A 72,089-nucleotide genomic window follows, 5' to 3' on the forward strand; every position below is an offset into this window, starting at 1 on the left:
TCTCCATAGTTAAACCTCCATTAAAGCTTGTCTTCAAGCTTTAAAACCCTTACCAAATCCCAACTTCTTCCATAATCACTCCATAAAACCTTATTCTCTTCCCTTGAGAAAGAAATTTAACAAGAAAGAAAGAAGAAAAGAGGAGAAAAATTGAAGATTGGATATCAAAGTTGAGGTAAGCACATCAAATTGAAAGTTTGAGATTAATTGTTGTGTTTTTAGCTTGAATTACTTGTAAATAAACTTAAAATAAAAAAAAATATGTGTGAGGGACTAAACTGAAATTCGTCCAGTAGGGAGGGGAGAGTGATTTGCATGAGTTTGATTGAGTTAAACATGTTAAAATGCTTGAATGAGTTGAAAGATTGTGTTTATATGCTTTGAATTAGTTAATTACAATGAATTAGTGTGGTTAGGGTTTGAAACCTAGGGTTTTGAGGCAAAAATTTTGGAGAAATTGGTAAATGATATATTTGACCTAATGTGAAGTGAAAAATGGTCATTTGTGACCAAATGAGGTGTGTTAGAAGTGTTGGAATTAAAAGCCAATTAGGATTGGATAAGGTCATGTGCTGGCAGCATAACTAAAATTTCCTTTGAGGGACCAAAAATGAAATTTTACAAGTCCAATGGATATGGGACCAATTGGAGATGAAAATAGGCACTAAATGACACAATTTTCATTTGGGAAGCCTGCCCAAAAAGTGACTAAAACCTAGTGAACAAAGTGACCGAAGTTGAGAAATCGCAGGCTACGCTGCATAACCTGACCAAATGAATAGTGTTTGTTCATTTGGTCATAATTCGAGCTACGCAAGTCAAAAGGACTTGAAATTTTATCAGTGTTTAGATGAGATATAAACCTAAAACTTTCATGAAGAACACCAACCCAAATTATGCCATTAACCCAATCAAATTACTAAGCCAAGTTGGGTCACTGAATCTGCAGACTGCAGATTTGCCATTTGAATAGTAAAGTTTCAATGGCTATAACTCTCTCTAGAAAACTCCAATTTAGATGATTCTTGAACCGATGGAAACCTAAGACATGGTAGAACATTTCATATGAAGAAAATTAGACCAAATTATGAACTTAAATTGATCAAATTACTGAATGAAGTTGGATCAATAAATCTGTAGAACCAAATTCTGCAGCATGAACAGTAAACATAATTTGCTTATAACTTGAGCTACAAAACTCCAATTGGGGTGATTCAAAAAGTAGAATAAACTTGAGACAATAAAGAACATTTTTTATGAAGAAAGTTTTGCCAAATTCCAACAGTAAACTGACCAATGAAACAATACAATTAGGGACACCAAAACTGAAAATTTGCAATTTTGCCTAAAAGACCTAAGTTTTGAAAAAATGACCAAAACCAACAAAGTTTAGTGACCAAAATGTGGTATGTAGGTGAAGTTGGAGTTCTCATACCTATTAAGCCTTAGAAAGTTAACTATTTGACTTGAATAGTGTAGTGAATAGTAACTCGAAACACAAAATTTCAAGAACGTCGAGTTAAGCGCATTAGAGCTAGGTAAAAGTGAAGCTAAATTTATTTTGGATTTATTTTAAGTTCTAGTACTGAAACACTGTAAAATTGTGTGTTTCAGTTGGAAAGAATACCGGGAAAGAACCTGAGGAACAGAGTCAAGGCCAAGAGGCGACTCGCTTGAGGTTTGTGCACAACTAACTCTTTTCTTATTTTTAAATTTCAAATTGATTTGAAATAAATTTATTGTATGATTTATGATTTTGTTGTGTTGAGAATTTTAACTTATTGAATGAAATTGTATAATTTGAATATAAATTTTCTTATGCATTTAAGGATTTATTGCATTGTTTTGAGGATTGTAAAATTTAAGTTTGATGTGTTGCCAACCTTGAGCATGAATTTATGATGATTAAATACGTTGATTTGTAAATACTTTGCAAATAGAAATTGTTTTGAATATGATTTGAAAGCACAATTGACATGACAAAATATGTTGTGAATTCTCATTAGATTGTCTAGTGAGATAACTCCTCCACTTGATGGGGCGAGTTTCTTCCTCTCTGGCTTGTCAGTTGGGGATGATGTGAATGAGTACTCATATATACTAGCTAGTCTTTGTGTGACACCCCTCACCCGACTACAGTGTAGCCGAGCAAGTTATGCCACTCAGTGTGCCGGAGCACTCTATTTTATCTTAATTCATTTTTATCGTAGTTTTGAATATAACTTGCGAAATATAATTCATTTATTGAAATTGTAATTATTTGAGGTTTCGAAAATTTTAAAGAAAATCCGGCGGAGTACCGGCTAAAAATGGAGAAAACCGTTCTTCGGAACCTGTGAAAAACACTTTCTATATTCATTTTCCATCATCTCAACTCCATTTATCAAATTCTCAACAATGTTCAATCTCAGTTCTCATTCATCCATCTCATATGATACCATGCATAAATCATAGATAAACATTCACTTTTCCATTTACAACCACACTTTTCATTATTTACATGAATATCAAAATACATTACATAAGTTTCAAATACATATGAGAAAATAAAATCAATTACAAAATACCAAAATGACATCTAGCGTCCAACCAATGCACTATGACGGTGAGGTGACACGGACACTATGCGAGCGTGAGCGCCTTACGAATCGTGGTCTTCTGGGCCCTCTGTCCAATCTTCAGTACCTACGCATTGCAAAAGCGACGCGCTAAGCATAAAGCTTAGTGGTGCAAATAATAATATAGAAAGAAATAATATGCAAATAAAAATCATAATTTCTTAGCCATTGTGTTCATAAGAACTGAATAATTACCAACTTAATGTTTAGTCGAGGGCTAATTACGTTTTATGATATTAACTTCTTCATGCATTTTGTTAATTATTTTCTTCATGATCTTGAGTTTCTTTGTACTTTTGTAATCATTCCTGATACTTAATTTTCGTATTTTCTTTAATGATCAGTTCAATCACAGTTATACTTTTCCATGCCCAAGTAACCTATCTTTGGGCGATTTGGATCACGTCGTTGTACTTTGGACACCGCGGTGCCTCGGGTCATCATACCATGGGGCCTTGAGCGTCAACCACGTATGCAGTCAGTATGGCTAAAAAGCCATGATATCACATAATCGACATAAAAGCCATGAATACGGGCATAAAAGCCATGAATACGGGCATAAAGCCATGAATATAGGCATAAAGCCTTTCCTTTCGCAGTACTGCTAAAACAATACCCTATTGGCATGCCAAACTATCCAAACCAATCACATTAGGCCTACTAGGGCATTTTGCATTTTTAAGTTTCACAATTTTTGAATTTCAAGTTTTCATGTCACTATTCATTTCATTAGTCAACTAAAAGGTTGACTTTTGCATAAACAATAGGTACATTGGTTTTAATACTCCCAACATACCACATTTTGTATTCAAAACTTGTTAGTTTTGGTCACTTTCTCAAAACTTAGGTCATTTTGGCAAAATTGCCAATTTTCGGTTTTGGTGCTCCGAAGTTGCACTGTTTCATTAGTCAATTTACTGTTGGAATTTGACAAAAATTCCTTCATAGAAAATGTTCTTTATTTTGTCTAGTTGAATTTCTTTTTTTGAATCACTCTATTTGGAGTTTTGTAGCTCAAGTTATGGCCAAAATAAGTTTACTGTTCACATGTACTGTTCCTGCTGAGATTTTGGATTTTGGCAGATTTTGGTCCAACTTTGGTCAGTAATTTGACCAAGTTAAGTTCATAATTTAATCTAACTTTCTTTATATGAAATGTTCTACTATGCCTTAGGTTTCCATCGGTTCAAGAATCGCCTAAATCCGAGTTTTCTAGAGAGAGTTATAGTCCTCCAAACATTGCTGCTAAAATGAAAATCTGCAGAGTTGTAGGTTTGAACAGTAACTGTGACTGCCATTTGGGTTAGGTTCTGGTCATAATTTGGGGTAGGTTTCTTCATGAAAGTTGTTTTTCTATGTCTTAACTTGTTGCTGTAAAAATTTCAGGTCAATTGATCAAATCTACAGTGAGTTATGGCCAAATGAACAGTTACTATTTATTTGGTCATTTCTGCAGGTGCTGTTGCAGGGGATCCGGATTGGGGCCAAGTTTTGGTCCTCTTGCTTTGGTCTTTTGGGCATGGTTTCTTCAGTAAAAATGTGTCATTATAAGCCTAGTTTCATGTCCAATTGGCCAAACACCAATTGGACCAACACAGCCCAAGTTATGGCTGTGTAATTGGACTGAATTTTCAGTCCCTCTGCTGCTGTCCTAGGGCAGCCTATATCTTCACTTTGCAATTTTATTTTTCAGTCCAAATTGTGCTTAACTTACCTAAAATGGTCACTAATTGACCATTAAAATGTTCCCTAACAATTTCCTAAGTCAAGTCAATCTTTCACTTCTCAAAACCCTAATTTCTCATTGCAATTCACCCATACACCTTAGTTACATACTTCCATTCATTATATATGTGTTTACACACTTTAAACATAAGCTCTAATTCATTCTAAGTCCATCAACAACACTCAATCCTATTCCTTCCTTAGGGTAGCTGAAATCCATGGTATGTATACACATGAATTTAGTCTATTTAACTTACAATTTCATACTAAATTCAAGTCCTTAACATGGAAAATAAGAGTTTTAAGTAGATAGGTGCACTAACCTCTTGTAGGGCAGATTTTTCCAAGCTTCAACCTCACTTTCTTTCCTTTTCTAGGCTGCCAAACACTCTCCCAAGATGAGTGGACAAGTTTTAATGAAAGAGGTTTAGGGTTTAGTAGTGGAAACAAGGGAGAAATGAAGCTTTTTGGTTAAACATCAATGGAGGGAGAAGAGGGAGAGGTTTAAAACGTTTTGAGGAAGAAGAAGGCAGCTGGTATTTTAATTCCTTTGGCCTTGTTTATCTCTTTTTATTAGTTAGTAAATTGGTTGTTTAATTGTCATTGGTGGATGCTTTTAAATGACATCACCTTATGTCATAAATAAGCCTTTTTTTCTCATTTTCTTTTCTTTTCTTCTCTACTTCTTTTCAATTTAATTTTTAGTAATATTTATTCATATTTTATGTCATATTAATTATTTACTTAACTGGACAAGTCGGCCAAAAATCACCTCTGAAGGCGAAATGACCAAAATGCCCTCCGTTTGGCTTAACGGGTCAAAATTGTCTGTACCGATTGAAAAATTTTTCTAAATATTTTCTTGGCATTCTAATGCCATAGGAACCTCAATGACCCTTCTCTGGAGTCCCAAAAATTATTTTATGAATTTTTTCCTGGGTCTAGGGCTCCTCGTTGCGAGAACCGCAACTTACCTCTGGTTACCCATCGCTTGGGCACCGGCTCATTTGACTTAGTTGCATTTTATTTCTAAAATTTTTTCTAAATTTTTCTTATTAATATTTGAGTTAATTATGGTTCCTTGCTTTAGTTTAAATATTTTTTCGGACGTTCTAGCTGTCCGGACCGACACCGGTCACCGGAACAGTAGAATGTACGGAGTTGCTATCGGGAGGATGTTACAACTCTTCCCCTCTTATTTAAATTTCGTCCTCGAAATTTACCCAGTGTAAATAGCCAAGGAGCTATCACCTCCTTATTTCTTCACCCTTCCGTGTTATCATACTTCACTTTCTCCTAGTCTCAATCCTATCCTCAAACAGTTCTGTACTCATTCTTTTTCATCTTAAATATAGTCTCCTTCTTATTTCCATTCGCTATCTCATTGTCTCTTCACTCTCTTATTCCATACCTTAACCTAAAATAAACGGGAAATACAGATCTGCAATAGTGTCACCTCGACTCTTATGAATGCAATGCATGATATGCAATCTAGCTAGGTCCAGAAACGCCTAAACCGCGCTCTGATACCAATAAATGTGACACCCCTCACCCGACTACAGTGTAGCCGAGCAAGTTATGCCACTCAGTGTGCCGGAGCACTCTATTTTATCTTAATTCATTTTTATCATAGTTTTGAATATAACTTGCGAAATATAATTCATTTATTGAAATTGTAATTATTTGAGGTTCCGAAAATTTTAAAGAAAATCCGGCGGAGTACCAGCTAAAAATGGAGAAAACCGTTCTTCGGAACCTGTGAAAAACACTTCCTATATTCATTTTCCATCATCTCAACTCCATTTATCAAATTCTCAACAATGTTCAATCTCAGTTCTCATTCATCCATCTCATATGATACCATGCATAAATCATAGATAAACATTCACTTTTCCATTTACAACCACACTTTTCATTATTTACATGAATATCAAAATACATTACATAAGTTTCAAATACATATGAGAAAATAAAATCAATTACAAAATACCAAAATGACATCTAGCGTCCTACTAATGCACTGCAGACAGTGAGGTGACACAGACACTATGCAGAACTGTGAACTGCCTTACCGAATCTGTGGTCTACTGGGCCCTCTGTCCAATCTTCAGTACCTACGCATTGCAAAAGCGACGCGCTAAGCATAAAGCTTAGTGGTGCAAATAATAATATAGAAAGAAATAATATGCAAATAAAAATCATAATTTCTTAGCCATTGTGTTCATAAGAACTGAATAATTACCAACTTAATGTTTAGTCGAGGGCTAATTACGTTTTATGATATTAACTTCTTCATGCATTTTGTTAATTATTTTCTTCATGATCTTGAGTTTCTTTGTACTTTTGTAATCATTCCTGATACTTAATTTTCGTATTTTCTTTAATGATCAGTTCAATCACAGTTATACTTTTCCATGCCCAAGTAACCTATCTTTGGGCGATTGGATCGATACGGGTCGTTGGCACTGGACACCGCGGTGCCTCGGTCCGTCATACCATGGGACGCAGAACGTCAACCACGTATGCAGTCAGTATGGCTAAAAAGCCATGATATCACATAATCGACATAAAAGCCATGAATACGGGCATAAAAGCCATGAATACGGGCATAAAGTCATGAATACAGGCATAAAGCCTTTCCTTTCGCAGTACTGCTAAAATAATACCCTATTGGCATGCCAAACTATCCAAACCAATCACATTAGGCCTACTAGGGCATTTTGCATTTTTAAGTTTCACAATTTTTGAATTTCAAGTTTTCATGTCACTATTCATTTCATTAGTCAACTAAAAGGTTGACTTTTGCATAAACAATAGGTACATTGGTTTTAATACTCCCAACATACCACATTTTGTATTCAAAACTTGTTAGTTTTGGTCACTTTCTCAAAACTTAGGTCATTTTGGCAAAATTGCCAATTTTCGGTTTTGGTGCTCCGAAGATGCACTGTTTCATTAGTCAATTTACTGTTGGAATTTGACAAAAATTCCTTCATAGAAAATGTTCCTTATTTTGTCTAGTTGAATTTCTTTTTTTGAATCACTCCATTTGGAGTTTTGTAGCTCAAGTTATAGCCAAAATAAGTTTACTGTTCACGTGTACTGTTCCTGCTGAGATTTTGGGTTTTGGCAGATTTTGGTCCAAATTTGGTCAGTAATTTGACCAAGTTAAGTTCATAATTTGATCTAACTTTCTTTACATGAAATGTTCTACTATGCCTTAGGTTTCCATCGGTTCAAGAATCGCCTAAATCCGAGTTTTCTAGAGAGAGTTATAGTCCTCCAAACATTGCTGCTCAAATGAAAATCTGCAGAGTTGTAGGTTTGAACAGTAACTGTGACTGCCATTTGGGTTAGGTTCTGGTCATAATTTGGGGTAGGTTTCTTTATGAAAGTTGTTTTTTTATGTCTTAACTTGTTGCTGTAAAAATTTCAGGTCAATTGACCAAATCTACAGTGAGTTATGGCCAAATCAACAGTTACTATTTATTTGGTCATTTCTGCAGGTGCTGTTGCAGGGGATCCGGATTGGGGCCAAGTTTTGGTCCTCTTGCTTTGGTCTTTTGGGCATGGTTTCTTCAGTAAAAATGTGTCATTATAAGCCTAGTTTCATGTCCAATTGGCCAAACACCAATTGGACCAACACAGCCCAAGTTATGGCTGTGTAATTGGACTGAATTTTCAGTCCCTCTGCTGCTGTCCTAGGGCAGCCTATATCTTCACTTTGCAATTTTATTTTTCAGTCCAAATTGTGCTTAACTTACCTAAAATGGTCACTAATTGACCATTAAAATGTTCCCTAATAATTTCCTAAGTCAAGTCAATCTTTCACTTCTCAAAACCCTAATTTCTCATTGCAATTCACCCATACACCTTAGTTACATACTTCCATTCATTATATATGTGTTTACACACTTTAAACATAAGCTCTAATTCATTCTAAGTCCATCAACAACACTCAATCCTATTCCGTCCTTAGGGCAGCTGAAATCCATGGTATGTATACACATGAATTTAGTCCATTTAACTTACAATTTCATACTAAATTCAAGTCCTTAACATGGAAAATAAGAGTTTTAAGTAGATAGGTGCACTAACCTCTTGTAGGGCAGATTTTTCCAAGCTTCAACCTCACTTTCTTTCCTTTTCTAGGCTGCCAAACACTCTCCCAAGATGAGTGGACAAGTTTTAATGAAAGAGGTTTAGGGTTTAGTAGTGGAAACAAGGGAGAAATGAAGCTTTTTGGTTAAACATCAATGGAGGGAGAAGAGGGAGAGGTTTAAAACGTTTTGAAGAAGAAGAAGGCAGCTGGTATTTTAATTCCTTTGGCCTTGTTTATCTCTTTTTATTAGTTAGTAAATTGGTTGTTTAATTGTCATTGGTGGATGCTTTTAAATGACATCACCTTATGTCATAAATAAGCCTTTTTTTCTCATTTTCTTTTCTTTTCTTCTCTACTTCTTTTCAATTTAATTTTTAGTAATATTTATTCATATTTTATGTCATATTAATTATTTAATTAACTGGACAAGTCGGCCAAAAATCACCTCTGAAGGCGAAATGACCAAAATGCCCTCCGTTTGGCTTAACGGGTCAAAATTGTCTGTACCGATTGAAAAAATTTTCTAAATATTTTCTTGGCATTCTAATGCCATAGGAACCTCAATGACCCTTCTCTGGAGTCCCAAAAATTATTTTATGAATTTTTTCCCGGGTCTAGGGCTCCTCGTTGCGAGAACCGCAACTTACCTCTGGTTACCCATCGCTTGGGCACCGGCTCATTTGACTTAGTTGCATTTTATTTCTAAAATTTTTTCTAAATTTTTCTTATTAATATTTGAGTTAATTATGGTTCCTTGCTTTAGTTTAAATATTTTTCCGGACGTTCTAGCTGTCCGGACCGACACCGGTCACCGGAACAGTAGAATGTACGGAGTTGCTACCGGGAGGATGTTACACTTTGTTTCTCCCTTTTAGCCTCGGTTATTGGGAGAATGTGAAATGTCGTGGTGTACAACACGGCATCTATGTGAATTTTGGGTCATGGGTTCGACTGTGTGTATTGTTGGCAACGCCCTTTAAATTATGCATGATTTGATAAATTGTGATTGAAATAAATAATTTGTCAGTGATTCAAAAATTTTTGTATTGTTTCGAAATTTAAAAGAAATGTAAATAAATAGTTACTATTTGATCAAAATGTTATTCAAATGAATAATTTGCATGAATGAAAATGTTGATTTCTGAAGGTCATGGATTTTGAAGAATTTAGAAATTTTAAAATTCTATTTGTTATGAATTGTCAAGCATAATTTGTATTAAGTTTTAAATTATTAGTTTGTGCGACCGAAGTTCACCTCTCGGAATAGCTTTGTATCTTTGTCAGATATAGAGACTAGAGGAGCAGCAGATTGAGCTGCTGAGGACAGGGAAGCTACCTGCTAGAAGTTATCGAGTATAAGTTATACCCTGACCATAAATATTCATTTTGATGTATATATTGCACGTAATTGTATGGACATGTAAAATCGGTCTTGAGCAGCTTGTACAAAGTTTGTATAAAGTTGTAATAAATTTAGTTTGGATTTTCTTAATGTAAATTTCTAGTATGATAAATATAAATTGTTTTGTCTCTAATGAAATGTGAGTGGAACTATTTTATTTAATTTGAATGAAATGAATTGCTAGTATTTTGAGGATTATTGAATTTTGAACTTGAGAAATTGATTGAGTTTGATTGTGAAATTGAAGTAGTTGTTGAGAAAAATTTTTAGAAGTGCTTTTTACAGGTATTTGAAGAATTGGTTTCTCAAATTACAGACAAAACTCTGTCAAAAATTTTATAAAATTTGCGAAAAACAAAAATGGACCAAAAATATTAACTAGATTTACTTTTAATCAAATGCTTTAAATACCTATTAGAAAATGCTTACCACTTATCAAAAGTAAGAAAATTGTTTTAAAATCCCTTGTAGGGTACTTAATGAGTTATCGGTAGGTGAAGTTCAGTAGTTCATTAGGTACTCTACGGGATCATGTTTTGCTTTACAGAGGGGTAAGGTGTGACATGTTTTGGTGGTATCAGAGCAAGTTTTTGAAGTACATTTTAAATTGTGAATTTGTGTCTTTCCTTGTTAAGTACAACTGCTCAATGTCTATAATTATTACATATCGTGCATTACATCATGAATATGAACTAACGAGGAGAAATCTCCTTGTGTTGGGTGTACAGGAAATAGAAAAAAATCCTATGAATAGATATGGACAAGAGGGATAAAATTGTAGAGCAGTCTGATATAGCTCACGTACAAAGAGAGGCCCCAGTTTCACAGAACGTTGGGGGTCCAACTGCACCAATCCCTCCTATACAAATTACTGCACAAACGGCCCAGCAGATGGCTATGTTCTTTCAGCAAATGGCTGATAATCTGTCGGCCCAGGCCCAAGTATAAACCCAACCCCCTCAAGAGCAGAATGAAAAAGAGAAAAGTGGGAAACCCATCGGTCAAAGTTCGAGTAGTAATTTGGGAAAGAGAAAAGATTTTGAGGGACCCCGAGCTCCTAAGTATGACAGAGGTGGACCTTCAGGGCGGAAGCAATCAAGAACCATTCGTCAAAGAACCAGAAGTTCCTACCCTACCCATCTCTGTGACGTTTGTGGGAAATTACACGGAGGTATATGCCATAGGGTCACTAGAGCCTGCTTCAATTGTGGTGGAATTGGACATTTTGCTTGAGATTGTACTAGCGCACGTTGAGTTATGTCACATACTACACCAAAGGAATCAGTCCGAGGTTCTGATTTTAAAGGATCATTAATAGTCAGTAGGGGCAGAGGCAGAAGTAGAGACAACACTTCGGGTAATCCTTGTATAATGGACTAACCCGAGCAGAGGAATACACTAAAAAGAGGGAACGCCGTGCATCGAGGGGAAGAAGCAGAGACTTCAGATGTAGTTGCCGGTATGTCCTTAACTTGTGAAAGGAATAATTATGTACTATTTGATTTCGGCTCTACTTGTTTATATGCTAATGCTAAAATTATATGTTCAACTGTTATTCCCTTGCATGGAGATAAATTTTAATGTGTTAGTAATTAGTCTTTTGGATAAGAATTGTGATAATAAGCATGATTGGAATTAATTTTGGAAAAGTTTCTAGTGAGAGACATCTCCTAGACTATGATAAATTATAAAGTTAATTAGTAAGCCTAATTAGGTAAGGCAAGAGGACCTAAAAGTAAGTTGTAGTAATATATTTGCCCTAGATGGAAGTAAAGGTATTACTGTTGATAGATGTCAGTAAGTACCATAATCAAAATAAGTTTAAGATATTAGTGGATTTGAAAGAAATAAGACATAGGGAAGTTTGATCTATTGGGATGTATCGTAGTAACTATGCAATATACTTGATGTTTGTGCTGTAAGCTGCAGATTACAGTATTGACTTGAAATTTATTGTGTAGAGCTACGTACTACCCAATAGTACATAAGGATAAGAATAGTTATAAATGATTTTCGCTCTGGTACAAATATACCAGAATAGAGTTTTATTACTAGAACTGAGTTTGAAAATCCTAATTCGGGATTTAAAACTCTATAATTAGAATATCAAAATATCATGGTTGCAAGGTAGTGAAAGTTAAAGACTCCGTTACCCTAGTATGAATTACAGTACATCAGGAATTGTTATGGGACTAGAGATTTTAGCATGGTAAAAATTTAAAAATAACACCTATAGGGCTAAGTCATCCAGTCTCTGATATAGGGTTTATAGTTGTTCTGGTATTGCAATGGATCTTTTGCTCAAAGTTTAGTAAGGAACAGTATTCTATTTGTGTAACGGTAAGACACAAAATATAATTTTGTTTTCCTAGAAGAGACAGGATGCTATGGATGACAATTATAACTTATAAAACAGTTAAGAAATGATATTCTCACGCTATGATGAATTCGATAGGAACTAGTTGGCCAGGTATTCTTTAGGAAGAGCACAATTTTATTGTGCGGATCATAAGGATTAGATTAGAATTCAAGTGGAACTTTTGAATAGCATGGGAAACAGGAGAGTCCGGTAGACTTCCTTCTTAAGATTAAAGAATTGTTTATGGTTTAAAAAAAAAGAAAAAGGTAATGATCACAAACTAGCAAAAAATAAGCTATAGAATATCGGTAGATAAAAGAAAATATAGAAGTAAAAATTAGAATAGTTGGTGCAAATGTAATAAAGAAACGTTATAAATATTAGTTAAAGTGTTGACTAGAATGGTCAGAGGACCAAATCAAAGTAATATTGAAGTATAGTGGATTTATTAGGGACGATAAGAGGTACTAAATTACGACTCGACAGCCAAGTTAAGGAAGAAGATAAGATTGAGGAATAAAATAATTAAAGTTAAGCTGCGGAATGAAAGAAGGAAACAAATAGAACATTAAGAAATGAGAAAAACACTAGATGAGGAATTGCCACTAAGGTAAACAACTTACTTAAGATGCGTAACGATATCCCGAACTATTTTATCAAGAAGGAAATAAGTTAAATAAAAGCAAACAAGATAGTGCAAAATGGCACATAGGCCGTGGTCATAAATGGAAATGGTAAGATAATGGTTATGGACCTATGGCCAAGAAAGAGATAAGCAGTTCATATACGATCAACAAGGTAATTTAAAAAAAAAAAGACTATAAAGAAAAATAATTGTTAAAACAACAACAAGAAAAGACTAAAATATTCTAAACTAAACTGAAGGTTGCATCAAATGATCAAGAGATTTGATAAGAAAAGAGTAAAACTAAGTTCTCACCCATAGGATCATACGAGGTCCTAGAAAGAGTGGATCCACTAGCACACAGATTTGTTTACCTCTAAAATTGAAATGAATTTGAATTTAACTTATGAAAGAAGCTCATAAGAAATTTGGCACACGAGGTGAACAATCGATGAGTAAATAGTATTGGTTAAAGTGCTAAGGAACCATCATTCAGGCCAAGAAGCTACTTGGAAGCATGAATAGGATATGAGGAGACAGCACCCACAACTGTTCAGAGACTGATATCAGGTAAAATTTCGAGGACGAAATTATTTTAAGGGGGGGAGAATTGTAACACCCCCATTTGCATAGCCTGGTATATTTCACTGTTCCGGTGACCCGTGTCAGTCCGGATAATTAAGGGGATTAGAACCACATCTAAGATAACTAAATAAGCCATAAACACAAATAATTAGCAATTGTCAATTAGTTAAGTATAAATAAGAAAAACATAACATAAGAAGTTAAATGAGCCGAGAGTCACAGCGATGGGTGACCTTCTCGGAAACGACTGTGAAGTCGATTTAAACTCAAATTTCGAACAGTAAAATGTGACACCGCAGTCCTTAGGACCCTTATAAACACAGTGGAAAAGAGAAAATCATGAAAAATAACTGTTAAGCCAGTCAAATAATTAGGTCAAGGAGCCGGAAGAAATATGGAATTAATTGCAAACCGGGATGAACTGGCGAGGGGCAATTTGGTCAATTGACCCTGAGAGCTGACTCCTAACCTAACTGTCAAATAAAATCAGAGAAAAGAAAATTTTAGAATCGAAAATTAAATTAAAGAACTAATAGAAAAAAGAAAAGAAAAAAAAGAAAAATGAAAAAGGCATAGGGAAATGACATCATGCATGACATCATGCATGATGCCATAAATCCCATAATTAATAATTTGATTAAATGGATTTTTGGGTCTTCCATAAGACAAAAGACATAAAGAAAGAAAAAAAAAAAAACACAAAGTATTCTTCTTCAAAACGTCACTTTCCCTCTCCCTCATATCTCCATAGTTAAACCTCCATTAAAGCTTGTCTTCAAGCTTTAAAACCCTTACCAAATCCCAACTTCTTCCATAATCACTCCATAAAACCTTATTCTCTTCCCTTGAGAAAGAAATTTAACAAGAAAGAAAGAAGAAAAGAGGAGAAAAATTGAAGATTGGATATCAAAGTTGAGGTAAGCACATCAAATTGAAAGTTTGAGATTAATTGTTGTGTTTTTAGCTTGAATTACTTGTAAATAAACTTAAAATAAAAAAAAAAAATATGTGTGAGGGACTAAGCTGAAATTCGTCCAGCAGGGAGGGGAGAGTGATTTGCATGAGTTTGATTGAGTTAAACATGTTAAAATGCTTGAATGAGTTGAAAGATTGTGTTTATATGCTTTGAATTAGTTAATTACAATGAATTAGTGTGGTTAGGGTTTGAAACCTAGGGTTTTGAGGCAAAAATTTTGGAGAAATTGGTAAATGATATATTTGACCTAATGTGAAGTGAAAAATGGTCATTTGTGACCAAATGAGGTGTGTTAGAAGTGTTGGAATTAAAAGCCAATTCGGATTGGATAAGGTCATGTGCTGGCAGCATGACCAAAATTTCCTTTGAGGGACCAAAAATGAAATTTTACAAGTCCAATGGATATGGGACCAATTGGGGATGAAAAAAGGCACTAAATGACACAATTTTCATTTAGGAAGCCTGCCCAAAAAGTGACTAAAACCTAGTGAACAAAGTGACCGAAGTTGAGAAATCGAAGGCTGCCCTGCATAACCTGACCAAATGAATAGTATTTGTTCATTTGGTCATAACTCGAGCTTGGCAGATCAAAATGACTTAAAATTTTACCAGTGGTTAGATGAGATATAGACCTAAAACTTTTATGAAGAACACCAACCCAAATTATGCCATTAACCCAATCAAATTACTGAGCCAATTTGGGTTACTGAATCTGCAGACTGCAGATTTGCCATTTGAACAGTAAAGTTTCAATGGCTATAACTCTCTCTAGAAAACTCCGATTTAGGCAATTCTTGAACCGATGGAAACCTAAGACATGGTAGAATATTTCATATGAAGAAAATTAGACCAAATTATGAACTTAACTTGATCAAATTACTGAATGAAGTTGGATCAACAAATCTACAAAACCAAATTCTGCAGCATGAACAGTAAACGTAATTTGCTTATAACTTGAGCTACAAAACTCTAATTGGGGTGATTCAAAAAGGAGAATAAACTTGAGACAATAGGGAACATTTTTTATGAAGAAAGTTTTGCCAAATTCCAACAGTATACTGACCAATGAAATAGTATAATTAGGGACACCAAAACTGAAAATTTGCAATTTTGCCTAAAAGACCTAAGTTTTGAAAAAATGACCAAAACCAACAAGTTTAGTGACCAAAATGTGGTATGTGGGTGAAGTTGGAGTTCCCATACCTATTAAGCCTTAGAAAGTCAACTATTTGACTTGAATAGTGTAGTGAATAGTAACCCGAAACACAAAATTTCAAGAACGTCGAGTTAAGCGCGTTAGAGCTAGGTAAAAGTGAAGCTAAATTTATTTTGGATTTATTTTAAGTTCTAGTACTGAAACACTATAAAATTGTGTGTTTCAGTTAGAAAGAATACCGAGAAAGAACCCGAGGAACCGAGCCAAGGCCAAGAGGCGACTCGCTTGAGGTTTGTGCACAACTAACTCTTTTGTTATTTTTCAATTCCAAATTGATTTGAAATAAATTTATTGTATGATTTATGATTTTGTTGTGTTGAGAATTTTAACTTATTGAATGAAATTGTATAATTTGAATATAAATTTTCTTATGCATTTAAGGATTTATTGCATTATTTTGAGGATTGTAAATTTTAAGTTTGATGTGTTGCCAACCTTGAGCATGAATTTATGATGATTAAATATGTTGATTTATAAATACTTTGCAAATAGAAATTGTTTTGAATATGATTTGAAACCACAGTTGACATGACAAAATATGTTGTGAATTCTCATTAGCTTGTCTAGTGAGATAACTCCTCCACTTGATGGGGCGAGTTTTTTCCTCTCTGGCTTGTCAGTTGGGGAATGATGTGAATGAGTGCTCATATATACTAGCTAGTCTTTGTTTCTCCCTTTTAGCCTCGGTTATTGGGAGAATGTAAAATGTTGTGGTGTACAACACGGCATCTATGTGAATTTTGGGTTATGGGTTCGACTGTGTGTATTATTGGAAATGCCCTTTAAATTATGCATGATTTGATAAATTGTGATTGAAATAAATAATTTGTCAGTGATTCAAAAATTTTTGTATTGTTTCGAAATTTAAAAGAAATGTAAATAAATAGTTACTATTTGATCAAAATGTTATTCAAATGAATAATTTGCATGAATGAAAATGTTGATTTCTAAAGGTCATGGATTTTGAAGAATTTAGAAATTTTAAAATTCTATTTGTTATGAATTGTCAAGCATAATTTATATTAAGTTTTAAATTATTAGTTTGTGCACCACTGAGTTCACCACTCAGCGATAGCTTTGTATGCTGTCGCAGATATAGAGACTAGAGGAGCAGCAGATTGAGCTGCTGAGGACAGGGAAGCTACCTGCTAGAAGTTATCGGGTATAAGTTATACCCTGACCGTAAATATTCATTTTGATGTATATATTGCACGTAATTGTATGGACATGTAAAATCGGTCTTGAGCAGCTTGTACAAAGTTTGTATAAAGTTGTAATAAATTTAGTTTGGATTTTCTTAATGTAAATTTCTAGTATGATGAATATAAATTATTTTGTCTCTAATGAAATTTGAGTGGAACTATTTTATTTAATTTGAATGAAATGAATTGCTAGTATTTTGAGGATTATTGAATTTTGAACTTGAGAAATTGATTGAGTTTGATTTTGAAATTGAAGTAGTTGTTGAGAAAAATTTTTAGAAGTGCTTTTTACAGGTATTTGAAGAACTGGTTTCTCAAAATACAGACAGAACTCTGTCAAAAATTTTATAAAATTTGTGAAAAACTAAAATGGACCAAAAAATATTAACTAGATTTACTTTTAATCAAATGTTTTAAATACCTTTTAGAAAATGCTCACCACTTGTCAAAAGTAAGAAAATTGTTTTAAAATCCCTTGTAGGGTACTTAATGAGTTATCGGTAGGTGAAGTTCGGTAGTTCATTAGGTACTCTACAAGATCATGTTATGCTTTACAAAGGGGTAAGGTGTGACAGGAAACATCTAAGATAAGTATTGAGACACTTTAATTATCTGTTTTACTTGAAAATGAGCCCTCTAAGGAAGGAGGAAGAGTGGATAAAATCCAAGCAAGCAAAGGAGGTTTGTGCACGACAAATTTTTAATTCTTTGTATTCCGTTTGGAAATTTATTTGAATAAGTGTTATGAATGATTTTTTATTGTTATGGCCATGAGAACTTTATTTGAGAAATATGATTAATGATTTATATGAGATGTTTGAATGATATGGTTTTGAATTGGGTTTTGAAATCACACTTGGCATGACAATTCTATTGTGTTCCTCCTCTATTCATGGAGTTGAGTTTGACTATGCTTCCTCCCTCTCTAGCATGCCAGTTGAGGTTGAGTTCGGATGAGTACTCATATAGCTAGCTAACCACCTCTCTCATTAATTTCGATTAGTGAGGTTGCATATTGCTTTATCATGGTGTACAACATGGCATTGATAGTAAAATTTTGTGTCATGACCTAAGTTGTGTTAATTATTGGCAACACTATTATTTATGATTTATTTTGATAAATTGTTATTTAAAATATTAGCATCAGCTTTGTGAATTATGATTGTGAAAATTTTTAAATTTCTGCTTACCAATAGATGATTATATTTTTAGTGACTTTTAAAAATTATTATTGTTCACTACTAAGTAAATTACTAAGCGATAGTTTTTTTTTTTCCTGCTGTCACAGGTAAGGAGAAGAATAAAGTAGCAAAGTGAGCTGCTTATATCTGCAGTTGAAGTAAATTTTGAGATCTTTTATGGGTATAATATTTATACCCTTGTAAAATTTTTTTTATGTAAATTGTTTGTTCATATATATCTATAGAACCAAATGTGTGACACCCCTTACCCGTTTACAGTATAGCCGAGTAAGATATGTCACACAGTGTACCGGAACACCCTATTTTATCTCAATCATTTTTATTCTTCCTTAATTTATTTTTATCATAGTTATGAATTATGATATATTTCATTTAAGTCATTTATTGAAATTATAATTTATTTGAGGTTCTGCAAATTTTATAGAAAATCCGGCAGAGTACCGGCTAAAAATGGAGAAAACAGTTCTTCGGAACCTATGAAAAACACTTCCAAAATTTCCAATCAATCCCAAACTCCATTTCATCAACAAAATCTCAATGTTTTTCAACAACATTTCCATTTCTCAATCATTCATCTCATATGATATTCATGTAAAATTCATAAATAAATATTCACTTTTTCATTCATAAACATAATTTCCACTATTTACATTAATACCAAAATACATTACATAAGTTTTAATTACATATGATAAAATAAAAGTTAATTACAAAATACCCAAAATGAAACCAAGTGTCCTACCAATGCACTGACGTCGGTGAGGTGACACAGACACTATGCAGAGCTGCAGATGGTCTCACCCAGTCTGTGGTCTACTGGGCTCTCTAGAACCTATGCGTGACAAAAAGTAACGCGCTAAGCAATAATGCTTAGTGGTGCCAATAATAGAAATAAAAGAAATAATAGAAAATAAATATGCAATGAATGTTCTGATGTCTTATGCAGTCCATTTTTCGATAATTATTTGTAGTCTTATTTGTTTTGTACTTGTTATATTCATTATTTCATTAAATTTATCCACTTTCATTTTTGGTTGCCTAAGTAACCTATACTGGATGACTGGACTGGATAAACGGGTAAATTGGCACTGGGTATTAAGTACCTCGGGTCATCACACCATCGGTCACATTTGTATTTCCCAGTGTTCAACAGAACAGCTAATAAGCTGTAATAATATTAGGCACAAGGCCAAGTCTCAACATAATGTCAGAATGGCTAAAAGCCATGAAATCACAGAATGGCATAATTCCATGTGCAGTACTGCTAACTGAACCCTATTGGCATGCCAACCTATCCAAACCAATTTTGGTAGGTGTACTAGGGCATGTTACACTTTTAAATTTCACAATTCTTGAAATTGAAGTTTAAGTGTTACTATTCATTTCATTAGTCAACTAAAATGTTGACTTTTGCATAGGCAATAGGTACATTGGTTCTAATATTCCCAACATACCACATTTTGCTTTCTAAAATTATTGGTATTGGTTGCCAATACCATTTCTAAGCTTAGTATTGATTATTCACAATTTTCAGAATTCAAGCACTAAGTTTACTATTCCATTAGTGATTTGTACAGTAGGAATTTGGCAAAATTATCTTCATGAAAGTTATTCCTTATTGTGTCTAGTTATATTTCCATTTTTGAATCACTCCATTTGGAGTTTTGTAGCTTAATTTATGGCTTAAACATTATAACTGGCCGGATTGGATAGAATCCAAAATTCTGGGCAAAACTGGTTCTGCCAGATTCGGTAACCTAAGTTTGGTTGGTAATTTGACTAGGTTATGGTCAGAATTTGGATTTGTATTCTCATGAAAGTTGTAGGTCTATGTCTCAGCTTTCTGCTGATAAAATTTCAGGTCAATTGGACCTTTCTACACTGAGTTATGACTAAATGAATAAATAATGTTTATTTGGTCATTTTGCCCAGGCAAAATGCAAGTCACTCGGATTAGGGCAATTTTTAGGTCAACTTAGTTTGGTTTTCTGGGCAGGGTTTCTTCACCAAAGTTGTGCCATTATGTGTCTAGTTTCATTTTCAATTGGCCTTGCACCAATTGAACCTATACAACTCCATTTATGGCTACCCAAACTTACTAGACTCACAATCAGTCCTGCAGATCACCAAGGGCAGCATACCATTTCAATTCCAATACCACAATGGTCTCCAATTTAAGGTAAAAATTCATCAAATAGTCATTAATTGACCATTAGAATTTAATTTAAACATCTAAGCATTAAACCCTCATTAAATCTCAAAAACTTAACCCTAACAATCCATCACTTTATCTAACATACACAAATCAACATCTAGCTCAAATATCCTTATCAACAACCATTTCTAAGCAATTTAATTCAAACAAATCAATAATTTCCAAACTCCTCCCATGGCTGCCGAATTTCTTGGTGTTCATACATATATATTTTATTTCAATTCCTTACAATTTCTTACTCAATTTAAGCCTCTAACATGGAATAAAGAGTGATAGATATGAAAATTTTATTTCAATTCCTTACAATTTCTTACTCAATTTAAGCCTCTAACATGGAATAAAGAGTGAGAGATATGAAAATATGCACTAACCTCTTGTAGCTCAAATCCAAGCTAACCAAGACTTCAATTTTTCTTTACTTTCTTACTCTTTCTTGGCTGCCAAACACTTCTCCTTGGTGTGGGTATAATTTTTTGTGAAGGAATCCTAGGGTTAAGGGGTAAGATTGGCTATGGAATCAAGCTCATTTGGAGCTTTAATGGTGGTTAAAGGAGAGAATGAGAAGGCTGCCGAAATTTTGGGGAAGAAGAGCATAAAATGTTTTCAATTTTTAACTCTTTTTTCTCCTTTTTAATTGATTTAAAGGTGCTTGTTAAAAGATGATTGGTGGAGCTCTTTTTAATGACATCATATGATGTCATAATTAGGTATTTTCTTTCATTTTCTTTTCTTCTTTTCTCTACTCATTTTCAATTCAATTTTTAGTAATATTTATTCATATTTTATATCATAATAATTATTTACTTAACTGGACAAATCGGTCAAAAATCATCTCTGAAGACGAAATGACCAAAATGCCCTCTGTTTGGCTTAACAGACTAAAATTGTTTGTACCAATTCAAAAAATTTTCTAAGCATTTTCTTGGCATTCTAATGCCATAGAACCCTCAATGACTCTTCTTTGGAGTCTCAAAAATTATTTTATAAATTTCCCCTCAGGTCTAGGGCTCCTAGTTGTGAGGACCGCAACTTCCCACTTGGTTACCCATCGCTAGGGCACCGGCTCATTTAACTTGGTTGTATTTTATTTCTAAAATTTTTCCTAAATTTTTCTTATTAATATTTGAGTTAATTATAGTTCCTCACTTTAGTTTAAATATTTTTCTGGACGTTCTAGCTGTCCGGACCGACATTGGTCACCGGAACAGTAGAATGTACGGAGTTGCTACAGGGAGGAGGGTGTTACAACTCTTCCCCTCTAATTTAAATTTCTTCCTCGAAATTTACCTAATGCAAATAGTTGAGGGAACTGTTGCCTCATCGTCTCTTCACTTTCCCAAGTGGCCTCCTCGATATTGTAGTGCCTCTAAAGCACTTTCTCTAGTGGAATCTACTTATTCCTCAACTCTTTTACTTCCCGAGCCAGGATCCGTATGGGTTCTTCTTCATATGTCAAATCCGATTGTACTTCAATTTCTTCCATAGAGATGACATATGAAGGATCTGAGCGGTATCTTCTTAGCATAGATACGTAAAACATATTGTGGATCTTGTCCAACTCTGGTGGTAAAGCTAGCCTGTAGGCCACTGGACGCACACATTCAATGACTTCATATGGGCCAATGAACCTAGGGCTTAACTTACCTTTTCTTCCAAACCTCAGTACCTTTTTCCACAGTGACACCTTGAGGAACACTTTGTCACCAACCGTATATTCTATTTCTTTTCTCTTCAAGTCGGCATAAGATTTTTGTCTGTCTGAGGCAACCTTCAGATTGGCTTTGATTAGTTTTACTTTCTCCTCAGTTTTTTTCACCAAGTCTGGCCCTACCAGTTTATATTTGCCCAATTCAGTCCAGCAAACTGGAGTTCTACATTTCCTCCCATACAATGCTTCATACGGGGCCATTTGGATACTAGCTTGGTAGCTATTGTTGTATGCAAATTCTGCCAGTGGGAGGTATCTATCCCAACTTCCCTCAAACTCAATGACATAGCTCCTCAGCATATCCTCAAAGACCTAACATATATTTCATATTATTATTATCATTTCAGTTCAATATTTGTATTAATTCAATTGGTTTCAATTATTTACCTGGATTACTCTTTCTGATTGCCCATCTATCTGAGGATGGAAAGCTGTGCTGAAGTGGAGTTGTGTACCCAAGGATTCATGCAACTTCTTCCAAAATCTCGATGTAAACCTTGGGTCTTGATCAGATATGATGGAAAGTGGAATTCCATGCAGTCTAACTATCTCACTGATATACACTCGCTAACTTCTCCAAAGGAGTAGTCACCCTAATCGGCGAGAAAGTGTGCTGACTTCGTCAATCTATCTACTATCACCCATACTGCATCATGCTTCTTCTAGGTGAGAGGTAGACCACTTACAAAATCCATGGTGACCCGATCCCATTTCCATTCAGGTATGCGTATAGGCTGTAGCAAACCCAATGGAACTTGATGTTCTGCCTTGACTTGCTGACATGTTAAGCATTTAGTCACATAGTCAGCTATGTCCTTCTTCATACCAGGCCACCAATACTGAAGCTTTAGATCATGATACATTTTTATACTTCCTGGGTGTATAGCATAAATACTAGTGTGTGCCTCTTTCAGAATAATGGCTTTCAATTTTCTATCATCTGGTGCACATACTCTTCCTTTATAGTACAAACACCCATCTGCTTTCACCTCATAGTCAGTTGCTTTCCCTTCTGCAATTTTATTCAAAATAGCCTTTAGCTTCTCATCTACCTTCTACCCATCTAAAATCTGTTGTAGCAGGTTTGGCCTCACTTGTAACTCAGCCAAAATAGCTCCATCTCGAGCCAAGGATAGATGGGCATTCAATGATCTCAAAGCTGTGATGGATTTTCTGCTCAAAGCATTAGCAACTACATTTGCTTTCCTAAGATGGTAATTAATCACATAATCGTAGTCCTTCAGGAACTCAATCCATCACCTCTATCTGAGGTTGAGGTCCTTCTGGGATGGCAAATATTTTAGACTTTTATGGTCTGTGTAAATGTAACACTTTTCACCATACAAGTAGTGCCTCCATAACTTCAGTGCGAAGATAATTACTGCAAGTTCTAGATCATGGGTAGGGTAATTCTGTTCATGTGGCCTCAGCTGCCTGGAAGCATAAGCGACCACCTTCCCCTTTTGTATCAATACACACCCTAACCCATTATGAGAGGCATCACTGTTGTCACACCCTACCCCTCTGTAAGGCATAACATGTTCCCGTAGTATACCTAATGAATTACCAAACTTCACCTACTAATAACACATTAAATACACTACAAGAGATTTTAAACCTTTTCTTATTTCTTTTTTTACAGTGGTGAGCACTTTTGACAGGTGTTAAAATTTTTTTTACTGAAGTGAAACCAAATAACAAATCTGAGTATTAATAATTTCTATAAAAATTTTGGCAGAGTACTATCTGTATTTTGAATAAAACAGTTCTTCAAAAACCTGTGAAAAAGCACTTCCAATATATCTCTTCAATTCCAAACTCCAATAATAGTTCAACATAATAAATTTCTCAACTCAATTCAACATCAATTTTCCAGTGTTTCTAAAAACTGAGATAAGAGAAATAAATATATTACAACTTTAGTTTACAACTGCTCAAGACCAAGTGCAATATATATATATACAGTGCACATACATTACAATAAAAATGACAAAATGTATACTCAATATACTCGGTGGAATCTCAAAATGTAGCACAAGCAGCCTAATCTACTGCTCTGTCCGTCTGTCTACCTGTGATAGCAATGAAAAAGCTATCGCTGAGCCAATGTCTCAGTGGTGCACAGCATTAAGAAAATACAATTTAAAACCATAAACCATAAATCATATGAACTGTGGATACTTAAAATCATAGTTGAATTCAAAACAGAGTGAATGTCATAAAGAATTAAACTCCATTTCACAATATCACAATAAATATCAATAAATCACACACATAACTTAATCATGATTCCACAGTCCAATTCGTCCCAAAAGCCAATGGCTAATGAGGAATAACATAGCTAGCTAGCAATAATATGAGTACTCATCCTATTCGTCCTCAACAGGCACACACTTCAACACTTCAGCCAGAGAGGGAATTCAAAGCCAATTCGTCCCATTAGACAAGTTAGCGAGGAATTCAATCAAATATACATGATAGCTGTGGTTTCAAACCATTTACAATATTTTTCAAGCAATAAGTATCCATCAAATATCATTCAAACAAATTTTCCATAATTTTAAACAATAACATACAAATTGTCATAATTTATTTCAATTGAAAATTCAAAAGAAATAACTGTTATGCACAAACCTCTGAAGTGTAATCTCTTGGCCTTGACTCAGTGTTTCCTTTCCCTTCCCTGAGTCTTTGCTAACTGAAACACACAATTTAAAGTGTTTCAGTACTCATTTAAACTGTCTCTAACAATAAGGTTCAATAATTAATTTATTTAATACTATTGTTTTCCTTAGTCAACCTATAATGTTGACCTTTGATGCACCCTAGGTGAATTAGGTTTAATGTTACCAATATGTCATATTTTATAGTCTTTTAGTGTTGGTATAAGTTACCAATTCCATTTTTAAGTGTATTGCATTTTATTGCAATTTATAGGATTTCGGTATGCTATTTTGACCTAGCCGGACGACCTAGTTCCCTCGGTTTCGATTTCTGGTCCGACTTACAAACTTGTAGGTCTATGTCTTAGTGAACTTTTGCCACAAATTTTAGGTCATTTGGAGTTTAATAGACCAAGTTATGGTCATTTTACTATTGCTGGTCAAATTGCACTAAAATGGCAAACTTAGGTAATTTTTAGGTCATTTGCGGTTCTGGCAGTTTTTATACCCGAACTTGTGCAAGCATTTTGACTTGCTTATGGTCATTTCTGGGTTTTGGTATCTTCATAAGAGTTGTAGCTCCATGTCTAATCTATCCATGGTAAAACTTTCACGTCATTTTGACCTGTTTTGAGTGAGTTATGGCTAAAACACTAACTGCTGCCCAAATGGTCAATTTTCAGGCTTTCAAGTCACTAATCTGGATTTGGTCATTTCTCAAGTCACTTTCTGGACAGAATTTAGGTAGGATTTCTTCATAAAAGTTGATACATTTTGTGCCTAGTTTCACCTCTAATTGGCCTCATACCAATTGGAGTCACACTCTTAGGGTTATAGGCTCATTTGCACACTGCCCTCTACATGCCTTTCAAACACCAAACCAACACACATTCACCAACTATCTCCTCACTTCTCCATACCATTCGGCATTTGGCACTAACCATAACCATTCAATTCTTTACATTATAGGTCAACTTGGACAGAATATAACAATTTCACAATGCACCAATTGCACTCATAATTCACAAGGTTCAAACCCAACAATATATACACATAAATACTTCTAATTATTACATACACTTCTATCACCAAATTACATGCCTTATCACTACTATTCCACATACACATGCTGCCATTTTTTGTACCATACTTCAACAACATTTCATGAACTTAAACATTACCCATTTCCATTATGAGGCTGCCCAAGTAACACATTCACACCAAACTTTCATTTTCACTTTTCAAGCTCACCATTCAAACTTTATACATAGGAATCAACTTCAATACATATAAGCACTTAATTTAACATCTCAAACAACCATTTACATGCAAAGAAAAGCTATACATGATGAACTCCCATGGCTGCCGAAATGGAGTAGCACCTTAACTCATTAAAACTCAAAACTTCTTCCATAAATCAAACAACCACAACCTTGGTTATAATTTTAATAAAACAAGAAATGAAAACACTCACTTACCTCTTTTGAACTTCCTCAAAACTCCACCAAAACCTATCTTTCTTGCTTCCTAATTGCTGCCCAAGTTGTATAGAACAAAACCTAGAAGAATTGATGGCTTGATCATGGTGGATTTGCCCTTGCATGGTGGACGCCCATGGATGAGAGCTTGGGAGAGTTTGGTTCGGCAATGAAGAAGAAAGGATGAGAAAGAAGGCTGTTTAGTGGAGGTGGCTGTCCAAAGCTTGGATATGTGTCAAGTATCATATGTTAGTGGAGCACTAAGTAATTAAAAATCTAATTTAATGTTAAACTTTCATTTATTCACATTATACCCATAATTTTCCTTATTTATACAACACATAATATTTCATCTTTTTCATGGCATTTTCAAACTTTATTACTATTTATTTTTAATGGACATTTAGGTCAAAAGGTAACTCAGGGTATCAAATGACCACAATGCCCCTATTCGGATTCCATTTTCGATTTTTCGGTAACACCGAGTTTTGTCGTTTTCTCGATTTCTCGTTTTTCTTTGTACTAATCAATTAATTTTTCTTTGATATTTCTAATATCACTTATACTTCAATAAGTCTTTAATTATGTTTCAAAACTAAATTTTGAGGGTTCCCTATAGTCCTGGGGTCGGCTATTGCCTGCGTCATAACTTTCCCATGCGGTCACCCATCGCTGCGGTGTTGGCTCGTTTAACTTGATTATATTTCATTGCTATTATTTTTCCTTCATTTTTCTTGTATTTTCCTTTCTTGTATTTCATTATTTTATGTCTCCTCACTCACATTTAAATGTAGTTCTAGGTATCCTAGCTGTCCGGACGAGCACTAGTCACTGAAACAGTAAAACGCACTATCGAACATAGGGGTATTACAATTATCCCTCCCTTAAAATAAATTTCGTCTCGAAATTTTACCTGTTTTTAGTCTCTGAACAGCTGTGGGTGCTGTCTCCTCATGTCCTCTTCACGTTCCCAAGTAGCTTCCTAGCCTGAATGATAGTTCCACAGCACTTTAACCAAAGGTATCTGTTTATTCGTTAGCTGCTTCACCTCATATTCCAGAATCTCTACGGGTTCTTCCTCATATGAAAGGTTTGGATTTACCTCAATCTCTTTAACTGATAGAACGTGAGATGGCTTAGTTCTGTACCTCCTTAACATGGACACATGGAAGACTCTGTGTATCCTTTCTAGCTCTGGAGGTAATGCCAACAGATATGCCAAAGGACCCACTCTTTCCAGAACCTCATATGGTCCGATGAAACGAGGACTCAGTTTCTCCTTTTTGCCAAATCTCATAATCCTCTTCCAAGGAGAAACTTTGAGGAATACCTTATCACCCACTGCATATTCAATATCTCTTCTCTTCATATCAACATAGGACTTCTGACGGTCTGATGTAGTGTGACACCCCTTACCCGTGTATAGTATACTCGAGTAAGTAATGCCACACGGTGTACCGGCACATTCTAATATACCTTAATTAATTTATATCATGCTTGTGAATATAATTTATGAAATATAATTTATTTTAGCCATTTATCAAAAGTATTATTTATTTGAGGTTCCGAAAATTTTATAAAAAATCCGGCGGAGTACCGGCTAAAAATGGAGAAAACAGTTCTTCGGAACCTGTTAAAAACACTTCCAAATAATTTCCAAACAATCCCAACTTCAATTCATCAACAGAATCTCAACATCAAAATCTCAACATTTTTTTCAGTTTCAGTTCTCAATCATCATTTCTCAGGGTTCTCATATATAAACAACAATTAAATACTCAAATTACTTCCATACATAACCATAAATCTTTATTATTTACATGAACCTCAAAATACATTACATAAATCCAAATACATATGAGAAAATAAAAATTTAGTTACAAAATGACAAAATGACACCTAGTGCCCTACCAATGCACTGCAGGTAGTGAGGTGACACGGACACTGTGCAGAGCTGCAGGATGAACTCACCCAGTCTGCGGTCTACTGGGCTCATGATCTGTATCTCCAGTACCTACGCGTGGCAAAAGCAACGCGCTAAGCAATAATGCTTAGTGGTGCAATAATATAATAAAAGAAAATAGCAGAAAGGAAGTATGTATAGAATGTGTATGATTTCTTTATTTGGTATTGGTATATCTATTATTTCATTAACTTTGCCCACTTTTATTCATTTGGTTGCCCAAGTAACCTACACTAGACGACTGGACTGGATAAACGGGTAAACTGGCACTGGGTATCGAGTACCTCGGGCCGTCACACCATTGGTCACATATGCATCTCCCGGTGTGCAAATGTAACTAACAAGTCAGAATAATATCGTGCACAAGGCCAAGTCTCAATGCAAGGTCGAATGGCTAAAAGCCATAAAATCACAGAATGGCATATTGCCATGTGCGATCGCTAATCGAACCCTATTGGCATGCCAAACTATCCAAACCAATCTTGTTAGGTATACTAGGGCATTTGAAACTTTTAAATTCTTCAATTTGTGAATTTCATGTTTTGGTGTTACTATTCACCTCATTGGTCAACAAAAATGTTGACTTTTGGATAGAAAATATGTACATTGACTTTGGCACTCCCAACATACCACATTTTGTATTTAAAACTTGTTGGCATTGAGCGTTAATACCATTTCTAAGCATTAAACCAAAGGAGCAAATTTTTCAGATTTTGTACCATAACTTTACTATTCCATTAGGAACTGTTACAGTGGAAATTTGAGGAAATGGTAAACATAAAAGTTGTTTCTTATTTTGTCTAGTTGAATTTCCTTTTTTGAATCACTCCATTTGGAGTTTTGTAGCTCCAGATATGGTCCAAAAACCACAGCTGGCAATCTGCAGAATTGACCATACTACAGTAACATGAACAGTGACTGTGATTGCATTTTTGAATTGGTTCTGGCCATAATTTGGGGTAGGTTTCTTCATGAAAGTTGTTTGTCTATGTCTTAACTTGTTGCTGTAAAACTTTCAGATCAATTGACCAAATCTACAGTGAGTTATGGCCAAATGAACAGTTACTGTTCATTTGGTCATTTCTGCAGGTGCTGTTGCAGGGGATCCGGATTGGGGCCAACTTTTGGTCCTCTTGCCTTGGTCTTTTGGGCATGGTTTCTTCAGCAAAAATGTGCCATTGTAAGCCTACTTTCATGTCCAATTGGCCAAACACCAATTGGACCTACACAGCCAAAGTTATGGCTGTCTAAGTGGACTGAAATTTCAGTCATCATTCTGCACCCTCTAGGCAGCACACTCATTCCCTTTGCCATGCTTTATTTTAGTCCCAATTAAGGTCAACTTACCTAAAATGGTCACTAATTAACCATTAGAATTTCCTTTAACAATTTCCTAAGCCAAATCAAAATTTCACTCCCAAACCCTAGCTTATTTTCAAGGTTTACACCACACACCTTAGTTAACTCTTCCATTTCTTATATATATATATATATATATATATATATATATATATATATATATATATATATACACTTTAGACATAATCTCTAATTCACTCTAAGTCCATTTAAAATAGTCAAACTCATTCCTTCCTTAGGGCTGCCAAAATTTATGGTATACATACACATAGATTCATTTCATTTAATTCACAAAACCTTACTCACTTTAATTCTTTAACATGGAATAAGAGGGATTTGGGTACAAATAGGCACTAACCTTGAATAGGGCAGAATTTTCCAAGCTTGAACTTCACTTTCTTTTGTTTTCTTGGCTGCCAAACACTCTAGCAAGGTTGGGTGACCAATTTTTGTGAAGGGACCTAAGGGTTTTGGGGTGAGAAATCAAGGATTTAAGGTATGAAAGAACAAGAATTATGGAGGAAGAAGAAGAAGCTCACGGCTGGCTGAAGAAGAAGAAGGAAACAGCAGAATTTTTTGGGTCCATTTGTCTCTTTTAATTGTTTTAAGAAGGCTTGTTGAATGGTGATTGGTGGAGGGTATGTAAATGACATCATGTGATGTCATTATCCCTAATTTCCTTTATTTTTCTTTTCTTTTCTTTTCTATCACATTTCAATTTAATTTTTAGCAATATTTATTCATATTTTGAGTCATAATAATTATTTACTTAACTGGACAAGTCGGCCAAAAATCACCTCTGAAGGCGAAATGGCCAAAATGCCCTCTGTTTGGCTCAACGGGCCAAAATTGTCTGTACCGATTGAAAAATTTTTCTAGGTATTTTCTTGGCATTCTAATGCCATGAGAACCTCAATAACCCTTCTCTAGAGTTCTAAAAATTATTTTATAATTTTTCCCCCGGGTCTAGGGCTCCTCGTTGCGAGAACCGCAACTTCCCTCTAGTTACTCATCGCTAGGGCACCGGCTCGTTTAACTTGGTTGTATGTTATTTCTAAAATTTTTACTAAATTTTTCTTATTAATATTTAAGTTGATTTTGGTTCTTCACTTTAGTTTAAATATTTTTCCGGACATTCTAGCTGTCCGAACCGACACTGGTCACCGAAAGAGCAGGATGTACGGAGTAGTTACTGGGAGGGTGTTACAACTCTTCCCCTCTAATTTAAATTTCGTCCTCGAAATTTACCTGATGCAAACAGTTGAGGGAACTGTTGCCTCATCGTCTCTTCACTTTCCCAAGTTGCCTCTTCGGTGTTGTGGTGCCTCCATAGCACTTTCACCAGTGGAATCTACTTGTTCCTCAACTCTTTCACTTCCCGAGCCAGGATCCGTAGAGGTTCTTCTTCATACGTCAAATCCGGTTGTATTTCAATTTCTTCCCTAGAGATGACATGTGAAGGATCTGAGCGGTATCTTCTGAGCATGGACACGTGAAACACATTGTGGATCTTGTCCAGCTCTAGTGGTAAAGCTAGCCTATAGGCCACTGGACCCACATGTTCAATGACTTCATATGGGCCAATGAACCTAGGGCTTAACTTACCTTTTCTTCCGAACCTCAATACCTTCTTCCACGGTGACACCTTGAGGAACACTTTGTCGCCAACTGTGTATTCTATTTCTTTTCTCTTCAAGTCGGCATAGGATTTCTGTCTGTCTGAGGCAACCTTCAGATTAGCTTTGATTAGTTTCACTTTCTCCTCAGTCTGTTTCACCAGGTCTGGCCCTACCAGCTTATCTTCGCCCAATTCAGTCCAGCACACTGGAGTTCTACATTTCCTCCCATACAGTGCTTCATATGGGGCCATTTGGATGCTAGCTTGGTAGCTATTGTTGTATGCAAATTCTGCCAGTGGGAGGTATCTATCCCAGCTTCCCTCAAACTCAATGACACAACTCCTCAGCATATCCTCAAGGACCTGACATATTTTTCATGTTATTGTTATCATTTCAGTTCAATATGTGTATTTATCTAATTGGTTTCAATTGTTTACCTGGATTACTCTTTCAGATTGCCCATCCGTCTGAGGATGGAAAGCTGTGCTGAAATGGAGTTGTGTACCCAAGGACTCATGCAACTTCTTCCAAAATCTCGATGTAAACCTTGGGTCTCGATCAGATATGATGGAAAGTGGAATTCCATGCAGTCTAACTATCTCACTGATATACAATTCTGCTAACTTCTCTAGTGAGTAGTCACCCTAATCGGCAGAAAGTGTCGACTTCACAATCTATCAACTATCACCCATGCTGCTTCATGTTTCTTCCAAGTGAGAGGTAGACCACTTACAAAATCCATGGTGACACGATCCCATTTCCATTCAGGTATGCGTATAGGCTGTAGCAAACCTGATGGAACTTGATGTTCTGCCTTGACTTGCTGACATGTCAAGCATTTAGTCACATAGTCAGCTATGTCCTTCTTCATACCAGGCCACCAATACTGGAGATTCAGATCATGATACATCTTTGTACTTCCTGGGTGCATAGCATATACACTGGTGTGTGCCTCTTTTAGAATACTGGCCTTCAATTCCCCATTATCTGGTACACACAGTCTTCCTTTGTAGTACAGACACCCATCTGCTTTCACCTCATAGTCAGTTGCTTTTCCCTCTGAGATTCTATTCATAATAACCATTAACTTTTCATCTACTTTTTGCCCATCTAAAATCTGCTGTAGCAGGTTTGGCCTCACTTGCAACTCAGCCAAAATAGCTCCATCTCGAATCAAAGATAGACGGGCATTCAATGATCTCAAAGCTGTGATGGACTTTCTATTCAAAGCATCAGCAACTACATTTGCCTTCCCAGGATGGTAGTCAATCACACAATCATAATCCTTCAGGAACTCAATCTATCGCCTCTGTCTAAGGTTGAGCTCCCTCTGAGTTGGCAAATATTTCAGGCTTTTGTGGTCTGTGTAAATGTAGCACTTTTCACCATACAAGTAATGCCTCCATATCTTCAGTGCGAAGATAATTGCTGCAAACTCTAGATCATGGGTAGGGTAATTCTGTTCATGTGGCCTTAGCTGCCTGGAAGCATAAGTGGCCACCTTTCCCTCTTGCATCAATACACACCTTAGCCCATTATGTGAGGCATCACTGTAGACCACAAAGTCTTTTCCTGACACTGGCTGTGTTAACACTGGTGCCTCTGTCAACATAGCCTTCAACTTCTCAAAACTGGTCTGACACTTGTCATTCCAGTCAAATCTAACACTCTTGTGTAACAACTTGGTCATTGGAGCAGCTATTAAAGAAAATTCCTTCACAAATCTCCTGTAATACCCAGCTAGCCCCAAGAAGCTTCTGACCTCAGTTGTATTCCTGGGAGGCTTCCATTCCATCACTGCTTCTATTTTCTTGGGATCCACCATAATCCCATCAGCTGATACTATGTGTTCAAGGAATGCTATCTCATTCAGCCAAAAGTCACACTTGGACAACTTAGCATACAGCTCCTTTTCTCTCAGGGTTTGCAGAACAATCCTCAAATGCTCATCATGTTCTTCACTAGTCTTGGAATACACCAGAATATCATCAATAAAGACCACTACGAACCGATCTAAGTATGGATGGAAGATACGGTTCATAAGGTCCATGAATGCCACTGGTGCATTTGTTAGGCCAAAGGGCATCACCAGAAACTCATAATGCCCGTACCGGGTCCTGAATGCAGTCTTGGGCACATCTACATCCTTCACCCTCAACTGATGATACCCTGATCTGAGATCAATCTTAGAAAATACTCCTGCTCCCTTCAACTGATCAAACAGATTATCAATTCTAGGCAACGGATATTTGTTTTTCAAAGTCACTTTATTCAACTGCCGGTAATCGATGCATAGTCTCAAAGTCCCATCCTTCTTTTTCACAAACAGCACTGGAGCTCCCCATGGTGACGCACTGGGGCGTATGAACCCCTTATCAAGCAACTCTTGCAATTGAGTTTTCAACTCCCTCAATTCTGTGGGTGCCATCCTATAAGGAGCAATGGAAATGGGTGCTGTACCCGGCAGTGTCTCAATAGCAAATTTAACTTCCCTTTCTGGTGGCAAACCAGGCAACTCTTCGGGAAATACCTCTGGGAAATCTCTTACTGTGGGTATGTCACCCAGGTTTGGCTTAGCCTGCCTAGTATCCACCACATGTGCTAGATAGGCTTCATAGCCTTTTCTCATCATTCTTCTTGCAATGGTGGCTGAGATAACATTGGACAAGAAATCTGTCCTTTCCCCCACAACTGTGATCTCATTACCCTCTGAAGTTTTTAGAGAAATTCTCTTCAATTTGCAATCAACTATTGCCTGATGACGTGACAACCAGTCCATTCCCAAAATCACGTCAAACTCGTGGAAGGGTAACTCAATCAGGTCGGCCAAGAATTCATACCCCTGAATCCTTAACGGGCAACCCTTGTATACTTTGTTCACCACTACACTGTGGCCCAATGGATTAGTGACCAGAATGTCTTGGTCACTCTCCCCTACCAGTATCCCCCTTTCTACAGGTAGGTTGATGCAGATGTATGAGTGAGTGGATCCTAGATCCACCAATGCATGCACAGGAGTATTGTAGAGGGAGAACGTACCCCTGATGACGTCAGGGCATCTTGCTCCTCCCGAGCTCTCGGGCATAATTTACAGTAGGCTGGTGCATTATCCGGCCTCTTTCTGGCTCGGATGCGAGGCCTCTGCGATGGTCCTGACCTCGGACTTGCAGATTTTCTACCCTGCGTGGTGCGGAGGCGGTGCATGCGCTTGTGTTGGAGCAGGTGTAGTAGTTCTGCGTGGCGGTTCTCGGTGATGTTCTGTCGACCCACATCTTAAACAGCACCGCCACTCTCCAACATTCCCCCTTGTGCCATTTCGTGCAATGCGGACATGCGTAAGATGTTGGGCTGGTCCCCTGAACCCCATCCCTGGAGAGCTGCCCACTGATGGTGTGGACTGGCCTCTCCTAGGGGTGAACTGTGGCCTGGGCCCCTGAGACTGACCCTGACCATGTGGCTGACCTGAACTCTGTGCAGATGGACCCTTGAACCTCTTCCCAGGTACAGGAGATGAACTAGACTGACCCAGGCCCCTCTTCTGCTGTCTATCCCTTCTGGTCTGCTCACTGATTCTCACTTTTTCAACCCTTATTGCAACTTCCACTAACTTGCTAAATTCTGTGATTCCCAAGGCAGTGAGCTGGATCTTGATGTTGTCATTTAGTCCCTCTTCAAATCTCTTACATCTTTCAGCTTCATTAGGGACTATCTCCCTTCCATAGCGGCTTAATCGGACAAATTCCTTCTCATACTTACCACCGATACTGTCTGCCTCAGGTTAATGAACTCTCTTCTTCTCTCTTCCAAGTATACAGTACCCACATATTTCTTCTTGAACTCGGAGAGAAAGAAGTCCCAAGTTACAGTTTCTGGCTGCACTTCACTGGACACAGTGTCCCACCATTCGTAGGCATCGTCTTGCAACAAGGATACTGTAGCTTTTAGATTTTGCTCTGAGGTGCAGTGGAGTTGTTTTAAGACTCTGCCCGTTCTGTTCAACCAATTCTCAGCTACAATAGAGTCATCTTCTCTCTTACCGAAAAAGTCCACTGCTCCAAACTTCCTTAGCCTTTCCAGGTGTGATTTCTTCTGCGGAGCTGGTGGTGGTGGTGGTGCTGCTGGCATTACTCCAGCCATTTGTCTAAAGAAGTCGGCCATTTGTTGGAACATGGCCTGTGGAGGCTGAGCAGGCTCGGCTTGAGCTGGCGGAGCAGGTTCTCCCATGCCCCCAGTCTCCGCTGCTGTAGGTGGAGCATGACTCTCCACTTCCTCCTCGACTACTCTTTGAGATGAAGGGTCCATATCCTATTCAAAATAAGAAAGACAAACAGATCTGCATTAGTGTCACCTCGACTCTTATAAATGCAATGCATGGTATTGACTCAATCTAGGCCCAGAAATGCCTAAACCAAGCTCTGATACCACTAAATGTGACACCCCTTACCCGTGTATAGTATACCCGAGTAAGTAATGCCACACGGTGTACCGGCACATTCTAATATACCTTAATTAATTTATATCATGCTTGTGAATATAATTTATGAAATATAATTTATTTTAGCCATTTATCAAAAGTATTATTTATTTGAGGTTCCGAAAATTTTATAGAAAATCAAGTGAGTACTGGCTAAAAATGGAGAAATAGCTTTCTGAACCTGTTAAAAACACTTCCAAATAATTTCCAAACAATCCCAACTTCAATTCATCAACAGAATCTCAACATCAAAATCTCAACATTTTTTTCAGTTTCAGTTCTCAATCATCATTTCTCAGGGTTCTCATATATAAACAACAATTAAATACTCAAATTACTTTCATACATAACCATAAATCTTTATTATTTACATGAACCTCAAAATACATTACATAAATCCAAATACATATGAGAAAATAAAAATTTAGTTACAAAATGACAAAATGACACCTAGTGCCCTACCAATGCACTGCAGGTAGTGAGGTGACACGGACACTATGCAGAGCTGCAGGATGAACTCACCCAGTCTGCGGTCTACTGGGCTCACGATCTGTATCTCCAGTACCTACGCGTGGCAAAAGCAACGCGTGGCAAAAGCAACGCGCTAAGTAATAATGCTTAGTGGTGCAATAATATAATAAAAGAAAATAGCAGAAAGGAATTATGTATAGAATGTGTATGATTTCTTTATTTGGTATTGGTATATCTATTATTTCATTAACTTTGCCCACTTTTATTCATTTGGTTGCCCAAGTAACCTACACTAGATGACTGGACTGGATAAACGGGTAAACTGGCACTGGGTATCGAGTACCTCGGGCCGTCACACCATCGGTCACATATGCATCTCCGGTGTACAGCAATGCCTAACAAGTCAGAATAATATCGTGCACAAGGCCAAGTCTCAATGCAAGGTCGAATGGCTAAAAGCCATAAAATCAGAATGGCATATTGCCATGTGCGATCTTGCTAATCGAACCCTATTGGCATGCCAAACTATCCAAACCAATCTTGTTAGGTATACTAGGGCATTTGAAACTTTTAAATTCTTCAATTTGTGAATTTCATATTTTGGTGTTACTATTCACCTCATTGGTCAACAAAAATGTTGACTTTTGGATAGAAAATATGTACATTGACTTTGGCACTCCCAACATACCACATTTTGTATTTAAAACTTGTTGGCATTGAGCGTTAATACCATTTCTAAGCATTAAACCAAAGGAGCAGATTTTTCAGATTTTGTACCATAATTTACTGTTCCATTAGGAACTGTTACAGTGGAAATTTGAGGAAATGGTAAACATAAAAGTTGTTCCTTATTTTGTATAGTTGAATTTCCTTTTTTGAATCACTCCATTTGGAGTTTTGTAGCTCTAGATATGGTCCAAAAACCACAGCTGGCCGGATTGCCAATCTGCAGAATTGACCATATATCTGAGAACATGAACAAAGGATCGTGAATGCATTTTTGAATTGGTTCGGGCCATAATTTGGGGTAGGTTTCTTCATGAAAGTTGTTTTTCTATGTCTTAACTTGTTTCTGTAAAACTTTCAGATCAATTGACCAAATCTACAGTGAGTTATGGGCAAATGAGCAGTTACTGTTCATTTGGTCATTTCTGCAGGTGCTGTTGCAGGGGATCCGGATTCGGGCCAACTTTTGGTCCTCTTGCCTTGGTCTTTTGGGCATTGTTTCTTCAGCAAAAATGTGCCATTGTAAGCCTAGTTTCATGTCCAATTGGCTAAATACCAATTGGACCTATACAGCCAAAGTTATGGCTGTCTAAGTGGACTGAAATTTCAGTCATCATTCTGCACCCTCTAGGCAGCACACTCATTCCCTTTGCCATGCTTTATTTCAGTCCCAATTAAGGTCAACTTACCTAAAATGGTCACTAATTAACCATTAGAATGTCCTTTAACAATTTCCTAAGCCAAATCAAAATTTCACTCCCAAACCCTAGCTTATTTTCAAGGTTTACACCACACACCTTAGTTAACTCTTCCATTTCTTATATATATATATATATATATACACTTTAGACATAATCTCTAATTCACTCTAAGTGCATTTAAAATAGTCAAACTCATTCCTTCCTTAGGGCTGCCAAAATTTATGGTATACATACACATAGATTCATTTCATTTAATTCACAAAACCGTACTCACTTTAATTCTTTAACATGGAATAAGAGGGATTTGGGTACAAATAGGCACTAACCTTGAATAGGGCAGAATTTTCCAAGCTTGAACTTCACTTTCTTTTGTTTTCTTAGCTGCCAAACACTCTAGCAAGGTTGGGTGACCAATTTTTGTGAAGGGACCTAAGGGTTTTGGGGTGAGAAATCAAGGATTTAAGGTATGAAAGAACAAGAATTATGGAGGAAGAAGAAGAAGCTCACGGCTGGCTGAAGAAGAAGAAGGAAACACCAGAATTTTTTGGGTCCATTTGTCTCTTTTAATTGTTTTAAGAAGGCTTGTTGAATGGTGATTGGTGGAGGGCATGTAAATGACATCATGTGATGTCATTATCCCTAATTTCCTTCATTTTTCTTTTCTTTTCTTTTCTATCACATTTCAATTTAATTTTTAGCAATATTTATTCATATTTTGAGTCATAATAATTATTTACTTAACTGGACAAGTCGACCAAAAATCACCTCTGAAGGCGAAATGACCAAAATGCCCTCCGTTTGGCTCAACGGGCCAAAATTGTCTGTACCGATTGAAAAATTTTTCTAGGTATTTTCTTGGCATTCTAATGCCGTGAGAACCTCAATAACCCTTCTCTGGAGTTCTAAAAATTATTTTATAATTTTTCCCCCGGGTCTAGGGCTCCTCGTTGCGAGAACCGTAACTTCCCTTTGGTTACCCATCGCTAGGGCACCGGCTCATTTAACTTGGTTGTATTTTATTTCTAAAATTTTTACTAAATTTTTCTTATTAATATTTAAGTTGATTTTGGTTCTTCACTTTAGTTTAAATATTTTTCCGGACATTCTAGCTGTCCGGACCGACACTGGTCACCGAAACAGCAGGATGTACGGAGTAGTTACCGGGAGGGTGTTACATGTAGCCTTGAGTCGATCTCTAATCAATCTGATCTTTTCCTCTGTCTGCTGAACAATTTCTGGCCCAATCATCTTTCTTTCACCTACTTCATCCTAACATAGGGGAGTTCTGCACTTTCTGCCATACAAAGCTTCATATGGAGGCATCCTAATGCTTGATTGGTAGCTGTTGTTATAGGCAAACTCAATCAAAGGCAAGTGTATATCCCAACTACCTTCAAACTCAATCACACAAGCCCGTAGCATATCCTCCAATATCTGAATTACCCTCGCAGACTGGCCATCTGTCTGTGGGTGGAATGCTGTGCTAAAGTTCAATCTAGTTCCTAGGGCTCTCTGAAGACTACCCCAGAATCTAGAAGTGAACCTAGGATATCTGTCTGATACAATCGATATTGGCACTCCATGCAGTTTTACAATCTCATTTATGTACAATCTGGCCAATCTCTCCAAACTATAGTCCATCCAGACTGACAGAAAGTGAGCAGACTTGGTCAATCTATCAACTATAACCCATACTGCATCATGACTGTTCTGTGTCCTCGGAAGTCCCATCACAAAATCCATAGTTATTTGTTCCCATTTCCACTCTGGTACTGGCAATGGATGTAACAAACCTGCTGGTACTTAATGTTCTGCCTTCACTTCCTGACAAGTTAGGAATTTGGAGACAAAATTAGCTACATCCCTCTTCATACCCATCCACCAATAATGCTCTTTCAGCCCTCTGTACATTTTAGTTCCACCAGGGTGCATAGCAAAAGGAGACTCATCTGCTTCCTTCATAATGATCTGTCTCAATTCCACATCACTAGGAACACACATTCTACCCTGATGTAGTAGTAAACCATTATCTCTCACAAAAAATTTAGGTTTCTTGCCCTGCTGGACTTCTTTCAGCAGCTTTTAATATTTTTCATCATTCTGAGCAGCCATTCTGATCTGATCAATCAACACTGGTTGTACATGCCATGCAACTACTATATGTCCCTCATCATCAATCTCCAAATTGGCATGCTGTGCTTTCAATTCATGTACACCATGGACAAAGGAGAAACTCTGAGACTTGCGATAGTCTTACGACTTAAGGCGTCCGCTACCACATTTGCTTTCCCTGGCTGATAGTCTATTAAGCAATCATAGTCTTTAATCTGTTCTAACCATCTCCTCTGCCTCAAATTCAATTCCTTCTGGGTGCCCAGGTACTTCAAGCTCTTATGATCTGTGTAAATGTATCATTTCTCCCCATACAAATAGTGTCTCCAGATCTTCAGAGCAAAAACAATAGCTGCAAGCTCCAAGTCATGTGTTGGGTAGTTCCTCTCATGCGGTTTCAGCTGGCGTAATGCATAAGCAATGACATTCCGATCTTGCATCAGTACACAGCCTAACCCATTGTGAGAAGCATTACTATAAACTGTGTATTCTTTACCCGGGGTAGGTAAAGTAAGGACTAGAGCTTCAGTCAAACACCTCTTCAACTTATCAAAAGTCTGCTGGCATTTATCTATCCACTGAAATTTTAAATCTTTCCGAAGTAGCTTGGTCAGCGGAGAAGCTAACATAGAAAACCCTTTCACAAATCGGTGGTAGCATCCAGCTAAGCCCAGAAAACTGCGAATTTCTGTGATATTTCTGGGTGGCTTCCAATTAAGGATAGCTTCTACCTTGCTGGAATCTACCTTGATCCCTTCAACTGACACAACATGTCTCAAGAAAGAGATTTCTTTTAGCTAAAATTCACACTTCGACAATTTGGCGTATAGTTATTTCTCCCTTAAGGTCTGTAGTACAATCCGCAGATGTTTTCATGCTCCTCTGCATTCCTCAAATATATCAAAATATCATTAATAAACACCATCACAAACTAGTCGAGATATGGTCTAAAGATAGTGTTCATCAGATCCATAAAAGCAGTTGGAGCATTAGTTAACCTGAATGGCATTACTAGAAACTCATAGTGGCCATATCGAGTGCTTAAAGCAGTTTTTGGAATACTCTGCTCTTGCACTTTCAACTGATAATAACCAGATCACAAATCAATTTTGGAGAATACAGCTGCACCCTTCAACTGATCAAACAGATCATCAATGTGAGGCAATGGATATCTGTTCTTTATTGTCACCTTATTCAACTGCCAGTAGTCAATACATAAGTGGAGAGTGCCATCTTTCTTCTTAACAAACAATACTAGTGCTCCCCAAGGTGACACACTAGGGCGGATGAAGCCCTTTTCAAGTAGTTCTTGCAACTGTACCTTCAACTCCTTCAATTCTGCTAGTGCCATTCTGTATGGTGTTATGGAGATTGGATCCACACTAGGCATAATATTAATTTCAAACTACACCTCTCTTTCTGGAGTTAATCCTGGCAATTCATCAGGAAACACATCTGGAAAGTCATATACTGTAGGGATGTCCCTCAATGCTGGGCTCCCCACTTGGGTGTCTACTACAATTGCCAAGTATGCTTCACACCCCTTTCTGATCATTTTTCTGGCTAGTGCAGCTGAAATGATGTTTGATGGCAATAACTGCGTCTCCCCATGTATTACCACATCACTGTACTGAGGGAGACCAAAAGTGACTATCTTCAGTCTACAGTCAATCATGGCGTGATGCCTGGCTAACCAATCCATGCCCAAGATGATATCATAATCTCTAAAGGGCATTTCAATGAGATCAGACAAAAAAGTATGTCCTTGGATCACCAAAGGACAATCCCTATATATTCTATTGACCCTGACCTCCTATCCTAGCGAACTTGTTACTAGCACCTCAAAGTCCATTTTCACACACGGAACAGCAATGCAATCAATGATGCTAGTACTCACATAGGAATGGGTAGAACCCGAATCAAATAACACAAAAACATCTTGATTAAAAGTTGAAAAGGTACCAGCCACAATATCAGATGTCTCAGCTTATTCTCTCTATCTCATTGCATAGACTCTGACTGGAGCACTGCCTTGCTCTGATTGATTCACTGTGCCTTGGCTTCCTACTGGACTACCTCTACCCCTGCCTCTACCTCTGCTAGGTGGTTGTGAACCTCTGGTGATAGGATTCTGAACTGATCCTTCAGCAGTAGTAAGAGGTGGCCCAACTCTACGGGCACTGGTGCAGTCTTTGGCAAAGTTTCCTATACCTCCACAGTTATAGCAAGCTCCTGTGGCCTTGTAGCATAGCCCACCATGATTTCTTCCACAAGTTTCACATTGGCGGGGAGGGTAGGAACTTCTAGTAGTTTGTAGACCAGATGGAGGAGGTTTCTATCCTGAAAATCTTCCCCTACCGAACTTTTTACCGCCCCTGCTGTGTCCCCCAAAGTTCTTTCTCTTTCCAGTAGAACCACTGGAACTCTGATCTACTGACTTCCCCTCTTTCTCTTTTTCTGTCTTCTCTGATTTCTTTTTCTCTGGGGCACTTCTAACTCAATTCTTTCTAATTCCAGTGCTTGAAAAATGAGCTCAAAGAAGTTAGTATGTTTGAATCTGACCACTTGTAGTCTGAGACTGGGCTTCAAGCCGGTTTCAAACTTTTTACATCTTACCTTGTTGGTAGAAAGGAGACTTCCTGCATAGTGGCTCAGGCGAGAAAACTCCCTTTCATATTCTGCCATTGATCTACTTCCCTATTTTAGACTTAAGAACTCCTGTAGCTTCTAGTCCACATAGGCATCTGGGACATATTTTTGTCTGAACTCCCACAGAAAGTCATCCCAGGTTAGTACTGGAGGTTCCACCAAACTATGACGAATGGTTTTCTACCAGTCATATGCATCTCCCTGTAGTAGTGACACTGAATACTCAAATCTAAGCTCCTCTATACAATGCAATTTCTTGAACACCCTATCCATTCTCTCTAACCATTGTTCTGCCTCTAGAGGATCTACTGTCCCCTTGAACTCAGTAGCCCCATATTTAATTAGCTTGTCATACTGCCTAGCTAAAGACTGTGGTTGTACCACTGGTGTCTATAGTGGGACTTAAGTAAGCATATTTCCAGCCATCTGTTGGAACATTGCAGCCATCTGCTAAGTAAACTGAGTAGGAAACTGCGGTACTGAGGGGACTGGTGAGGCTGATCCACTCACATTGTGAAGGGCTGGGGCATCCCCTTGTACCTCAGCCTCTATTGATTGACCGACTGAATGATCCCCTTCTTTCATAGTCAATTTGAGGATCTTAGACCTCCTGAATAAATAACACAAGGAGATTTCGTCCTGTTAGTGCATATTTATAATGTAATGTGCTATATGTATCAAACAATGAAATTGAGCAGTTGTACTATGAAGAAAGAATATTCAAATTACAGGTCAAAATAGAATTTAAAAACTAGCTTTGATACCACTAAAACATGTCACACCCAACCCCTCTATAAGGCATAACATGATCCCGTAGTATACTTAATGAATTACCAAACTTCACCTACTGATAACCCATTAAATATACTACAAGGGATTTTAAACCTTTTCTTATTTCTTTTTTTTAGAATGGTGAGCACTTTTGATAGGTGTTAAAAAAATTTTTACTGAAGTGAAACCAAATAACAAATCTGAGTATCAATAATTTCTATAAAAACTTTGGCAGAGTGCCATCTGTATTTTGAATAAAAAAGTTCTTCAAAAACCTGTAAAAAAGCACTTCCAATATATCTCTTCAATTCCAAACTCCAATAATAATTCAACACAATAAATTTCTCAACTCAATTCAACATCAATTTTCCAGTGTTTCTAAAAACTGAGATAAGAGAAATAAATATATTACAACTTTAGTTTACAACTGCTCAAGACCAAGTACAATATATATACATACAGTGCACATACATTACAATAAAAATTACAAAATATGGTACTCAATATACCCGGCGGAATCTCAAAATGTAGAATAAGTAGCCTAATCTGCTGCTCTGTCCGTCTGTCTATCTGCGACAGCAATGAAAAAGCTATTGCTGAGCCAATGTCTCAGTGGTGCACAACATTAAGAAAATACAATTTAAAACCATAAACCATAAATCATATGAACTGTGGATACTTAAAATCATAATTGTAACACCCCTATGTTCGGTAGTGCGTTCTACTGTTCTGGTGACCAGTATTGTCCGGACAGCTAAGATGCCTAGAACTATACTTTGATATGAGTGAGGAGACATAAAATAATGAAATACAAGAAAAGAAAATTCAAGAAAAACAAAGGAAAAATAATTGCAAAGAAATGTAACCAAGTTAAGCGAGCCGAGAACCCTAGTAATGGGTGATCGCACCGAGAAGTCACGGCGTGGACCGTTGACTATACTGGACCCGAGAGGAACCACGGAAAATATTTTTAGGACTTAAATAGACCCCTATTGAAGTATAAATACCATTAGAAATATCAAATAAAAATTAAATAATTAGTATAAAGAAAAGTGAGAAATCGAAAAACGAACAAAACCTGGTGTTACCAAAAAATTGGGAATGCAACCCGAACAAGGGCATTGTGGTCATTTGACATCCTGAGTTGTCTTTTGACCTAAATTTCCATTGAAAATACATGATATTATATTTAGAAAATGTCATGAAAAATTAAATTAGTGGTACCTAATGTAAATGACAAAAATGAGAAGCTTAATGTGGGAAAATGAAAACTTGATTATTTAATTAATTAACTTATGATGAGTGGAGCACTATGGGGTTAAATAAACATTAAGTGGACAGAAAGATCCACTAACAAATCTGCAATTCATCTTCTTCAATTGAAAATGCATGAAAGCTCTCAAACCTCTCCCATGGCCGCCCACCTTCAAGCCATTACAACTCCATGATCAAGCCATCTTTTCCCACACTTGTCTTCATTAAAATTTATCCTCACCTTGCAAGGAAGAGTTTGATAGCAATTTTAAGAAGTTTTGGTGAGGTTTTGAAGAATTTCCAAAGTGGTAAGTTTGTGTTTTTTATTATTGTTTCATTAAAGTTTGTGAGGAGGTTATGGGTACTTGAATTGTGGAAAGAATTTTGAGGTTTGATGTTTAAAGGGAGAGCTGTATTTTTGGTAGCCATGAAAACTCCTTAAAGACAGTTTATTTTTGCTTGTAAATGGTAGATTAAAGGATTGATTAAATGTTTAGGTGTGTAGGAAATTATTGGGTGATGTATACTTAGTATATGTGAATGTGTATTTGAAATTTGAAGCTTGGAAATTAATGGAATGTAAATGCATGAATCGGTAGCCTGGTTTGGTGAACTATAAGGATCTTATTTCATGTTTGGATTATGGAATATTAATGTTGAATTGGGATAGTTGTTAGGGCAGCTTGGGTATATGTGTGATGGTGTGAGGTTAGACATGTAAATGAGCATGAATAGGTGATTAAATTGTTGTAATTGAGTTTGACAAATTCTACACTTTATGGTGTATGTTGAATGTGATTGTAAGCTGCCAAAATGATCAAAAATATGTGGTAAAATATGTTTAGGTTATGGTACAAACCAGAATGGGCATGAATGTGAAGTTTGGTAAGTGTTAAAGGTGACCTTTGATGAGTATGAACAAAATACAATAGGGCAGTTTGTGTTTTGAGCTTAGAACCTTAAGTGTGTGGCTCCAATTGGTATGAGACCAATTGGAGGTAAAACTATGCATAAAATGTGCCAACTTTCATGAAGAAAGCTTGCCAAAATTCTGCTTGTAAGGTAACTTGAAAAATGACCAAATCTGGATTAGTGCAATTAAGGCCCGAAAATTTACCATTTGGGCAGCAGTTAGTGTTTAGGCCATAACTCACTCAAAACAGGTCCAATTGACCTGAAATTTTGACCATGAATAGTTAAGACCCATATCTACAAGTCTTATGAAGACACTAAAGCCCAGAAATGACCATAAGCAAGTCAAACAGCTTGCACAAGTTCGTCTCCAAAAACTGGCCGAACCAAAATTGACCTAAAGTGACCAATTTTGATGCACTTTGACCAGTAATAGTAAAATGACCATAACTTGGTCTACATAACTCAGAATGACCTAAAATTTTGCCCCGCGTGCAATAAGACATAGATCTACAAGTTTTTAGTTTTGACCGAAACCCGAAAACCGAGGGAGCTAGGTCGTCCGGCTAGGTCAAACTAGTATCCCGGAATCCAGCAAATTGCAGGAAAATGCAAGATACATGGAAATGAGTTTGGTAACATGTACCAACCCTAAAAGACTATTGAATGTGACATATTAGTAACATTAAAACCTAATTTACCTAGACTGCATCGAGGGTTGACATATTAGGTTGACTAAGCAAATAATAGAATTCAGTGAATTAATTATCAAGCATTATCGTTAGAGACAGTTTAAATGAGTACTGAAACACCTCAAATTGTGTTTCTCAGTTAGCAAAGACTCAGGGAAAGGGAAGAAAACACTGAGTCAAGGCCAGGAGACAGTTATCAGAGGTTTGTGCACAACAGTTTTTTTTTTTTTTTGAATTTTTCAATTGAAATAAATTATGACTATTTGTATATTATTGTTTTCAATTATGGAAATGCGTTTGATTGAATACTTATTGCTTGAAAAGCATTGTAAATGGTTTGAAACTGTGGAAAAATTGATTTAGTGTGATTTGTGAAAATTAAAGTTAATTATGAATTGTGTTGCCATTTTGTGAATGAAATTATAACTTTGGAAATTTATTGGATTCTTACGAATCATTTGAATAAAATGTTTGGAATTGATTTTGTATTCACACTTAGCATGACAGTATCACATCATTCCTTCTCCATTTATGGGGTTGTGATCGTTTATTTTTCTCCCTCTCTGGTTTACTAGTTGAGGTGATCGGATGAGTACTCATTATATAGCTAGCTTCCTTCCTTATTGATTTCGATTAGTGGGGTTGTGATTGCATTGTCGTGGTGTACAACGCGGCATTGATCGGAAAATTGTGTCATGGCTTATGTGTGCATGAATTGGCAACACTGTATTCTTAAATTATTTGACTAAATTGTGTTATTATAAGCTTTGATAATTTGTGAAATGGAGTTTAAATTCTTATTGACATTCACTGTCTTTTGAATTTAACCATGTTTTGATTATTGAGATTTATTGTGATATTATGAAATAGAGTTTAAATTCCTTATGACATTCATTGTCTTGAATTTAATTATGGTTTTACGTATCCATCATTTATATGATTTATAAATTGTGATTTAAAGTTGTATTTGGTTAATGTTGTGCACCACTGAAACATTGTCTTAGCGATAGCTTTTCATTGCTGTCGCAGGTAGACAGACGGATAGGGTAGCAGACTAAGCTGCTAGTGCATTCAGCGAGAGATCATCGGGTATATTGAGTATACCACATTTGCATTTTGCACTGTAATGTATGTTCACTGTATGTATATATTGTTCTTGATTTTGAGCAGTTGTAAATTAAAATTGTACATTGAAGTTGTAAAATAACTTATGAGTTATTTTGGTTTGTAAGAAAATTGTACTGTATTTCTTTTATCTCAGTCTTTGAAATATTATTGTGGATTCGAGTTGAAAAACTTATTGTGTTGAATTATGTTGGAGTTTGAGATTGAGAAAAATATTGAAGTGATTTTTTATAGGTTTTCTAAAGAACTGTTTTATTCAAAATACAGATGGCACTCTACCAAAATTTTTACAGAAGTCACTAATAGTCCAAATGTGTTAGCTGTTTCACTTCAGTTCAAAAAGGTTTTTAACACCTGTAAATTGTGCTCACCACTGTAAAAAGAAGTAAGAAAAGTTTTAAAATCCCTTGTAGTGTATTTAATGGGTTATCAGTAGATGAAGTTGGTAATTCATTAGGTATACTACGGGATCATGTTATGCCTTACAGAGGGGTAGGGTGTGACAATAGTTGAATTCAAAAGACAGTGAATGTCATAAAGAATTAAACTCCATTTCACAATATCACAATAAATATCAATAAATCACACACACAGCTTAATCATGATTTCATAGTCCAATTCGTCCCAAAAGCCAAATCTTCTATAATATCCAGCTAACCCCAAGAAACTTTTGATCTCAGTTGTATTTCTAGGAGGCTTCCATTCCATCACTGCTTTAATCTTCTTGGGATCCACTCTAATCCCTTCAGCTGATACTACATGGCCAAGGAATGCAATCTCATTTAACCAAAACTCACACTTGGACAATTTAGCATACAGTTTCTTCTCTTTTAGAGTCTGCAGAACAATTCTCAAATCCTCATCATGTTATGTTTTATCCTTGGAATACACCAGGATGTCATCAATGAAGACCACTATGAACCGATCTAAGTATGGATGGAAGATACGGTTCATAAGGTCCATGAATGCTGCTGGAGCATTTGTTAACCCAAATGGCATACCAGGAATTCATAATGCCCTTACCGGGTTCTAAATGCAGTCTTAGGCACATCTGCATCCTTAACCCTTAACTGATGATACCTTGATCTGAGATCAATCTTAGAAAACACACCGGCTCCCTTCAATTGATCAAACAGATCGTCAATTCTAGGCAATGGATACTTGTTCTTCACTGTTACTCTGTTTAACTGCCGATAGTCAACACATAACCTCAGTGTCCCATCTTTTTTCTTTACAAATAGTACCGGAGCTCCCCACGGTAATACATTGGGGCGTATGAACCCCTTGTTTAGTAATTCTTGCAGCTGAATTTTTAACTCTTTCAATTCAGCAGGTGTCATGCTAGATGGATCAATTGAAATTGGAGTTGTACCGGGCATAATCTCAATAGCAAATTCAACTTCCCTTTCTGGTGGTAAACTAGGCAATTCCTCAGGAAATACCTCAGAGAAATCCCTAACTATGGGTATGTCAGACAAGTTCAGTTTACTTTGCCTAGTGTCAACCACGTGTGCCAGATAAGCTTCACACCCTTTTCTTAACCATCTTCTTGCAACTGTAGCTGAGATGACATTGGACAAGAAATCTATCCTTTCACCCACAACTGTTATTTCTTCGTTCTCAGCAGTTTTCAGAGAGATTCTCTTCAATTTACAATCTACTATTGCTTGATGATGGGATAACCAATCCATTCCCAAAATCACATCAAACTCATGGCAAGGCAGTTCGATTAAGTCTGTTGAGAACTCTTTCCCTTGAATCTTTAACGGACAGCCCTTATACACCTTATTTACTACCACACTGTGGCCTAGCGGATTTGTGACCAGGATGTCTTGGTTACTTTTCTCTACTGGTATTCCCTTTTTTTACGGGAAGCTTGATACAAATATATGAATGAGTAGATCCAGGATCCACTAATGCATACACAGAAGTATTATAGAGGAGGAACGTACCCTTGATGACATCTGGAGCATCCTATTCCTCCTGTGCCCTTATAGCATAGGCTCTAGCTGGTTTTCTGCCTTCTACTCTCTCTACAGACTCTGACACAAGTTTCTGTGAAGTACCGGCTACCTCAGCCTTACATGGCTTTCTACCCCTTGGAGCTGGAGGGGCAGGCCTAATAGTTGATACTGGAGTGGATGTAGCAGTTCTGCGAGAACAATCTCGGCCTAGGTGGTCTGTAGATCCACACTGTAAACAAGCACCTATCATCCTCCAACATTCACCCTTATGCAATTTTTGGCAATGTGGGCAAGCAACAGATACTATTGGGGCTGGTCTCCTATACCTTGTCCCTGGAGAGCTAGCCATTGAAGGTGTGGACTAGCCTTTCCTTGGTGCAAACTGAGATTTGGGCCTCTGTGACTAACCCTGACTTGGTGCTCTACTGAAACTCTGAGTAGGCAAACCTCTGAATTCCTTACTAGGGGCAGAAGATGTACCGGTCTGACCCTGACCTCTATTCTGCTGTCTGTCCCTTCTATTTTGCTCATTCATTCTAACTTTTTTAACCTTTAATGCAGCTTCCACTAATTTGGCAAACTCTGTAATCCCCAAGGCTGTAATCATTACTTTAATGTTATCATTGAGTCCTTCCTCAAATCTCTTGCATCTCTCTGCCTCATTAGGGACTATTTCCTGCCCATAGCGGCTCAGTCTGATAAATTTTCTTTCATATTCAGCCACTATCAGCTGTCTCTAGCGTAGGGTAATAAACTCTCTTCTCTTCTCTTCTAGATATACACTGCCCACATACTTCTTTTTTGAACTCAGTGAGAAAAAAAACCCAGGTTATTTGTTCTGATGGCACCTCACTAGTTACTGTATCCCACCATTGGTATGCATCATCTTGCAGTAGTGATACAGCAGCTTCTAAATTCTACTCTGGAGTACAATGAAGTTGTTTCAAGACTCTTCCAGTTCTGTCCAACTAGTTTTCAGCTGTGATAGAATCATCTTCCCTTTTGCCCAGAACATCCACTGCTCCAAACTTTCTGAGTCTCTCCATATGAGATTTTTGATGTGGAGGTGGTGGTGGTGGCATAACTCCTGCCATCTGTCTAAAGAACTTAGCCATTTGCTGAAATGTGGCTGGTGCACCTGGTACTGATGGAGCAGGTTCCCTCCTGTCTCCTGGTTCAGTCATAGATGGAGCATGACTTTCCACTTCCTCATCGACCGCTCTCTGTGATGTGGAGTCCATATTCTAATCAAAATAACAAATCAAAAGATCTGCATTAGAGTCATCTTAACACCTACAATACAATGCTTGATATGCAATCTATCTAGGTCTAGAAATGCCTAAATCGTGCTCTAATACCACTAAATGTAACACTCCTCACCCGTCTACAGTATAGCCGAGCAAAGCGTGCTACACGACGTGCCGAAACACCTAATCTGTGATTATTTCATTTCCTGAACTCAATTTGATTTTAAGAAGTCTTTTATGTAATATTCATATCATGCTGATACTATTTTCATACTTTGATAAAATCAGTGTTTCAAAAATGGTAATAAAAATTTGGTAAGGTGTCGTCTGTATTTCGGACAAACTGTCCTTCCAAACCTATTGAAAACAGTTTAAGATAATAATATCAAAATCTCAAATATTTCACAGTCTCTATTTCTCAGTAAAGTCAATAGACTTTTACAGTCATTAAACAGTTCCATAATATAGTCCATAATAATTTAAATATATCCAGAAAATTTCCATGTTATTTAATATGTATAAAATATTACAAATTTTAGAGCTTTTATAACATTACAAAATACAAGGCTGAATTTCAAAAATACAACAAAAGTACAAAATACAAGATATCCTAAGTCCTACCATGTACGCAATGCAGTGCAGATGACTCTGAATTCCTGTGCAGATCTGATGTCTCACCCGGTCGTAGGTCTGCTGGGCTCCCCAATTTTGTCTCCAATACCTACACGTTACAAAAGCAACGCACTAAGCAATTTTGCTTAGTGGTGCCAAATATAAATAAATATACACTAAAATAAAGTAAATGAATTTATGACATCGGTATTCTTTACAATTGTTGATTCTACCTTTATTTGCTAACATTTCAATATTTGCTAATTTTGGTAGTGTTGTATGTCAGAAGACTGGATTTAGCTATTTGAATTTAATAGTACTTGAATTACTGCCCGTGTAGCCTATATACTGACTAGACTAGATAAACGAATATACCGGCACTGGGTACCTAGTACCTCTGGCCGTCACACCATCGGTCACAAAGTGTCTCCCGGTGTGCAAATAATGTGGCTAAAAAGCCATATAGTCAATCTGGCGATAAGCCAAGAATAAATACACAATATGTATAGTCGTAGGCTATTAAAGTCACAGTGCAGCATAATAAGCCATAAAAATACAGTATGGCATGAAGCTATTTACAGAACAGCTATCAGAATCCTATTGGCATGCCAACCTATCCAAACTAGTCAACTAGGCAAACTAGGGTACATTTTACATTAATTGTTTAATTCATCAATTTTTTAGAGTTTACTAGCTATTATGTAATTCATAAGTCAATACATATGTTGACCTTTTTAGGTACTATGGATAAGTTGTTTCTAACATCAACATGTCACATATTGTAATTCAATATGCTGCCAATATAGTGCAATTTACCATTTTTATAAGTTGGCATTCATTGCCAAATTGTTTCAAGCATCATTTGTATGTAAATGTTAAATTCTCAATTTTTGGTGTGCTAGATTGGTCTAGCCTAAAGTCCTATTTCTCTTGATTTTTATGCAACACCCCTATTTGTATAGCCTAGTATATTTCACTGTTCCGGTGACCGGAGTCGGTCTGGACAATTAAGAGGATTAGAACCACACTTAAGACGACTAGAGAAGCCATAAACACAAATAATTAGTAATTTTCAATTAGTTAAGTATAAATAAGAAAAATAGAACATAAGAAGTTAAACGAGCCGAGAGTCACAGCAATGGGTGACCTTCTCAGGAAGGACTGCGAAGTCAATTTAAACTCAAATTTCGAACTGTAAAATGTGACACTGCGGTCCTTAAGACTATTACGAACACAATGTAAAAGAGAAAATCACAAAAAAGAATTGTTAAGTCAGTCAAATAATTATGTCAGGGAGCCGGAAGAAATATTAAATTATTTGCAAACCGGGTTGAACCGGCGAGGGGCAATTTGGTCAATTGACTCCGAGAGCTGACTCCTAACCTAACTGTCAAATAAAATCAGAGAAAAGAAAATTTTGGGATCAAGAATTAGATTAAAGAACTAAAGAAAAATAAATAAATAAAAAAAAAAGAGAAAAGAAAAGAAACATATTATTACATCATGGATGACATCAATTATGATGTCATAATTGATTTTATTTTTACCTACCAATTTTGACTAAGATAAACTCTATTAGTTAAGACAAAATAACATTAAAAAAAAAAAAAGAAAACTCTCATCTTCTTCCCTCACGCAACTAGCCGAACCCTCTCTCCCTCTCATCTCCATGATTATCCACCATTAAAGAGTTATTCAAACTTGAATAACTTGATGTTCTAAATCTAGCCCTAAACCCTAAAAAGCTTCTCAACAACCCTAGACAAGAAGTATAGAAGAAAGGAGGAAGAAAGATAGAAAATTAAAGTTTTGGGAATCCAAAGCAAAGGTTAGAGTTTTAACTCTCTATTTCCTAGATTTAATTCATGTGTAGTTAGTGAAATAGCTTGTAAATTATGAGAAAATTGAAACAAATTAAAAGTGTGGACTATAAGTGAATTTCGGCCAGCATGTGTGGGAGTATGATTTGCATGGTTTGATTGAAATAGAGGGGAATATGAATATCAAGGAGTTGAATGATTATGGTTAAATGCTTTGTATTAGCTAAATGCAATGAATTGGTGAACTAGAGTTTTGGACACTTAGGGTTTAGGAGTAAAAAATGTGAGAAATTGTGAAATGATGTGTTTGACCTAGTTTGAGGTGAGAAATGGTCATTTGTAACCAAATGAAGTGTGTTGGAAGTGTTGCAATTGAGTTTAAATTCGGATTGAATGTGGTCATGCTGCAGGCAGTAGGACCAAGGTCCCTTTGAGGGACCAAAACTGAAAATTTACAAGTCCAATTGGTATGAGACTAGTTGGGAATGAAAATAGACACAAAATGACACAATTTTAATTTAGGAATCATGCCCAAAAAGGGACCAAAACCTAGTGAACAAATTGACCAAATCTAGATTTTCTCAGTCTGACCAGTACAAAAATGACCAAATGAACAATGTTTGTTCATTTGGCCATAACTTGGGCTAGGCAGGTCTAAATGACCTGAAATTTTACCAGTGGACAATTGAGATATAGCCTAAAACTTTCATGAAGAACACAAACCCAAATTATTCCATTAACAAAGTCATTTGGCTACCCAAATTTGGTAACCTAAAACTTCCAGAACCAGAATTTGCCCAGAAATCTAGGTTAAGTCCAATCCGGCAGCCATGATTCAAATGGTTATAACTTGAGCTACAAAACTCCAATTGGAGTGATTCAAAAATGAGAATAAAGTTAAGACAATAGGGAACATTTTCTAAGAAGGAAGTTTCGCCAAATTCAAACAGAAAAATGACCAATGGAATAGTGCAACTTAAGACACCAAAACTAAAAATTTGCAAATTTGCCTAAAAGACTTAGAATTTGAGTAAACAACCAAAACCAATAAATTTAGTGATCAAAATATGGTATGTGGGTGAAGTTGGAATTTCCATACCTATTAAGCCTTAGAAAATCAACAAATTGACTTGAATAGTGTAGTGAATAGTAACCTCAAAACACAAAATTTAAAGAATATCAAGTTTAGCACATTAGAGCTAGGTAAAAGTGAATTTAAATTTATTTTTGGATTTATGCTAAGTTATGATACTGAAACACTATGAAACTGTGTGTTTCAGTGGAAAAGAACACCGAGAAAGAACCCGAGGAATCGAGTCAAGGCCAAGAGGCGACTCGCTTAAGGTTTGTACACAATGTATAATTTTTGTAAATTATCTTCTGCGTATTGTTTTGAATAATTTGAAATATTGAATTGTGACACTATTATGATGAAATATTCATTGTGCTTTTGATTTAAATTGTTGAAAGTTATTTGTGTATATTTGAGATGGCATAAATGTTTAGTAAATTGTTAAGATAAGTTTTAAAACCACAGTGTCATGACCATATATTTGAACACCTCACTAGCATGACTAGTGGGGATAATTAGTTTCGAATTTTGATTCCTTCTCTGGCTGAAGTGTTGAGGTGTATGCCAGTAGAAGAAGAAATTGAATGGATATCCATATATTTGAGCTAGCTAGCCTTATGATGTGACTTCTCCTTAGCCTCTGGCTATTGAGATTATATTTGTTTCAAATGGCATGATACAACTGTGGGTATTATGAAATGTGTTTTGATACTTCGAAATGAACTTGTTTGGATTAAAATCTCATAATTCATATTTTGTATTTAATTCTTATGCTCCGTCCAATTTTTGAATAAATGTGATTTAAATTCTGCATAAAGATTATTTTAGTATGTTGTACACCACTGAGTCCTAGTACTCAGTGATGGCTGTTATTGCTGTCGCAGATTTAGAGACTACAGGAGCAGCAGAGTGAGCTGCTGAGGATTGTGGAGCGACTTACCTTGAAGTTATATCGGGTATAATTTATACCCTGACTGTAGAAATTTATTTTGATGTATGCAATGTACGTAAATGTATGGACATGTAAACTTGGTATTGAGCAGCTTGTATAAAGTTTGTAATAAATTTTAGTTTGAATTTCTTTTAGTGTAAATTTTTGTAATGATGTATATAAATTGTTTTATCTTTAATAAAATATGAATGGAAGTATTTTGTTTTAAATTGAATGAAATTGATTAATGGCATTTTGATGAATGTTGAATATTGGAAATTATGGATTTGAATTTTTGGAAATTGATAAATCATGTTGAAATTGGTTGGGATGATTGTGAATTTGAAGAAGTGGTTGAGATAAATAATTGGAAGTGCTTTTTACAGGTATTTGAAGAACTGTTTTCTCAAAATACAGACGGCACTCTGCCGAAATTATTATAAAATTTGCAGAAAAATAAAATGGGCTAAAAATTTTAACTAGTTTTCAACTTTAATTAAATGTTTTAATACCTATTTAGAAATGCTCACCACTTATAAAAAGTAAGAAAATTGTTTTAAAATCCCTTGTAGGGTACTTAATGAGTTATCGGTAGGTGAAGTTCGATAGTTCATTAGGTATTCTACGAGATCATGTTATGCCTTATAGAGGGGTAAGGTGTGCCATGTTTTAGTGGTATCAAAGTAAATTTTTGAAGTATGTTTTAACTTGAGAATTTGTGTCTTTCCTTGTTAAGTACAACTGCTCAATGTCCATATTTGTTACATACAGTGCATTACATCATCAATATGAACTAACGGAGGGAAATCTCCTTGTGTTATTTGTTCAGGAGATACCCTAATCTCAGACTGAAATGGAAGAAGGGGATCGCTCAGTCGAGCAATCTGTTGAAGCTGAGGCACAAGGGGAAGCCCCAGCTCTACAGAATGTCAGTGAGTCAGTAGCACCAGCCCCACAAATGCCACAGTTTCTTGCACAGTTTGCACAGCAGATGGATGCGATGTTTCAATAATTGGTTGGGGGTATGCCTGCTCAAGCTCCACCCCAAACACCTGTGGCACAACCATTGCCTCCAGCCAGACAGTATGATAAGTTATTAAAGTATGAGGCTACAGAATTTAAGGGTACAGTGGACCCGTTGGAGGCAGAGCAATAGCTTGAAAGGATGGATAGAGTATTTAAGAAGCTGCACTGCCAAGATAAACTGAAGTTTGAATGTAACACCTCTATGTTCGGTAGTGCGTTCAACTGTCCCGGTGACCAGTGCTGTCCAGATAGCTAGGATGCCTAGAACTACACTTAGATATGAGTGAGGAGACATAAAATAATGAAATACAAGAAAATAAAATACAAGAAAAATAAAGGAAAAATAATAGTAATGAAATTTAATCAAGTTAAACGAGTCGAGAACCCAAGCGATAGATGACCGCACCGGGAAGTTGCGGCGTGGACCATTGACTAGCCCTGGACCATGGAAAACCCTGGAAAATATTTTTAGGACTTAAATAAATGTCTATTGAAGTATAAATACCATTATAAATATCAAAGAAAAATTAATTAGTTAGTACAAAGAAAAGTGAGAAATTGAGAAAACGATAAAACTCGATGTTACAGAAAAATCGGGAATGCAACCCGAACAGGGGCATTGTGGTCATTTGACACCCCAAGTTGCCTTTTGACCTAAATATCCATGAAAGATTAGTAGTATTAAATTTTAAAACTGTCATGAAAATAGAAAATTTGATATAAAATCAAATAGTCAGAAATTAGGGTGTTAATTACAATTATGGAAAACTTAGGATTATTTTAATGTTAATTTAGATTAGTGGAGCACTAAGTGGAGTATAAAATGGTGCTAATGGACAAGAAAGTGCCACTTTCACTTCTTCTTCCTCATTTCCATCTTCAAGCCAAATTCATTCTCAAGCAAAAACCTCCATTGCCGTCCATAAGAGAACCTTCACCCACCCATGATCCAACCATGGAAACCTTTAGCATCCTTCACTAAAAGTTGTCCATACACCTTGGGTAGTAGATAGGCAGCAAGAAGATCAAGTTTTGGTGAAGTTTTGAAGAGTTTCCAAAGTGGTAAGTAGGTATTTTTTATGCTTGCTTCATTAAAGTTTGTGTAGATGTTATGGGTACTTGAATTGTGAAAAGATTTTTGGAGTTTGATGTTTGAAGGGAGATGTATATTTTTGACAGTCATGGAAACTCCTTAAGGGCAGTTTATCCTTGCTTGTAAATGGTAGATTAAAGGGTTGATTAAGTGTTTATGTGTGTGGGAATAAATTGGGTGATGTATATTAGATGTATATGTGAATGTACACTTGACTTTGGAAGCTTGGAAAGCTAATTGATGAAGACTACAATTCGGCAACTTGAAGTGTGGACCTAAATGTGTTATTTCATGGTTTGGTTTATGGAATATTGTTGTTGAATTATGGTACTTGTTATGGCAGCATGTGTATGTGTATAAGGGTTTGAGTTTGGGCATGTAAATGAGCTAGGTTATGTGGTTAAATGGTTTGTAACTTGAACTTGGAAAATTCTGGACTATAATGTGCATATTGAGTGTGGTTATAAGCTGCCAAAATGACCAAAAATGTGTTGTGAAATGTGTTTATGTTATGGTACAAAACAGAAATGGCATGAATGTGTAACTTGATAAGTGTTAAAAGTGTATTTGGTATGTGATGAAGAGTGTTGCAATAGGGCAGTGTGTATTTTGGCCTAGAACCTTAAGTGTGTGGCTCCAATTAGTATAAGACCAATTGAAGGTGAAACTAGGCACAAAATGTGCCAACTTTCATGAAGGAAGCTTACCAAAATTTTGCTTGGAAGGTAACTTGAAAAATGACCAAATCCAAATTAGTGCATTTAAGGCCTGAAAATTGACCATTTGGGCAGTAGTTAGTGTTTTGGCCATAACTCACTCAAAACAGGTCCAATTGACCTGAAATTTTTACCATGAATAGTTGAGACATATATATACAAGTCTTATGAAGACATCAAAGCCCATAAATGACCATAAGCAAGTCAAATAGCTTACACAAGTTTGGGTCCAAAAACTGGCCGAACCTAAAATGACCTAAAATGACCTAAAGTGACCAATTTTGGTACATTCTGACCAGCAATAGTAAAATGACCATAACTTGGTCTAGTAAACTCAAAATGACCTGAAATTTTGCCCTGCGTGCAATAAGACATAGATATACAAGTTTGTAGTTTTGACTGAAACCCGAAAACTGAGAGAACTAGGTCATCCGGCTAGGTCAATTTTGTATACCAGAATCCGACAAATTGCAATAAAACGCAATATATATGGAAATGAATTTGGTAGCATGTACCAATACTAAAAGGCTACAAATGTGACATATTAGTAACATTAAAACCTAATTGACCTAGACTGCATCGAGGGTCAACATGTAACACCCCTACTTGTATAGCCTGGTATATTTCACTGTTCCGGTGACTAGAGTCGGTCCGGACAATTAAGAGAATTAGAGCCACACTTAAGACAACTAGATAAGCTATAAACACAAATAATTAGTAATTGTCAATTAGTTAAGTATAAATAAGGAAAATAGAATAGAAGAAGTTAAACGAGCCGAAAGTCACAGCAATGGGTGACCTTCTCGGGAACGACTGCAAAATCGATTTAAACTCAAATTTCGAACCGTAAAATGTGATGCTGCGGTCCTTAGGACTATTGCGAACACAGTGGAAAAGAGAAAATCATGAAAAAAGGTTGTTAAGCCAATCAAATAATTAGGTCAGGGAGCCAGAAGAAATATTGAATTATTTACAAACCTGGTTGAACCGGCAAGGGGCAATTTGGTCAATTGACCCCGAGAGCTGACTCCTAACCTAACTGTCTAATAAAATCGGAGAAAAGAAAATTTCAGAGTCGAGAATTAAATTAAAGAACTAATAGAAAAATAAATAAAAAAAAGAAGAAAATGAAAAAGGTGTAGGGAGATGACATCATGCATGACATCATGCATAATGCCATAAAGATTATAATTAACAAATTTAATTAAATTGATTTTTGGGTCTTCCATAAGACAATTTACATAAAAGAAAAGAAAAGAAAAGAAAAAGATCCATCTTCTTTGTAACACCCCTTACCCGGTCTATAGTGTAGCCAAGCAAAGTGTGCTACATTCGGTGCCGGAACATCCTATTCTGTCTTGTCATGTATAATATTAATTCAATTATATTATATTATGTGTAAATTTTTTTTTCCCATTCTGTCACATCATTTCTCATGTTAATTGTTCATGTACCATATCATAACATTACTCATAAAATCTTCAAATAAAATAAACTTGTATTTTATTCATATAACATTACTCACAATAATATACAATTTTATATACAATCCAAAATTTAGTTACATCACTTAATTACATACAATACCAAAATGCAAAGTCTAATATGTACATGAGCCCTACCAAAACAACTGCTAAGGTGACGACCACTCTTTAGCAGATCTGATCAAGGTCCTGTCTAAGCTCTACTGCTGTTGCTGCTGTGGCTCCCCTGTACCTATGCGTGGTAAGAACCAACGCGCTAAGCATAATGCTTAGTGGTGCATATATTGAAATAAAAATAAACAAATAACTAAAATAATTATTCTACGTGTATTCTTATAAGAAAATATAAAAGTTTATGAATTTCTAGGTCTTTTACCTGTTTATAGAACTTTGGACAAAATAAATTAATCTGAATCTTTTTATCATGTATCTTATGTTTAATTCAATGAAATTCACCTTAACAATCTTCACATGTATTTATTTTAATTAAAAATTTCTACTCATTTCTGTGCCCAAGTAACCTATGACAGACTATAAAGACTGGATACACTGGAGTATACAAGTTAGACAGCCGTATGTCTATCATGTATACAACGATCATATCAGGCACAAGGCCAGCGGGCAGGCATAAGCCAGTAATAATAAAAATTGGCACTATGGCCATCGGGCAGGCATAAAGCCAGTAAAATAATCATCTTAGACATATGTTGTCTGTCAATGATTATCTCTGTGGGCAGTACTGCAATATGTAGTCCCTAATTGGTATACCAATCGATCCAAGCTATATAAATGAGTCTAGGTGTACTTTGGACAAAATAATATTATTAAGTAATTATAATTTCATTAATTCATGTTATTTTTATGCTTAACAATTTATTCTAATTCATTTCATGTCATATGCCTAATTGTTTTATGAACTTTTCTTTACGTCCAGATTTGGTGCACTGTCTTTACATAGCAGATTGACTAGGATGTGGCCACTGTTTGGCCACACTCCCTTCATAGAATTTGTTTCTCTATGTCTTATAGTCACTCAGAAATTTTTATTACAATTTTTCAAGTTCTGTAGAATTAATTATGGCCAAATCACTGGCCTGGACTCATGTACCCTGTTCTACCAGGACTCATGTTTAGATCAGAAACTTTGGCTCCCATTTTGGAGTTCTTATGTTCATAATTTGAGGACCAAGTCTAAAACAAAGTTGGAGCCCTGTTTCTTAGGATTCCAGATCTGTATGGCCCAACCCAATTGGAGTTTTCTAGTAGGAGATATAGCTAAATGTGTGTTCTGAGGTCAAATGGTTCTTTTGAAAATTTCCAGAATTTATATGTTAACTTAACCTAGTCAATTGACCTAGTTCCCTAGGTTTCTGGGTTTTGGTTAAAAGATCAATATTGTATATCTATGTCTTATAAAACTTTTGCCGTTGGTTTCATTGCATTTGGATTTTTATAGACCAAGTTATGGCCATTTTGCCAAAACTGGTCGGGTGAGCTTTAGTCCAGAAAATTCTGGGCAGAAATGGTGCAGGTCAGTTTGGTGTCCCGATTTGAGTCAACAATTTCATTTGGTTAGAGGCATTTCTGGGCTTGTGTTCTCAATGAAAATTGTAGTACTAGGTCTCATCTTTCTACTGGTTAAAATTTAGATCATTTAGACTTGTCTAGAAGAAGTTATGGCCAAATGAACATGTACTATTCATTTGGTCAATTTTTTGGGTTCAAGGTCTGGACATCCGAATTGGGATAGTAAATTGGTCAACTTATGGACAGAATTTGGGCCTGGTTTCTTCATGAAAAATGGGGCATTTTGTCTTAGGTTTCATCTCCAATTGGCCTCACACCAATTGGAGCAACACAACTCCAGTTATAACTCAAACAATGCACTGGACTCAAAGGTCCGATTTTCCTGCATAAAAATCAACACTCCCAAACTCAATTCTCCCAACTCCACAAACTTCATTTAACATATATAGCACTTCTAATGGTCATTAAATCATCTCAACATCATCCATTTCAAGACACACATCAATTTCCTCAAAGTTAGGTCAAAAACCCTAACTCACAATTCTTCAATTCATGTAAACACATGCCAATCAATTTGTTCATCACAATTACTCATCAATATCACTAATAAACACAAATAATTTCCTCAAAACCATCAAACCACAACTCATATAATGGCTGCTGAAATTTAGAAATTTTCTATCCCTACAAATTTCTTTTAATTTTATATCAATCTAGCTCAATTTATCAAGCTTGTCATACTTAGAAAAGAAATAGAAATAAATTAGTGCACTAACCTCTTTGGTGACTTAATAAACTTCACTTCTACCTCTTCTTATGACTATCAATAACTTCCTTATGATGTGGTGAGAAATTTTTGTGAAGACAAATTAAGGTTTAGAGGTGAAAAAGCTAAGAAAAAAAGAGCTTGAAAAAAAAATGAAAATGGTGGAGCTTGGGATGAGGTTTCTCGGCCATGGGAATGGAAGGAAGAAGATAATGGCCAATTTAATTTTTTTTGTCCTCTTTTAAGCCTTCTTATCCCTTCTTGTAAATTTGTTAATTTTCTATTGGTTCAAAATTTTTAAATGATGTCATATGACATCATAAATAAGATAATTACTTTATTTCTTTTCTTTTCTTTTCTTATTTTATTATTATTTTTTTTTTATAAATTCATAATTTAAATTTATTTTTGGTATTTTTAATCTATTTTATTTTAATTGACATTTAGGTCAAAATTCAACTCTTGGGTTGAAATGACCAAAATGCCCTTCGTTATGCTTGTCAGGTTATTTTTGTCTGTACCCATAAATAAATTTTCCTGGATTTTCTTTGATATTTTTAATGCCATTTATACCTCATTAACCCTTAAATTTAGTCTCGAAAATTATCTCTTGAGATTCCTCACATGTCTGGGGTTAGTAATTGTCTTTACCGATACTTCCCCGTATGGTCACGCATCGCTGTGACCCTGGCTCATTTAACCGAGTTGCACTTCGTTTCTTTTACTTTTCTTTAATTTTTCTTAGTCTATATTCAGTCAATTTATGTTTCCTCACTCTAGTTTAAGTGTATTTCTAGACATTTAAACTGTCCGAACAGAAAATTAGTCGTCGGAACATTTGAATGCACGGACTACCCAAAGTGAGGCCGTTACATTCTTCTTTCCCGTAGCTCTCTTTCTCTCTTTCTCCCAAAGCTCTCTCACCCTTAAAACCTCCATGAAAGCTCATCTTTGAGCTTGAAAAACCAAAAATCTCACCATAAAAAATTACTCTACCATGGTTAAAGATTGTTTTGGCAACTAGAAGAGGTGATTGAAGAATAAAGAAAGAAGAAAGGAAGAGGTTTGAAGGGAAAGAAAATTATGCACTAAGGTTAGTAAACTAAATTTGATTTTCTAGTTGAATTAGTTGTGTTTATAGCTTAATTAACTTAGAAATAAACTTAAAATGAAATGAAATTAATTGTTGGAGGACTAAACATGGATTTTGATCAGCTAGGGTTTGCTATGGTAGTGCATGAATTTGATTAGATTATAAGTGTAGGCAAGCTTATATGAATGTAGAGGTGATATTGTAATACTTGGATGTGGTTAAATGTAATTACTAGTGTAGTTAGGGTTTTGGACTTAGGGTTTAGAGGCAAAAATGTGAGAAATGGTGAAATGATGTAGTTGACCTAGTTTGAGGTGAGAAATGGTCATTTTTTACCAAATGAAGTGTGTTGGAAGTATTGGACTTAAGGTTAAATTCGGACTCAATGTGGTCATGTTGGTCCCTTTGAGGGACCAAAAATGAATATTTACAAGTCCAATTGGTATAAGACCAATTGGGAATGAAAATAGACACTAAATGACACAATTTTCATTTAGGAACCATACCCAAAAAGTGACCAAAACCTAGTGAATAAATTGACTCAATTCGGAAAATCTCAGTCTGCCCTGTACAAACTGATCAAATGAACAGTGTTTCTTCATTTGGCCATAACTTGAGCTAGGCAGGTCTAAATGACCTAAAATTTTACCAGTGGACAGATGAGATATAGACCTAAAACTTTCATGAAGAACACAATTCCAAATTATGCCATTAACCAAGTCATTTGGCCACCCAAAGTTGGTGACCTAAAACTGCTAGAACCAAAATTTGCCCAGAAATCTGGGTTAAGTCTAATCCGGCAGCTATGGTTCAAATGGCTATAACTTGAGCTACAAAACTCCAATTGGAGTGATTCAAAAAGGAGAATAAACTTAAGACAATAGGGAACATAACCAATGGAACAGTGCAACTTAAGACACCAAAACTGAAAATTTGCAAATTTGCCTAAAAGACTTAGAATTTGAGTAAACAACCAAAACCAATAAATTTAGTGACCAAAATGTGGTATGTGGGTGAAGTTGGAATTCCCATACCTATTAAGCCTTAGAAAGTCAACAAATTGACTTGAATAGTATCATGAATAGTAACTCCAAAATGAAAATTTCTAAGAATGTTAGTTTAAGCATATTTGGGCTAGAATTAAGTATTTATGAATTAATTATTGGATTTATGGTGAAATAAGATACCGAAACACTATAAATTTTGTGTTTTAGTTGAAAAAGACCCGAAAGGTATAAGAGACTGAGTCAAGGCCTAGAGGCGACTTACGTCAGGTTTGTGCACAAAAATTTTAAATTATAGTTTTCATATTGGAAATTGATTTGTTATACATTGTGAATGTGTTTGTTCATTAAGAATTTCGAGAATGTTGTGTTGCCTATTCTACAATGGAAATTTGAAAGGAAAATTAATTATCGATTTGTATGAAATATTTGAACAATATGGTTTTGAATTTAGTTATGGCTTTGAAAATCTTATTTGAAAAATAGTGTGTTGCCTACTTTGTAAATGAAAAGTTTAGAATGAAATATGATTTGTGAATTGTATAAAATATTTGAATAAATTGATTTAAATTGTTTTTAATTCACACTTGGCATGACAATATCAATATGTTCCTCCTCCACTTGTGGGGTGAGTTTGATATTTGATCACTTTCCTCCCTCTCTGGTTTTCCAGTCTGAGGGGCGAGTTTGGATGAGTACTCATTAGCTAGCTAGCCACCTCCCTCATTGATTTCGATTAGTGGGGTGAGTATGCCTTGTCGTGATGTACACACAACATGTTCGGAAAATTTTGTGTCATGATCTAAGTTGCGTTATTGTTTGACAACACTATGTTTATTAAATTGTTTGATCAAGTTGTACTATATTAAGCTTTAAAAATTATGATTTGTTATAAATGTGATTTGAGAAAAAAATTGTGAAATGCGATTATGAGATTTTGAGTGATGATTTGTTCATAAATGTTTTATATTATGTATTTTATGTTTTATTGTGCACCGCTGAGTATTTATATACTCAGCGATAGCTTTAACTTGCTGTCGCAGATAGAGAAAAGGACATAGCAGCAGAGCAAGCTGCTACAGTTAGAGAGGAGCAAAATTGAAGAATTTGTATACGGGTATTTGTCTATACCCTGGTAGTTTAGTTTGATGTAAATATGATAGTATGCATATGTATCTCTGTAATTTGAGCAGTTGTACAAATAAAATTATAATAATATTATTTTTGAGATTTTGCATCTATAAATTAACTTATGATTGTAAATTAATGATTTAAAATGCAATGTGTATGAGTTATGAAATGTTTTGAGATATTAATTCTTGATTTGAAATTTGAATTTTGAATTGAAGTATTGCTATTGCTGTTGATTTGAAGTTTGGTGGTTGCAAATGGAGTTGTGATTAAGAAATATATTGGGAGTGTTTCTATTTTCAGGTTTTGAAGAACTATTTTCTCAAAATATAGACGGCACTCTGCCGAAATTTTTGTAAAAATTGCGGAGATTTTAAATATCTAAGAATTTAATTTATGTTTGAACTTTAAATAAAGGTTTTTAAAAATTAAAAAAAAAAAATTTACCCACCAATTCCAAAATGAACGAAAATTATTTTAAAATCCCTTGTAGTATATTAAATGGGTTACTGGTAGGTGAAGTACGGTAATTTATTAGGTGTACTACAGGAACATGTTACATCTTACAAGGAGTAGGGTGTGACACAACATCTTAGGTTGACTAAGGAAATAATAAAATTCAATAAATTAATTATTAAGCTTTATCCATAGAGACAGTTTAAATGAGTACTGAAACACTTCAAATTGTGTTTCTCAGTTAGCAAAGACTTAGGGAAAGGGAAGGAAATACTAAGTCAGAGCCAAGAGACAGTTATCAGAGGTTTGTGCACAACTAGTTTTTAACTGATTTTGTTGTGAAGATTTCATATGATTAAATGACATATTTTTCTTGTGAATTATGTTTATCAAGTATTGGATTTAATTCAATGATTATTGAAATTGTTATAGTATGTATGAATTTAGCTTTATGAAATGGTATTTCAACAAGTGTTAAGCATTGTTGCGAATTGAATAAATTATGTTTTAGAAAATTTTGATAGAACGTGTTTTGAATTGTGATGGGCAATTTGCATGGAAAAATGCAAATTTATGATTTGAATTGTGATGAGCATAAAAATTATTGGATATTGGAATTGACTATGAATCGAATTGTATTGTGATTTATGCTCACTAAAAGGATTGTGATATTGTTTTATATCTCACTATAGATGCTTGACTAGGTTATTACCCGTCTCTCTCATTTGTTGAGAAGACAATGGAGTTAGTTGTGTTTTGATTACCATGGTACGTGCACAGGCTTAGATTCTCCTCTTATTAGAGGTTAGATCTAAGTTTTATGTTATGGCCCTTTTGAAAGATTCATTATTGTGACGTGTACTGTGCATGATGATTCGACCTCCCCGACCATAGGGAGTTAGAATCTGATTCGACCTCCCCGACCATAGGGAGTTAGAATCTGATTCGACCTCCCCGACCATAGGGAGTTAGAATCACCCCGAAGATGGCTATTTCGGATTAGTCTTGCATAGTTAGTGAGATACAAAATGGTTTTTGAGATACAGAATGGTTTTTGAGATAAAGAATGGTTTTTGAGATACATAATAGTTTTTGAGATACATAATGGTTTTATTATGAATTATGTATAATTGATTTTTTTGGAATTACCTAAATGGTTAGTTATGATTTGATAAATTGAGTTTCGTGATCAAAGTCATTTTATACAAATTATTTACATTATTGGCAATGAATATTTTGAGTTTTGAAATTTGATGAGTATTCAGATTTTCAAATTATTTGCTGTAAATTTTGTCAATGTATATTGTACTATGTTTTAAATTATAGTTGTGCACCACTGAGTTCACCACTCAGCGATAGCTTTGTATGCTGTCGCAGGTGAATAGAGCATAGAGCAATTGAGTAAGCTTCTTTGAAGAGACATTCAGATCAGCTCCAGGTTTACCCTTGTACACAGGTTTTGATGTATGCATGTAATAATATGTATGTAAATTATTTGAGCAGTTGTATAAAAACTCTTGTAAAACATTTTGGTATGTAATTAAATGTAAATTATTGTAAATGTAAATTTGAGATTTCATTTACTTGAATAGTTTTGCAATATAAATTTTGAGTCTTGTAATCAATGAAATGTTTCTTTATGATGAGATTAGTTTGAAAATGAATTGATTGTTTATTGAGAATTGAATTGTGAATTGAAATGAAGTTATTAGAGTTGTATTTGAGAAAACATATTGGGAGCATTTTCTTTCGCAGGATTGAACAACTGTTTTCTCAAAATACAGCCGGCACTTTGCCGAAATGTTGAAAAAATTTTATAACACCAGATTTTAATCGATGACTTAAATTTCACGAAAATTATTTTAAAATCTCTTGTAGTATATCTAATGAGTTATCGGTAGGCAAAGTACTGTAATTCATTAGGTGTACTACGGGATCATGTTACATCTTATGGGGGAGTAGGGTGTGACATGTTTTGTCGTATCAGAGCGATGGTTTTAAAGTAAATTTCAAACTGTGAATTTGAAATCTTTTTGTCGTTAACTACAACTGCTCAAATGTTTGATACATATAGTACATTTGCATCATAAATATGAACTAATGGAGAGGAATCTCCTTATGTTGGTTGTACAGGAATAGAAAATCCTGTGAATATGGAAGAGAAGAATAAGACAATATAACAGTCTATTACGGCGAAAGTACAAGGTGAGGCTCAGCCCCTTAGAGAGTCAGAAGTCTGACTTTATTAACCCCACCTGTATAAATTACTGCACAAATGACCTAGCAAATGGCCACTTTCTTTTAACAAATTGCTGATAATCTGTCAGCCCAAGCCCAAGTACAAACCCAACCCCACAAGGGCAACATGAAATAGAGAAGAGGGAGAAACCTATGAGTCAAAGCTCGAATAGTCATCTGGGAAATAAAAGCAAGACATAAAAGAACAATTTCTTTTTAGGAAATGGGGCCAAACAGTAGCCACAAACTGTCCAAAGTGATATGCAAAGTGAAAATCTCGAAATTGAACCTAAAGAAAGGTTCTTGAAAAATATTATTGGCTTATCCCTACTAAATCACTATATACTAAATTACTTGAAACAGGCATTGGGACCCACTTTCCCACTGTACATTGACATGGAAATTTCGTTATCACTACATGCTAAATCACATGAAATAGTGATGTGGGACCCACCTTTTTTACAATAAATGGATATGAAAATTTTGTTAGACAATTGATAATGCTTAATTGCTCAAGGTAAACCTTGGCTTATGTATATTGTATAGATTGATTGGTATACCAATTAGGAATTACAGATAGCAGTACTGCCTACATGGAAAGTCATGGATTGACAACATATGGTGGATATGATTTTAAAAGACAATGACTATCGGTATCAGGGGGCTTGCAGGGATGGCGATACGTAACGCCTGTAAAGTGCTCTGATAGGTACCACCCAAGGGCTTGCAAGGATGGCAATACGTAACGGCTACAAGTGCTTTGATAGGTACCCTTAATTGCCACCAATGATAGAGAAGAGGCTTGTGGGGACGGCGACACGTAACGCCTATAATTGCTTTGATAGGTTACTTGAGCATAAATATAAGTAATGAGTTTTAAATTTAAATAATTACATGAAGAGACCACTTATATGACTTTAAAAGACAGAGAAAGATATTAGTGGATTTGAGAAAGATAAGATGTTCGAAAACCTAGTCCATGAGGTTATAACGTAGTGACTATGTAATGTTCTCGATGTTTGTATTGTAAGCTGCAAATTACAGTACTGACATGGGATTATTGTATAGAGCTATGTGCTTCCTCGTGGTACAATAAACTAAGAATATTTGTAAGTAATCTATAATTTGATACAGTTACGCCCGAATAGAGTACTATTACGGGAAATAAATATGAAAATTCTAGTTAGAAATTTCAAACTTCAGAACTAGCCTATCGAAAGACTACACTTGTAAGGTAGCTAAAGTCAGTGACTCGGTTCCATTAATGTGAACTACCTGTACCACAGTAATTGCTATAAGCTTAGAGATATCAGTACGACTTATCATCCTCAGACGGATGGACAGTCGAAATAAGTGATTCAGGTAAATTTTGAAACTCATTGAGTTTCTATAAATAATGAAATGAAATGATAATAATGACCTATAAAATGTAATAAGCCCTCGAGTATATACTAAGAACTTGTGTCCTTGAATTCGAGGGAAGATGGAACAGATACCTTCCACTAACAGAATTTGTATACATTAATAAGTGTCAAGCTAGCATACAAATGGCACCCTATGAGACATTGTAAGGGAATGGATAACTATGGATTTTGTGATGAGACTTCCGAAAACACAGAATAGTCATGATGCAGTATGGGTTATTGTTGATAGACTAACCAAGTCTGCTCACTTTTGCCAGTCCGGATGGACTATAGCCTAAAAAGATTGGCCACATTGTACATATATGAAATTGTAAAACTGCATGGAGTGCCAATATCTATTGTATCTGACAGAGATCCTAGGTTCACTTCTAGATTCTGGGGTAGTCTTCAGAGAGCCCTAGGAACTAGATTGAACTTCAGCACAACATTCCACCCACATACAGATGGCCAGTCTGAAAGGGTAATTCAGATATTGGAGGATATGCTACGGGCTTGTGTGATTGAATTTGAAGGTAGTTGGGATACACACTTGCCTTTGATTAAGTTTGCTTATAACAACAGCTACCAATCAAGCATTGGGATGCCTTTATATGAAGCTTTGTATGGCAAAAAGTGCAGAACTCCCTTATGTTGGGATGAAGTAGGTGAAAGAAAAATGATTGGGCTAGAAATTATTTAGCAGACAGAGGAAAAGATTAGATTAATCAGAGATCGACTCAAGGCTACATCAGACCATCAGAAGTCCTATGTTGATCTGAAGAGAAGAGATATTGAATATGCAGTGGGTGATAAAGTACTCCTTAAAGTTTCTCCTTGGAAGAGGATTATGAGATTTGGCAGAAAGGGGAAACTGAGTCCTCGTTTCATCGGGCCATATGAGGTTTTGGAGAGAGTGGGTCCTTTGGCATATCGGTTGGCATTACCTCCAGAGCTAGAAAGGATACACAGTGTCTTCCATGTGTCCATGTTAAGGAGGTACAGATCTGACCTATCTCATGTACTATCAGTTGAAGAGATTGAGGTAATCCAGACCTCTCATATGAGGAAGAACCCATAGAAATTCTGGCTTATGAGGTGAAGCAGCTGAGGAATAAATAGATACACCTGGTTAAAGTGTTGTGGAACCATCATTCAGGCCAGGAAGCTACTTGGGAACGTGAAGAGGATATGAGGAGACAACACCCACAGCTGTTCAGAGACTAATGCCAGGTAAAATTTCGAGACGAAATTTATTTTAAGGGGGGGGGGGAGAATTGTAACACCCCTATGTTCGGTAGTGCGTTCTACTGTTCCGGTGACCAATGTTGTCCGGACAGCTAGGATGCCTAGAACTACACTTAAATATGAGTGAGGAGACATAAAATAATGAAATACAAGAAAATAAAATACAATAAAAACAAAGGAAAAATAATAGTAATGAAATTTAACCAAGTTAAATGAGCCGAGAACCCGAGTGATAGGTGACCGCACCAGGAAGTTGTGGCGTGGACCGTTGACTAGCCCTTGGCTACGGGGAACCCTGGAAAATATTTTTAGGACTTAAATAAATGTTTATTGAAGTATAAATACCATTATAAATATCAAAGAAAAATTAATTAGTTAGTACAAAAAAAAGTGAGAAATCGAGAAAACGACAAAACTCGGTGTTACCGAAAAATCAGGAATGCAACCCGAACAGGGGCATTGTGGTCATTTGACACCCTGAATTGCCTCTTGACCTAAATGTCCATGAAAGATTAGTAGTATTAAATTTCAAAACTGTCATGAAAATAGAAAATTTGACATAAAATCAAATAGTGAGAAATTAGGGTGTTAATTACAATTATGGCAAACGTAGGATTATTTTAATGTTAATTTAGATTAGTGGAGCACTAAGTGGAGTATAAAATGGTGCTAATGGACAAGAAAGTGCCACTTTCACTTCTTCTTCCTCATTTCCATCTTCAAGCTGAATTCATTCTCAAGCAAAAACCTCCATTGTCGTCCATAAGAGAACCTTCACCCACCCATGATCCAACCATGGAAACCTCAAGCATCCTTCACTAAAAGTTATCCATACACCTTGGCCAGTAGATAGGCAGCAAGAAGATCAAGTTTTGGTGAAGTTTTGAAGAGTTCCCAAAGTGGTAAGTAGGTATTTTTTATGCTTGCTACATTAAAGTTTGTGTGGATGTTATGGGTACTTGAATTGTGGAAAGATTTTTGGAGTTTGATGTTTGAAGAGAGATGTATATTTTTGGCAGCCATGGAAACTCCTTAAGGGCAGTTTATCCTTGCTTGTAAATTGTAGATTAAAGGGTTGATTAAGTGTTTATGTGTATGGGAATAAATTGGGTGATGTATATTAGATGTATATGTGAATGTACACTTGACTTTGGAAGCTTGGAAAGCTAATTGATGAAGACTACAATTCGGCAACTTGAAGTGTGGACCTAAATGTGTTATTTCATGGTTTGGTTTATGGAATATTGTTGTTGAATTATGGTACTTGTTATGGCAGCATGTGTATGTGTATAAGGGTTTGAGTTTGGGCATATAAATGAGCTAGGTTATGTGGTTAAATGGTTTGTAACTTGAACTTAGAAAATTATGGACTATAATGTGCATATTGAGTGTGGTTATAAGTTGCCAAAATGACCAAAAATGTGTTGTGAAATGTGTTTATGTTATGGTACAAAACAGAAATGGCATGAATGTGTAACTTGGTAAGTGTTAAAAGTGTATTTGGTATGTGATGAAGAGTGTTACAATAGGGCAGTGTGTATTTTGGCCTAGAACCTTAAGTGTGTGGCTCCAATTGGTATGAGACAACTTGGAGGTGAAACTAGGCACAAAATGTGCCAACTTTCATGAAGGAAGCTTACCAAAATTTTGCTTGGAAGGTAACTTGAAAAATGACCAAATCCGGATTAGTGCATTTAAGGCCTGAAAATTGACCATTTGGGCAGTAGTTAGTGTTTTGGCCATAACTCACTCAAAACAGGTCCAATTGACCTGAAATTTTTATCATGAATAGTTGAGATATATATCTACAAGTCTTATGAAGACACCAAAGCCCAGAAATGACCGTAAGCAAGTCAAATAGCTTGCACAAATTCGGGTCTAAAAACTGGCCGAACCTAAAATGACCTAAAGTGACCAATTTTGGTACATTCTGACCAGCAATAGTAAAATGACCATAACATGGTCTAGTAAACTCAGAATGACCTGAAATTTTTCCCTGCGTGCAATAAGACATAGATCTACAAGTTTATAGTTTTGACCGAAACCCGAAAACCGAGGGAACTAGGTCGTCCGGCTAGGTCAAATTTGTATACCGGAATCCGACAAATTGCAATAAAACGCAATATACATGGAAATGAATTTGGTAACATGTACCAATACTAAAAGGCTACAAATGTGACATATTAGTAATACTAAAACCTAATTCACCTAGACTGCATCAAGGGTCAACATCTTAGGTTAACTAAGGAAATAATAGAATTCAATAAATTAATTATTAAGCTTTATCCTTAGAGACAGTTTAAATGAGTACTGAAATACTTCAAATTGTGTTTCTCAGTTAGCAAAGACTCAGGGAA

The sequence above is a fragment of the Hevea brasiliensis genome, chromosome 2 (assembly GCF_030052815.1).
Source record: "Hevea brasiliensis isolate MT/VB/25A 57/8 chromosome 2, ASM3005281v1, whole genome shotgun sequence".
Classification (NCBI taxonomy): Eukaryota; Viridiplantae; Streptophyta; class Magnoliopsida; order Malpighiales; family Euphorbiaceae; genus Hevea; species Hevea brasiliensis.